The 70,375-nt window shown below is 45.5% G+C and overlaps 3 protein-coding genes across 4 annotated transcripts in view; all 3 read right to left on the reverse strand.

Annotated features, from left to right (window-relative positions):
- Window positions 1-6,012: 6,012 nt before the first annotated feature.
- Window positions 6,013-19,208, reverse strand: MXD1 (MAX dimerization protein 1). The gene is made up of 6 exons (XM_081333789.1): window positions 19,011-19,208; window positions 18,657-18,762; window positions 15,203-15,232; window positions 10,001-10,115; window positions 9,510-9,669; window positions 6,013-9,351 (listed from the first exon to the last, which is right to left on the reverse strand). Exons 1-6 carry the CDS (start codon window positions 19,087-19,089, stop codon window positions 9,161-9,163), a joined length of 681 nt encoding a protein of 226 aa, XP_081189915.1. The 5' UTR covers window positions 19,090-19,208; the 3' UTR covers window positions 6,013-9,160.
- Window positions 19,209-20,602: 1,394 nt separating this feature from the next.
- On the reverse strand, window positions 20,603-42,444 carry SNRNP27 (small nuclear ribonucleoprotein U4/U6.U5 subunit 27). Of its 2 annotated transcripts, XM_081333972.1 has the most exons (6): window positions 42,348-42,444; window positions 40,878-40,998; window positions 38,626-38,738; window positions 37,780-37,859; window positions 25,811-25,875; window positions 20,603-22,118 (listed from the first exon to the last, which is right to left on the reverse strand). In XM_081333972.1, the coding sequence occupies exons 1-6, from the start codon at window positions 42,382-42,384 to the stop codon at window positions 22,064-22,066; spliced, it is 471 nt and encodes a 156-aa protein (XP_081190098.1). In that variant the 5' UTR covers window positions 42,385-42,444; the 3' UTR covers window positions 20,603-22,063. The 2 variants fall into 2 exon arrangements, with proteins under 2 accessions (XP_081190098.1, XP_081190097.1); XM_081333971.1 differs by lacking the exon at window positions 25,811-25,875.
- Window positions 42,445-50,488: 8,044 nt separating this feature from the next.
- Window positions 50,489-70,375, reverse strand: part of ADD2 (adducin 2) — a gene marked incomplete at both ends in the record, with an annotated part of 23,027 nt that continues 3,140 nt past the window's right edge. The window contains 11 exons of the mRNA XM_081333618.1: window positions 50,489-50,781; window positions 57,704-57,835; window positions 58,073-58,229; window positions 58,952-59,041; window positions 60,031-60,150; window positions 61,346-61,612; window positions 62,904-63,080; window positions 64,083-64,181; window positions 64,399-64,542; window positions 65,265-65,414; window positions 66,606-66,686. Coding sequence (XP_081189744.1) covers window positions 50,489-50,781; window positions 57,704-57,835; window positions 58,073-58,229; window positions 58,952-59,041; window positions 60,031-60,150; window positions 61,346-61,612; window positions 62,904-63,080; window positions 64,083-64,181; window positions 64,399-64,542; window positions 65,265-65,414; window positions 66,606-66,686 — 1,710 coding nt within the window. The remainder of the gene's footprint in view (window positions 50,782-57,703; window positions 57,836-58,072; window positions 58,230-58,951; window positions 59,042-60,030; window positions 60,151-61,345; window positions 61,613-62,903; window positions 63,081-64,082; window positions 64,182-64,398; window positions 64,543-65,264; window positions 65,415-66,605; window positions 66,687-70,375) is intronic.

Raw genomic sequence — 70,375 nt, forward strand, 5'->3', positions numbered from 1 at the left:
AATTTCCTTAGTTAATCTTGTCTTCTAGTGTCCCTTTGTATTTTTCTTTCTTAAAAACTGCTTTTTTTAAAAAAACACACACACACCTGTCAGCTCTAAAATAAAGGCACATGCATACTATTACCACACTTCAAATATATTGTTGTTGTTGTTGTTAGCTGCGAAGTCGTGTCCGACCCATCGTGACCCTATGGACAACATTCCTCCAGGCCTTCCTGTCCTCTACCATCTTCTGGAGTCCATTTAAGCTCACACCTACTGCTTCAGTGACTCCATCCAGCCACCTCATTCTCTGTCGTCCCCTTCTTCTATTGCCCTCGATCTTTCCCAGCATTAGGCTCTTCTCCAGTGAGTCCTTCCTTCTCATTAGGTGGCCAAAGTACTTGAGTTTTAGCTTCAGGATCTGGCCTTCTAAAGAGCAGTCAGGATTGATCTCCTCTAGGACTGACCGGTTTGATCGCCTTGCGGTCCAAGGGACTCGCAGGAGTCTTCTCCAGCACCACAGTTCAAAGGCCTCAATTCTTTGGCGCTCAGCCTTTCTTATGGTCCAACTTTCACTGCCATACGTTGCAACTGGGAAGACCATAGCCTTGACTATACACACTTTTGTTGACAGGGTGATGTCTCTGCTTTTTAGTGTGCTGTCTAGATTTGCCATGGCTTTCCTCCCCAGGAGCAAGCGTCTTTTAATTTCTTGGCTACAGTCCCCATCTGCAGTGATCTTGGAGCCCAGGAAAATAAAATCTGTCACTACCTCCATTTCTTCCCCATCTATTTGCCAGGAATTGAGAGGGCCAGATGCCATGATCTTGGTTTTCTTAATGTTAAGTTTCAACCCAAGTTTTGCACTCTCCTTCTTCACCTGCAACAAGAGGCTCTTTAGTTCTTCTTCACTTTCTGCCATTAGAGTGGTATCATCTGCGTATCTTAGGTTGTTGATATTTCTTCCGGCAATCTTAATTCCAACTTTTGATTCATCTAGCCCTGCCTTTCTCATGATGTGCTCTGCATATAAGTTAAATAGGCAGGGCGACAGTATACAGCCTTGCCGGACTCCTTTCCCAATTTTGAACCAATCAGTGGTTCCGTGTCCAGTTCTCACTGTTGCTTCTTGACCCGCATATAGGTTTCTCAAGAGACAAATAAGATGGTCTGGTACTCCCATCTCTTTAAGAACTTGCCACAGTTTGTTATGATCCACACAATCAAAGGCTTTAGCATAGTCAATGAAGCAGAAGTAGATGTTTTTCTGGAACTCCCTAGCTTTCTCCATGATCCAGCGTATGTTGGCAATTTGATCTCTAGTTCCTCTGCCTCTTCGAAATCCTGCCTGCACTTCTGGTAGTTCTCGATCCACATACTGCTGAAGTCTAGCTTGTAGGATTTTAAGCATGACTTTACTAGCATGAGAAATGAGTGCAATGGTGCGATAGTTTGAACATTCTTTGGCACTGCCTTTCTTTGGAATTGGAATGTAAACTGATCTTTTCCAATCCTGTGGCCATTGTTGAGTTTTCCAAATTTGCTGGCAAATTGAGTGTAGCACTTTTACTGCATTGTCTTTTAAGATTTTGAATAGCTCAGCTGGAATACTGTCACTTCCACTAGCTTTGTTGTTGCTCAGCTTTTCTAAGGCCCACTTCACTTCACATTCTAGGATGTCTGGCTCAAGGTCAGTGACCACCTCATTGTGATTATCAGGGACGTTAAGCTCATTCTTGTATAGTTCTTCTGTGTAATTTTGCCACCTCTTCTTAATCTCTTCTGCCTCTGTTAGGTCCCTGCCATTTTGGTCCTTTATCATGCCCATTTTTGCATTAAACGTTCCCTTCATTTCTCCAATTTTCTTGAAAAGATCTCTGGTCCTCCCTATTCTATTATTTTCTTCTATTTCTTTGCACTGTTCATTTAAGAAGGCATTCTTATCTCTTCTAGCTATTCTCTGGAATTCTGCATTCAATTGGGTGTATCTTTCTTTTTCTCCCTTGCCTTTCGCTTCCCTCCTTTCCTCAGCTATTTGCAAAGCTTCCTCAGACAGCCATTTTGCTTTCTTGCATTTCTTTTTCTTTGGGATGGTTTTGGTTGCTACCTGTTGTACAATGTCGCGAACCTCTGTCCATAGTTCTTCAGGCACTCTGTCTATCAGATCTAATTCCTTAAATCTATTTGTCACCTCTACTGTATATTCAACAGGGATATGATTTAATTCATACCTGAGTGGCCTAGTGCTTTTCCCTACTTTCTTCAGTTTAAGCCTAAACTTTGCAAGGAGAAGCTCATGGTCTGAGCCACAGTCAGCTCCTGGTCTTGTTTTTACTGACTGTATAGAGCTTCTCCATCTTTGGCTGCAGAGCATATAGTCAATCTGATTTCTGTGTTGACCATCTGGTGATGTCCATGTGTAGAGCCGTCTCTTGGGTTGTTGGAAAAGAGTGTTTGCTATGACCATTGTATTCTCTTGACAGAATTCTATCAGCCTGTGCCCTGCTTCATTTTGCACTCCAAGGCCAAACTTGCCTGTTATTCCAGTTATCTTTTGGCTTCCTACTTTAGCATTCCAATCCCCCATGATGATAAGAACATCATTTTTTGGTGTTAGTTCTATAAGGTGCTGTAGTGCTTCATAGAACTGGTCAATTTCATCCTCTTCAGCACTGGTGGTTGGGGCATAGACCTGGACTACTGTGATATTGAATGGTTTGCCTTGGATTCGAACTGAGATCATTCTGTCATTTTGAGGATTGTATCCCAGTATTGCTTTTCCTACTCTTTTATTGACTATGAAGGCTACTCCATTTCTTCTGAAGGATTCTTGCCCACAGTAGTATACCTGATGGTCATCTGAATTAAATTCACCCATTCCTGTCCATTTTAGTTCGCTGATACCTAAGATGTCAATGTTCAGTCTTGTCATCTCTTGTTTGACCACGTCCAGTTTTCCTTGATTCATGGATCTTACATTCCAGGTTCCTATGGAGAAAAAATCTTTACAGCATCGGACTTTCCTTTCACCACCAGACATATCCACAGCTGAGCGTCCTTTCGGCTTTGGCCCAGTCGCTTCATTCTTTCTGGCGCTACTAGTACTCGCCCTCTGCTCTTCCCCAGTAGCATATTGGACACCTTCCGACCTGAGGGGCTCATCTTCCAGCGTCATATCGTTTTGCCTTTTGGTACTGTCCATAGGGTTTTCATGGCAAAGATACTGGAGTGGTTTGCCATTTCCTTCTCCAGTGGATCACGTTTTGTCAGAACTCTCTGCTATGACCTGTCCGTCTTGGGTGGCCCTGCACGGCATAGCTCATAGCTTCATTGAATTACGCAAGCCCCTTCGCCACGACAAGGCAGTAATCCATGAAGGGGTTCAAATATATAGAAGGCTCTTAAAAGAACAAGTCATTAAAAAAGCTCCAGCAGTTTCTTCTGAGGAAACAGGGCTTGCTCAGTTTTATAGGTTGACCCCCAGTGAACACAGGAAGCGCAGCAGAGATGCAGACAAGGGAGACGGTCCTGGCTCAGAAACCACATAATGCAAAATTCACCTTTGGGATGCAGAGGTTGCATCCGCTCCCACTATGGACCACCGGCAGCTAGAAAAGACACACTAGGGCTCCGCACACAGCTTCCAAAATGCAACTAGGAAACAACCAAGAGAATCCCTGATTACGACGGGTTCTGCAACATTGACCTGGTTAGCCATTAACCCAGTTAATGCCCCTTATTGTTGGCTCTGATAGCACCCAGGAAGCACTGTCCACTCTTCTCATTTTTAATCTTCTTATACTTCTTATAAGATGCATATAAAACATTGTATTATTTGACAGAATATTTACACAGTATTAACTATAGATCGTTAGCACCATGATGATTTAGATAACCCTTTAAAGATTAAGAAAAAAGAGTTTATAGCAATATTAACAATAGTTTCTGGCAGGTGAGTATAAGGTTGTTTAAATTACAGCTGAATGTAACACTGATATGCAATTGAAAAACATTATTTTGTAATACGGTAAGATTTATATCTTAAGCTTAATACTATGTATTAAGCTTTGAATTGTTGATTTGTTGTTGTTTATAAGTATTAGAAAAGAAAAATAAAGCAAAGGTATAGAGGAAGCTGCTTGAAAAACCAGTATTTGGTTTCTATCCCTCGCCTGGCGCCCCTTAAAGGGAGCAGCAATCCAAGCTGAGTCTCCCTTTGCAACTGCGCCCCATTTATGCTGCAGGTCCCTGGCCAGCACCCCCTGCAGCATCCAGCACCCCAAAACAGCCCAGGGATAAAATGCACCCAGTCCCCTCCTTGCTTTGCGAGGAAAGTGAGGAAGCGCAGTGGCAGCGAAGAAGCCACTCATCTCAACTGGGTTCCTACAAAATGCACCATCTAACCCAGCAGGGCCCCAAGAAAGCAGTCTGGGCCCAGAGCTCACAGCTCAGACGGGGAGCCTTTGAGGAGGGGGACGCCTCACCCATGGCCCCCTCAGGAGCGCAAGCCGTGCACCAAGGGGCTCCCGGGGAGGGCTGCACCAGAGCCTCTGCCCTCCTTCTCGTCTGATCATTTCTGCAGATGTGGGCTCAGCTCCCAAACCCACCCACCCTCTGGTCAGGACTTTGGTAACACGGGCAGCCACCCGTCTTGGGGGTGGGGAGTGAGCTCCCCAATCAAACCAGTGCTGCTCTGTAAGGATCAGGTCTGGGGCAGGTGGCACGCACGCGCGGGGAGGGGGGGGGTTAGGTGGCCTGTGACTTGCTCCAGACAAATTATAAATATTACTCTGAAAGAGCTAGAGTAATTGGAATAATTTCAAAATAAAATCATTTTTCAAGCAAAACCTCAAGGCTAGAACAATTTTAATAACGAAATAATTTATTTTCTAACAGTTGAACAATACAGAAGTATACATATACACAGCAAGTTTATCTAAAACATGTAATGTCTAAAAATGCATGTGCTAACTGTAATAAAAAGCACCATTATATGGCCTTGACACAGGATTTGTAATGATGTGGTATTTACATTTGGAAACCAAGTCCTCCCCCCCCTTCCGCTGCTCCCTGCTTAGGCTGTTATAATTTGGAAGACTCCAAAACCAAATTCAAAAGTTCAGAATTGCAAGTGTTGTTCAGAGTGCCTACTTGATGCAGGTTCATAGGTAAATAAAAATGAACAGCACAAAACTAAAACAAGTCAAATTTGGGGGTATGTTAGGAGGGAAGAGCTAGTTTCAACAAAAAACGAGCAGATGGCAGTTGGGGAGAAACAGACTTTTAAGTGTCCTTCAACCAGGCAATGCAGTTAAAATAAAGAAGTTTGCTAAAATAATCTTGATACATACACTTTGTGGCATAAAAAGAAAAATCTTCTGCTGAATAATTTAGGATAGCTATTCTTTCAAACAAAAGCATCATTGATTCATAGTTGTACAATGAAGTTCAAGTAACCATAACAGGAAAAAAAGCCACTTGTGTTAACTGGAAGGGGAAAAAAAAATCTAAGGATGCGACTTACTATTTGTAATTGGGGAACAAATGCATAACTAGATATGTAAAAGCAATATTTGTCCCAATACAGTTAAGTGTCAAAACCTGAATTTGTGACCAAGGGGGCAAAAAGACTCTATGAGTCCCATTATATTGCTGTACATCAGATGCCAAAATTTAATTAGGCAGTGAGCACGTAAAAAATACCCCCCCTCCCGCCCCCACTTCATCCCTCCCAGAGAACACGGAGGGCTCTTTCCTCCGGGCTGTGTTTGTAAACTTCATTGTGGAAATTCAGTTCTAAAGAGAAGCAAGAGAGATTCTGGGTACCCAGAAAGAGAGAAGGGCCCATTGCGGGAACAAAGTGCTAAAATGGCAGCTGGCAGTTGGCACACCCTGCTAATGCCCAGAGCTCTGCAACCTTGCAAGGTGAACATGTTTATGGCACCTAATTACACATTTCAAATAAGTGCTTGGAATTTGAATCAAAAACAGGCATTCACACAAACCCTGGAAAAAAGTTCACAAGATGTGTCTATCAGCACCTTGAAAGCTCTGCTTTATTAAAAAAATACACAGTAATAAAATTTCTGGGTGTTCAACACTCAGGAAAAGATTTACCAGGTAAAGACAATACTTTTGGGACATTTTAGATTGTCACCCTGACAGCCGTGTTTATTTTTGATAAAGAGCACAAATTCTCAATTTCCAACCAAGTGTCCCCTGGATTTACTGTCTACAAAAAAGTTGCTCAGTGCTGCAGTGTTGTGATCTTTTAAATGCGCACACGCACACAAACTTCCAGCTGTAAACACAGATACATACAGAAACACAGCTCCCCATTAATGATCTACAAAATTAATTTTCTGTAGCTTATTACATAATAATGCTGGTGGATCAGTGAATACGGCAGAAAGGCTGGCCACAGCAGAATGTCGCATTTTGAGGGCCCAGTTCACACGTTAACGAGACAGCGGAATCCCTGCTTGCACGACTGTTCCCCAGCACCCTGGCAGCATAAAAAACTCATCTCACTTGACAGGGCAGCTGGTGTGGTGATTCACCCACAGCTACTGAACACCATCCCAAGTGCGTGGGCAGGTTCAGACGTTATGGAGCCTGCATGCAATGGGGCAACTGTCTCAGGGATGGACCAAAGGGAGACAGATTCATGGAGCAGCCAAGACCAGTCCTCACCAAGACATTGGGAGGGGTCCTAAAAGCCTCTAGGACAACTCATTTATTTATTTAGATGTTTTTGAAACATCACACATAGCTTTAATCTAGCTTTTGAAGTTAGTGCATCCTTTATGGAGTTGTAATTATTTTCTGTACCACCCACATTTTGAAAGGACCACATCCAGAAAGTGCAAAGCTCCAATTACTGGTTCGCAATAAGGACAACAAAATAAAACCCCGAAGTACTTTACCGAAGAAGAGAATGGTTACGCCCCTCCAAAATTTATTTTCTCAAATCCACTATGGATATATCTGCAGCTTCCATTTATTCAGAGGGGGAGTGCTCCTAGCCAGGAGAGGTCTGAAGCAAGCTGTGCCCAGTAACTCACGAAAGGCACAATAAAAAAAACGACACACCACATAGTATACTAAATTTACCCTATCAAATGCCTTCCAAATCAAAGGCTACTTTGAACTCTAAGATGACAACATGGAGTTGAATTTGAGAGGCAATTTTATGCATTAAACTTATTAACCGATAGAGAAACTCAAAGCCCTCTGGTAAGAGACCTTACAAATCGAGGGGACTCAAACTGCACGCTGGGGGAGCTCGGTCTCTGAAGGGTTTTCAGCAGGGACTGCTAGATGCAAGCCAGCTGCCAGACTGATGCAGGAAAGTCTCCAACAAGAAAGAGGTCAAGTCAGCAGGACATCTGAGAATTCCAGCTCACCTTCCTTCTATTTTGTTTCATTTCAAGACAGCGCCAAGAAATTGACATGGAGATCTTTAGCCACCCACTCACCCCACTTCCCATCTCAAAAACTGACTTTCTTAAAATATATGCATTTTCTTATTATTTGCTTGGGTATCTGGGAGTGGATACAAGCAAACACGGAATTCATAGTAAAGCGCAACTTGCCACAAAGCCCTTTGAGAGTGAAGTGAGAGGAAGTTGCTTGACTGCCTCTCTGACAGTCTGCAAGTGCCAGGGAGGAACCCTTGTTGGAAGTCACTGGCAGCCGATTAACTGGGCGGTGCAAAGCAAAAAGAAGGAAGCTTCCTTAGACCTCGACATACAAAGTTTCCTAATCATCTACAAAAGCACAAAATCATAAGAATAGTACATCAGATTGATATAAAAATGAATAAATACTATTTATAGACCACATTATGTACATTTGCATGTGCTCTACTTAGCTTAAATGAAAAATGCTGCGGATGTCAAGAGTGCAGAGACAGGGCAAAAAGGGGCAGAGAAGAGTTCCAACGTCCAAAATCCAGACGCAAAACCACACACGGCACATCGGTGTGTGTGTGTGTGTGTGTGTGTCCCAAAGGATTTCAACTGGTAAAAGAAGTGCAAGGATGCCAAGAGGGCACCATGAAATTCCTTTGGGGCAGTCTCCTCAGCCATTAATGGAAAGCTAGCGCAGCTAACTTTGTCACTCGGTTATTGCTGATTTTTTAAGGAAACAGGTGGGGCTAGTACCAAGTATACAAACGAGGCATCATAATTCATTTGTGCTAAAGGGGTTGAGATCAGCTTTGTTCATCTCTCTGAGGTAGAAAGAAATTGTCCCAGAGACAAAAAGCAACTCAGCAGCCTGAAGAGCTGCTAGCAACAAAAGGAACATGCAGCTGTCAATGCAAAGACGACATAATCAAGATTGCACAAGCGTAGTATTTGGTCATCTGACGTGAAAATATAGAGATGCGCTGAAGCCAAGGCCTCCTAGCAGGATAGGCTGCTCAAAGAGAAAACCACCCCCAACTCCCATTTAGAGCCTCCAGTACAATTCCACCCGGCCGGCTCTTCTTCTGTCAAACTTAGTTAGTCCCTTAGTTACCTTTCTCAACCCTATGTCCAACCTCAGGTTGGCTACTTTATTACTATAATGACTTGGGACATTTCAGAATAATTTTTGAACAGTGACTGGAAAGATTCACTGCAATTCCCTAACAACCAGATGCTCTTTCAAACCTGTCTTATCATTTTTAACTTCTGCCTGCTACTGTGATACAACGAATGTCCCAAAAAAAAAAAAAAAGGTAGGGTTCCTGCTACAGTGGTCATGCCTGAAGACTACTCCGGGTTTTGTTTCCAAACAACATATATCACCATCTGCCCTACTACCTCGGGGTGAAGATCTTCACCCAGAATATTAAGCAACTGCAGCACAGGCCCAAAACACGTATATTGCTATTACTGCAACAATATTCTGGGTGCTAAGAATTCTGGCTGGAATGTTCAGTCTCACAGAGATGAATTTACTGAAAGACAAGAGAAGCTAGTGGAGGCCAGCAGGTGTGTGCTCCAGGGAGGAACTTGTAACCCACAACACCATGCACTGTTTTCAGACTTGGGCAAAGCAGATTTTGGTAATGTTGATGGTACAAGAAGTTTACGTGCAAGAGAATTGTGGAGCAGTCCAACATACTACCTAGCAAAATCCAAGAAGGAAACAGCAGTGGGAAGGGAAGGGAGGGGACGCTACTGGCTCCTTATAGGCTGAGGCAGGCCTTAAGATTGTTCTGCAGCTTTATTCTCTTAATGCCAGCGCTTGAATAACCCTCATCACTGCACAGGCTTTGCAAGCTGCCCCTCTCGTCTGAATCGCTTGGGCTGCTGCTGCTGCTCCAGTCGAGGTCCCCGGTGAGATAGTCTGTGCTTTCCACGTCCACATCAATTTCTTCTGCAACAGAAAGCAAGATCAGTTAGAGTCTCTCCTTGAAGGGGATAGGCGGTTTAGAAATGTGAAATATAAATAAATAAGAACTTTTTGACACAGCAACGCATGTTGGAGCTTGAAAGCGCACACACCTTCACAAGCACTGATCAGCATTTCCTCACCTCTGTCTGAATCTGACCGATCCGAAGAAACTGTTGATCCGATACTGTCCATTCGTATACGCTCAATACCCAGTTTCTCCAGCTGCCTTTTCAGATGCCGCTGTTCTCGTTGCAACTGATCTATTTGGTGTATTGCTTTTCTGTCATAATCTTCAAGTTTCTGTGGAAGAAAACGGGCAATGGTGGGTCCCCGAGTATTAAACATTCAATGTGAAAGCCAATAGCTTTCATCAGAGGAGGGAACTAGTTCAAGGGCAGCTAACTAGCCTTAGCAATTATCTCTTCCTTTCGTGCCATTTTACTTTTGTTTTCACATCTGTTTTGAAGTACATTTTAAGGTGGAATCTTTTGCACCAGCGTGTCATGATCTACTTAAAAATGTACTCCAAGGCTTAAAGTTGGAATGTGCTCCTCAAATCTGACATTAATTTTAACTGAAATGTCAAACATTTTATTTTTTCTCCGTTATAAGCATGATAGCTTTAACTCACCTTTATGTGCAATTTAGCTTTTGTTAGTAAACTCAATGTAGTATGTCTATTGGATTCTGGCCCAAGGGGCACCAGCCCTTTAAGCTTCTCCAGACACAATCGCAGATGAGCACGCCTGTTAAACAAAATTATGTATATGTTATCAGAAAGATTTATTATAGGTACTTACGTATTTTATTAACACATATCTAAGATGGACATTGACAAAATTCAATTACTGATTTGTAATTATTTCACCCCAGTCCAAATTTTGAACAAGAACAATAAATTCAGGAAGATAAACTTTTCAGATGTACTCTGGCATAAGAAAAGCTACAAATTCAATCTTAAGGTTTTCCATAGATTAAGGAATCATAACCAGTGCTATTGAAACTACAGACCAGTACACATATTCACATTTTAATTAATGCCCCTAAGAGTCAGCTCTATCTCATCCAATCATGCAGCAAAGTCTGTTGTGTGTGCATTTTAATTAGAGCTGGTAAAGATAAAGATATACATTTGCTTAGATTGTTGCATGCAGCAGAACAGCTCACTTGAGATTATTATCTGTTTAATAAAACCAAAAAGATTATCTATTTAACAAAGCCAATGTTTAGTTTTAGAATTCTCCAATTAAAGGTGACAGGATTTCTTTCTTTACAAAAAAACAACTACACATTTCTGGTGGATGGGAATCTAATAAATTATCCACATGTTGCTCTCCACTTCACCGTATGCTCTGGGTGCTATTCCAGAGGGATGTGTAGTTCTACAAATCCATTTTAAAACTTTTTCTCAAATTGTTACTTGCATCTATTTTAGTCAAATTTTTAGGTATTTGCAATGAAAACAAAGTTCGGCAGCTAGGAAAAGGCTGTTGCCCCAACAATTCCAACCAGCCGTTGCTTTCCAGCATCTCAAGTAAGAAATTCTATCTTTTACTTGATATTTTCTTAGCTAAAGATGCAAGAAGCTGACCATGAGTTCCCTTTATGTAAACCATCTTTTGAATGATTGCTTTCTTTACTTGAAATAAATAATACCCACATCCGAATGCTAATGTTTGTCATTACAATTTTTCTGCTAAATTAAAAGGGAAGCTGGCCTCGTAGTCACCAAGCTGGAGAGCGAAAGGGAAAATGCACCTTCATGAGAATAACCTGGTGCAGAACAGGACCGGGTAGGGTTACTCGTCCTGGGGGGGGGGGGGAAGAAACGGGCTTTCATGTTTAGTATTAAAAGCTGGAAGACCAAATTAGCTATTTCTTTAGTATGGAGACAGAGAGGTAGGAAAATGAAAAATAAGAGCATTACAGGCAGTCCTCGACTTACAATCATTAGTTTACAGACTGTTTGAAATTAGGGTACAAGAAGTGACTTGCGACCATTTTTCACACTTGCGACTGTTGCAGCATCCCTGTGATCAAGATCAGGAAGCTTGGCAACTGGCATGTCTTTGTGACGGTTGCAGCGTCCCGGGGTCACGCCGTCACTTTTTGCGACCTTCTGACAAACCAAGTCAACGGGGAAGCCAGATTCACCTAACAACCATATGACTAACTTAACAACTGCAGTGATTCACTTAAAATCTGTGGCAAGGAAGGTTGTAAAATGGGGCAAAACTCACTTAACTGCCATCTTGCTTAGCGGCAGAAAGTTTATGCTCAATTGTGGTCATAAGTTGAGAATTACCTGTATACGTTTTTAAAGGCATTTAATATATTCAAGAAAAAAAATACTAGCACAATATACTAACAAAAATATCTTGCTGCCTGACTTACATCTATCAAAGCTATGCATTGTATTTACTGAAAAGGCAGGAGGATGAGAAAAAAAATCATATATAGCATGGGCGTCAGACTCGATCGCGTCACATGACATATCTTGACCCACTGTGACATTTTTTTTGCCTTTGTGGAGCTGGGGCGGGTGTGGCTCACACGTGACGCATCCAGCCCGCAGGCCGCCAGTTTGACACCCCAGATATATGGCATCTGTGAAGGGAAGCCACAGGTAAGGAGAGGGGACCATAATGTATCTAAAGGGTATCAAGAGGTGATTGCTAGGGATTAAAATTTCATACGGTGGAATCACCAGACACAGCTGCTTTCCAGATGCAATTATGAGCAGGCATAGTGTATGTAGTTAATCTGCAACAGGATGAAAAGTTGTCCATTTATCCAATTTCTGCTATTATTAAGATGCAGCAGAATGGCAGCTACTGGCTGAAATATTTGCCACTGATAAATTTCAAATTTATTCAGCGATACAAGCTCTGCTACAGTCTGTTCTCTAATTAAGATTAAATGTGACAATGCTTAAACATTGAACCACTTTTCACACTTAAAGGGTTGAAGTTAAAAGAGGTTCAATGTTTAAGCATGCTTTCTAGAAATTTGTTTATTAAACTTATATGCTGTTCATCTTTCGTTGAGGTCTCTAAGCAACTTACAATCAATAAAAGCAACAACATGAAAGAAAATAATAAGTAGTAACAGTAAAATTGGTTTAAAATTGACAAAGATGGGAAGAAAGGGGACAAGCTGCACGCAGCTGTCTTAGTCCATTGTGGATTGCAAAGATTACATATTTTCCTTTACCATCTCATTTCTGTAGCCTATTATTTAAATCATCTTTGCCTCTGTTCTAGATAAGCTAACTACTAGTAGTTTAGCTAAGCTACTATATTGGCCTAAGCCACTTCAGAATTCTACCTAGGTATTTATAAAATTTATATGATGCTCATCTCACTATCAAGTGACACTGGGTGGTACATCAAGATGGACCAGTTTTAAATACTAAATATTAAAAGACAAGAGGGAACACTAACAGCAATACAAGGTTTCAAACCTAAAACAGTCACCTCAGCCTGCCACTGTTTTGAATTCTGGATTGTATTTTAATGTTTATAAATCTTGTAATTCAGAAAACACTTTGAGACTCCATAATCTATAAATATGATTAAAGTAGCCAACTTGCTTATTCATAGTGCAGAGCAATCTGCAATAAGCTTCAAGAAGCATCATAGAGAGGCTGATGTCACACCTGCCTTGTCCAGACCACATGGATATTGTTTTCACACTATTCATGTGACACCAATCCTGCAGGCACTCTTTCTTTTAAAAATTGTAAGAAACAAACATGAGCATCTCATGTGGGCATTAGATTTCAAGAACATACATCCACAACATTTCTTAAACTTAACTTTTGTTAATTTAAGAATGCTGGAAAGTACTCCTGACCAAAAAAGAGCATCCAACTGTAGATGTCTTATAAATCATATAACACATCGCATCCCACCAGGCTCAAGGTTGACTCAGCCTTCCATCCTTCCGAGGAAGGTAAAATGAGGACCCAGATTGTTGGGGGCAATTAAGCTGACTTTGTAATAATGCCGCTTGGGTGTGTGTGTGAAAGCCCTAATAAGCAGGCATATACATAGAATGAAGGCTACTGCTAAGCTTGTAAGCCGCCCTGAGTCTTCGGAGAAGGGCGGGATATAAATGGAATTTTAAAAAAAATGCACAATGGAGCATAATTTATGTTCTTTCAACTTCTACCGATTCTAAGGGAGAAAATAAAAGATGTGCTTAGATCTGCCTTGGATAGAAGAACTGAACTTGAGATCAGGCTGCATGACTCAGAACTGAAATTCAGAAGTTATTTTATCAGGTCATGATTCTACTATTTAAACAACTGGGTTTTACTAAATGTAATTAATGGTCAGACAAGTTTACTAATACTTAATGAAGATCATTTCTATAAAAAGTACTACAATTTGTACTTTATTCCATGTTTAACTGAGCAAGCAGAAGAAGCTTTATGTTTCAATTGGAAAATTTTATTAACAAAATTCCTAAAACTGTGATTCTTCAAACATAAAATTGGAATGAAATGTTTTTGTTAGAATAATAACGGAAAGTGGACTGTCAATCATGAAATAAACTGAGAGTCCCCTAATTAAAAGTGGCAGATGCAACTCAGGTCAATAATAATAAGTTGGTTTAGCTGGCTTTTAAGTGTTGTGCCATAAATTCGTACAAGTCCTCTCACTATTATTTTTGTATTACAAACAAAATGAATGTGAAAAGGACTTTAAATGAAACTTTCTAAAGAAAAGGAAATAAGAATTGCAAGCCGGATAAAAATTCAGGCCTTCTAATATTCTGTTTCCTCAGTAATCAGCCTAGCCAGGAAGCCCACAGACCCGAGCCCCTATTTCATTCTCCAGGTAGTGACGCTGAAAGAGAATGCAGTTTGTGACCCAACGCCTAATAAGTAGCAAGGAGGGGGAAGAGAGCAGCAGCTATTAGCCTTGATCACCCATAGTCTGAATTGCTCAGGATTTCCCGTTTTATTTTTATTAACCTCTGCAAAATTGCTTTTTATACCAACCTACTTCTAAATGTTTAATAGTTTGAAAAAAGACTCAGGGAAAGCTATGTTCCAATAAATATACACATGAATATTACACTCTGGCTTCAAAGAATTTTAGTAGAAGTGTACGAGTTTTCATTTGTGGTTAAGTGTTAACTAAATATCCACTACCCAGCTGCTCTCATGTTTATACTATCTAGCAATCCAAGAAAAACATGCAAGTAATCTTTAACAAACACATTCAGATGAGAAACTAATGTCACCAAGCTGAAAGTCTTAAATTTAACTTTAGATGCCATTTGTGCCAACCAACACAGAGGAACAATTTTATATAGAAATGCTACACTGGTTTGCAACAATAAACTTGGTTCTCTTCCTGAAGTACCACACTCCAGACTGTTTAATATATAAACAAGGGTCAGTTTTGAGTAGCAACAATAATCAAACCACAAACTCTTTCTTATGGTGAGGGATGTAGTATGTCAACTGGAAACGCTTACTGAAATTCTGACTTTAGGGTAGGATACTATTCATCAGATCAAGGTTAGAGTTAAATGCTACTAGCTCCTTACTATCAGAATAATAAAAGTTGAAAGAGTTTGGTTCCACTATTTTTGTTTCCAGTGACAAAACATCCAGCATAAATGGCCCCTTTAAAAAGAAGTAACAATCAATATTGCAAAGGATTAAGGCCACCAACATAAACATTTGTCAATTCTACTTAATGGAGATCAGCAGCCAGAAAAACTAGATTTGCACTGTTGTAATTTGCTTCAACACAGTATGGTATTAGTTTAAGGATGCTTCTAGAATTTAAATATAAACTGTTTCTGAAACACTTACCTATTCTTCTCCATTTCATTGTGTGTTGATCTTAAAGAGAAAAAAGAGGATCAATTAGTTAGCAACTATGGAATAAACATGCATTGATAAAAACTAAATATACACAATAATTTCTACTAAATTGCCACTGCTAGTATTTATTTATATCCTGACTTTTCTTTAGGAATTCATGATGGCACTTTTCTCTCCCTTATTTCCCTAAAAGAAGCACTAAATGAGGCAGGTGGGCTGAGGGAGAAAGGCCCAATTATCCACCGAGAGCTAGGATCACACTAGTGCTAGTCCAATTTAAGACTATACCACAGTGGTCTCATTACGCCTACAAAATCTTATAACCGTTAATGATCACATCGAGTACTCCAGCTATATTACCACCCCCCCCATTTAACTGCAATCCCATATTACTTGATTTAGTACGCAAGACTTGTAGTCTCTGAATTTACAATATTCCAGACTTTTTTTTTACTATTTTAGATTGCCACAGTAGGACTGAACCAATCTATAGCCTCCCAATATTAATTGGAAAACCATCTCATGAACAGTTAAACTATTTTTTAAAAATTATTTTGCTAATTACTATTATTAATAAAGATATGCTACTAACGTATCATTGGAAAATATTGCAGAAATTACCTCACTACACTAAATGCCTCTCAAGATTTTATCTGTGCTTCTGAATGGTGACTGAGTAATTATGTAGAAAAACATTTTCTTAAGGTCGGCTGAGCAAGTCCCTGAATTTCCTAAGGTCCCCGAGGAATAGAAGCAACCCATTCTCCATAATGCCTGGTCACTGGCTGTGCTGGCTGGAATTTTGACTTTTCCCAACATATTATTAAAAACACCTGAAAACTACTCCTAGTTTTGTACAATAGTATTTTACTTTGCATGAAGTTACTAATTTTGTAATTATTTTGGTTAAGGCTTTTATACTATTAACATAGCCCATATGTTTTTTTTAAAAACCTAAATGGTTAGTTTTATCAAAGGACTATACATTTCAGTCTCAGCTCTTACATGGCATCGTACAATTTCACACATAAAATAAAAGGGATGTACTTCTTGGAAAAACTGCATCCCAAGTATGTTTCAAGTAAAAGAGTGAGATAAGGGGAAAGAGAAACAGAAGACAGAGGGCTAACCCTGAAATTTCATTCTCCACTTCCTGTGCCATTCTCAAAGGACAGAAAACATTACGTATTCATCTCGAGGCCGCTAACCACGGACATCAAGGGTGACGTGCTTTGCTGTTCTTTAGCTATGCTGGAAAACAGGCAGCCTGAATGAAGCTCGTCCTCAGTTTTGCACATGGAACTGAAACACCAAAATTAGCTTTAACCCTTAGCGATCTCTAAAAAGCAACAAACCCTCAACCAAAGCTAAATTTGCTTTTTAGTTCAGAGGTTTGCTCCAGAGGTTTGCAGTTGTCTCCAGATGTTAACTCTAAGCCAATGAGCACCGAGAGCCACGGTGGCGCAGTGGTTAGAAAGCAGCATTGCAGGCTAATTCTGCTGACTGCCGATGGCCAGCAGTTCGAATGTCCCACGCTCAAGGTTGACTCAGCCTTCCAAGGTCAGTAAAATGAGGACCCAGATTGTTGGGGGCAAGATGCCGACTCTGCAAAGCACTTAGAGAGGGCTGCCGTCTAGGGAGAACATTGTGTAAGGCTTTTAAAGGGGATAGGAAACTGATTGGCATGGAGTCATTAGTGCCAAAAAGTTCTGTTACTTTGTATTGTAATAATTAACTGCAGTATTATCTGTTGTCATTTAGATTCTGTATATCATGTGTTGGATATCATACCTGGGCCAGTCAGTTAGTAGATGGAAGGGAACAATTAAATAATTTAACTCTATGTTGCCCTCTAGTAAATGTCCATATTTCTGCAGCTAATATTGGTACACAGCAGCTCTATTTAAAGTACTCTGAGCACTTAAAAAAAGTACAGGATATAAATGTATCTTGCAAGCTATGACAGTTTTAAAAATTGAACATGAATTATAGGAATTACCATTCTTTTTATCAGAAACCTTATCTCTCATGGATGGTAGCACAAAAACCACTCCCATCTGTGATCATTATTTGTTCATGGATTCTAATAAGGGAAACGTCATCTCAGTAGGAATGACTGAGGTGGGAGGAAATTAAAATCTTTTCTAGCAAGATAGCTGTTTCTTGCTTCCTTCCTGCTTAGCAGATGGCTGAGTAGTTGGAAAAGAGACAAAGTAGGAATAACTCTGAAGGCAAATATGGTCACTGAACTATCTAGCAGCACTAAATTAAATGGCAACGTTGGTTTACATGACACTAAATTAGCCCAAATATTGGTTGAGTGGTTTGGAGTTTGGCATCTCATGCAAACTCTGTCCTTTGTCCTAATGAGTGTATCACAGTAAGGCTCTAACATACTTCATTTGTTTGAGCACGGCATATCGCATGAGAACAATTGGGTTTTGTTACCCTGAATTTAATGCGCTGTGAGAATTCACCCAAGTAGTACTAGGGACAGGATAGAAAATACCAAAGATGTACTATAATTTATTTTATTTTTTTATTTTAATTCCATTTATATCCCGCCCTTCTCCGAAGACTCAGGGCGGCTTACAAGCTTAGCAGTAGCCTTCATTCTATGTATATGCCTGCTTATTAGGGCTTTCACACAAACCCCAAGCGGCATTATTACAAAGTCAGCTTATTGCCCCCAACAATCTGGGTCCCAAGCATTTCCCCTTAAAAGTAAATCTTCCTTTTTCAATATAGATTTCATCTTGAACATGCTTTCACTAGAAACGAGGGTTCAAGTACTTTGAAAAACAACAGACTTCGAAGAAGCTAAATTTCTAACAAACGTGATCTCAAGATCATCGAATACTTTTCTGAAATGGTGTCTCAAGAAGCACCACAGGCACTGAAGAGATCTCATCGTAGCCTACTGAAGACGTCAACAGGAAGGAGGAAGTCGGGCTACGTTTCGATACATTATTCTCAGAACGGCAACCCTCAATCCACAACCAAAAAGAAACAGAAAGGGAAGAGAAAGGCATCGGCTATCCAATCGCCTCCACAAAAGCGGGACTTCAACGGAAGCTTTAAGGAAGACTCACAGCTCGGCGACTCGGATGCGTGGACAGCCAGAGCGGCCTAGCGGCGGAAGGTGCCGGGCGGCCTGCAGGCCCGTTTAAGGCAGGCAAGACAGCCGGGAGGGGGAAGGGCTCCCAAGGAAACGGCCGGGACTTGGCCCCGCAAGCCAGGCCTGGACCGAGGAGCCGCCTTGGCCACGATGACAGCCGGGCGACTCTGGCCGGCCCTCCGCCCGACGCGCTCCTCGGGCGCCGCTGGAGGGGGGGGAACGGACGGGGGGGGGCTTGGCGCGTTCGCCGCCTTGAGCCGGAGGTGGAAAAAGCGGCGGGGGGGGGGAGACGGGGGGGGGCTGAGAAAATAGCATCCTCCTGACCTGCTGCCGCCGCCGCCGCCGCCTCTCTTGGGCCTGCTCCTCCTCTTCGAGGCCTCTCTTTCCTTCGCGCTGTAGGGCAGCAGGGAAGCGTAGCCGTGATCGGCTTCTGCGGAGAAAAGCCGGCGGGGCCCGGCGGTTAGTAAGCCGCGTCTCCTTTGTCTCCGGCCCTCGCGCGCCGCGGAGCTGCCGTTGCGCCTCGGCCGGGCGGCCACGACGCCCCCCGGGGTCCGCGGAGGAGGGGGGGGGCTGGGAGGCCCCGGGGAGCGGCCCGCGCGGCCCCACCGTCCCTCCCCTCGGGGGGAAGAGCCGCGGCGGCCTCCCTGCCGGAGGCGCTTTGTTCCCGGGGCGGCCTACCTCGCTCGCGGCGCTCCAGGAACTCGGCCGCCTCCAGCAGCATCTGGATGTTCTCGCACACCTGCGCGGCACCCGCCATTTTGCGCCGCGCCGCGCTGGCCGGCTCGTCTCCGCTTCTCCGCTACGACGCCGCCGCTGCCCCGGCGCCCGTCTGTTTACCCCACCTCAGCCTGACAGACTCGGCGCGGCCAAGCCCGCCCCTCGCCACCGCAGCCCAACCCGCTGCCCGCCCAGCGCGGCCACGATTGGGCGTCAGGCGCTGCTTCCGCTCGCCCTCTTCTCCGATTGGTCCTTCGCGGAACAGAAAAGCCCAATCAACTCTGTCTCGTTCGCTCCAGGCATTGGCTCAGTCGCTGAGAGGCGCTTCACAACGATAATCGCACCGCTTGATTGGGCGAGCCCCACGATGACGTTTCGTCGCTATTCAGCTTTGCCTAAAAGGGAAACCTCATTGGCCAGTCTCGGCAGAGCAACATCCCGTGGCGTCTCCCTTAGGTCTGCACAGTTCCCCTAACTCCCTTCAGCCTTCGGATTGGTCCCGCCCTGCTTATTGTGTTGGTTTCTGCACTTGGCCCCGCCCCTGGCCACGCGTTTGTTCTATGGTCCCGCCCAACCAGAAGGAAGTCGACGTCGAGGCAGCGGGAGCATGCGCATTGCTCGCCTCTCCCACCTCCAGGGCAAAGCGGCCTTGCAAAGCTCAAGCGCCCCCTGTGGGCGGGCGTCGCTTCCCGGGCGCTGATGCCATCCAGAATGGTAGGACTTCAACTCCCATAATGCCCAAGCCACACTTCTTAAAGGCCGATGGCTGGGAATTCTGGCAGTTTTAACCCACACATCTTAAATTTGTCGAGTTTGAATAACTGTCCTAAATTAGCCCAGGAGTGTTATCTCTGACCCCAAGGAAGCCTCTTCGGCATGAAATCACTACCCTGCTTGGTATGAAAATAGGCTTGCACATGCAAGAAGGACGCCTGGATGAACCTGGGCCTGCTGGGGCTCCCCTCCCCCACCCACCGCCGTAAAAGGAGGGAACCAACCCAAGATTAAGGCCACCATTGCAGAGTGCAGTATTTAAAACAATCTATTGAGAACATCATATTTACGTTGATGTATTATTCATACATTTATTAAAGGTTCCCCCGCACATGCGTGCTAGTCGTTTCCGACTCTAGGGGCCGAAGAGCCAGCGCTTGTCCGAGGACGTCTCCGTGGTCATGTGGCCGGCATGACTAGACGCCAAAGGCGCACGGAACACTGTTACCTTCCCACCGGAGTGGTCCCTATTTTCCTACTTGCATTTTGACGTGCTTTCGAACTGCTAGGTTGGCAGAAGCTGGGACGAGTAACAGGCGCTCACTCTGCTACACGGCACTCGGGATTTGACCCGCCAAACTGCCGACCTTCTGATCGACAAGCTCAGCGTCCTAACCCACTGAGCCACCACGTCCCTATAATTCCATGGGTGCTAAAATAATTACACGTGGAAGTTCCAGCTTTATCAGTTTTTTTCAAGGTGGTTCTACACGCAAGCTCATCCCATTTTAAAATGTGACACTCGCCTGTCTGCTTTATTTTTATGACACAACAGAGAGTAAGAACTAAAAGGTTTTAATTTAAATAAAAGGACCCGTACAAAATACTTTTTAGCAATATTTCACATTCCAGTAGCCAAAACAGCACCCTGAATGTCTTATGCAGACTACTGTCTATTCATACATCTGTTGGCTTCTAGGTTTGTTTGAACTTGTGGGTGGAATAAATCCCATTATCATTCTAGGTCAAAGGAATCTAAGCATTTGATTTTAATTTGGATTATACCTCTGCTTAATTAATTACTGAAGGAAACATACTATTCAATAACAGCACAAAAAAGAAATCCCATTTCTACCCAGAATTAAATCTTGTTCAATAAACATTACTCCCTACTGAGTATGCTTGCAACTGCAGCATCAAGGATAAGGTTTGATCCTGCCTTTGAAGAAAAAATTAAATCCATACTCTTGCCAGCAACACGCACAGATCCCCAAAAAGCAGATTCCTCATCATGACAGAAGGACCGGAAGTTCTACTGTATAGCTTCTGTTGGGATTGAAATATAATAGTATGCACTATATCTGAAGTCCAGAAGAGCCCGCAATCTGAGTGCTGCTAGTCAGCTGGTGTAAGCTAGTTTGCCCCCTATGGTGCATCAAGGATAGGCACGCAAGTGCTGAACAGAGTGAACTAGCAACTTAGGCTGTGAAGACTGCATTGTGTGTCTAGTATCTAGATTTCCCTGACATTGTACGCCAAATGCCAAATAAATAAATAAGTGGTTTGCAAATCACCTCCCCCTCCATTCCCACCCCAGTTAGAAACCTTTTAGCTGCAACAGTGGTGCGGCTGGGTTCTCATAATTATTCTTAAATTCTGCCCTAAACACCCAGGCGATGTAATTATGCAGATCAAATATCCCAAACAATGCCACTGAATTGTTGAAAGAATTTAAGGGTATGATGCAAGCATACAAGGGAAGTGCTTCAATCACTTGCTGGTTTGAATGCCCTCTGCTGGATGGAGACAACCAATACAGGATCTGAAATACATTAGTGGCTGAAGAAGCAAGGAACAAGCAAAGCAAGAAGCTAAATCCCCTTGTGCTAAGAACCAATTGTCTTCTGGGCATTCTTTAAAAAGAATTCAACAATGGAAAAATTAATTTCTGTAAACATCAACATAGTTCAGGAACCAAAGCATTACCAATTTTTGATTCTGTCTTTTAGGAAAGTTGGTCTAGGTCAACTTTACTCAAGGAGACAAGATTTTTTTAAAATTTAACTGACAATATTTAAAAGAGGAAACCTACAAATGTGGAATAGCAACACCAGAAAAACCACTCTGTATAAAGACACATTTGAGAGAGAGAAAAATTACCCTCTTAGCCTAGGAAATGTAACTTCAAGGAATTATTCACAAAAATGCCCCCCCCCCCATTTTGGGTAAGAAGATAGAACCTCTTTGCCAGACAGATGTGACTACAGTGGAGTTTTTTATCGGTAACAATTGCAGACAAATCAGGCAATAAAGTCCAGGGGCCTGTTGAATCCACCTTTTCTGTTCATGTACTGCCTGCAAGAAGAGAAACAAATGTAAGCAAAGTTTTCCACAATATCTCTCCCCTATTTCTAAAATTTCACTAGGCACTGCTCATGTATTAGTAAGCCATGCATTTTTTTAAATGGATTTTTATTTTAGAAACACAGTCGATATTCCCAGATAGAAACAAAATAGGTGTATTAAGCCTGATATACTTACTTATTGCAATTAAAAAAAACCCAAACCACAAAAAATTGTTTCTCTTCTCTGTCTCTCTCACACATTTAAGCAAAATCTGAAACAGCACCACAGTGTATGAGACAGATATACCGGTAGGCTTGGGGAAATATTAAATTGGAGGAAATATAAAAAATATAAAAATAGATCAAGGAGACAACCCCACTTCCAAATAACCAAGTATCCAAGCTGGCTAGTGGCCATATTAACTATTCACCACTGGATGGAAAACAGAAAACAGGGAAGCGTGAATGTAGTAAATTGTCCTGGGTCTGGGCACACTTAGCACCCTGCGTGCTCGCATATGTTGTTACCGATGACAGTCGTCGCAATACAGAAGTATCTGCAGGATGGAAGACTTTCATCAAAATGACAAAAACAGTGTTGTGCTACTGCAACACAAACACTGCCCCTTTTGCAGCGTCTCATCAAAAGATCTCATCAAAGCTCTATTTGTTTTTTTACGTACATCTCATATAGAAGTAAAGCTTCAAACACACTGTTGACTTTTTGACCATACCCTGCAGACGATGCTCTTACGAAAGAGGCCTAGCTTGCACCACAATGCGGCTGTCCTTCTGCTTCGGCCAGAAAAGCAGCCCACAGATCTAAGGTGCCAAATAAATGGGGGCCGTGGACTGAGGCAGGTCAACAAAAGGAAGGCCAAAGGGGCTTGGAGGATTTTCTGTGTTCAAGTGCCAAAACATCTTGGTCATCCTGGGATATTTGAGACTTTGACCAAGTGGGTCACTGAATGCCCAGATACCACCACCATGTAAATGACCCCATAAAAAGTTTGAACTACCGTGCCAGCAATGGGCAATCGTGAATAGGGTTTGCCCCTCATGTGGCGTCTGCCGAGATTCACTACCTAAATGGGGCACAGCATCATCCCCTCAGTGTGACTGTGGGGCTTCACATCCGACTGTGGATCACATTGTGACTGGCTGTAAACTGAGGGCATCTACTGGCCCAGGATCTGATTTTTTAATATATATAAACGATGCTGTGTTTCAATAGTTAGATGGCCTACATACTGGTTTTTGAACATAAATCTTTTTACCATTTATATTTTATTGTGTTTCTCTAATCTGGGTAAAATGTACACACACACACACACACACACACACACACACAGCTAGTTTATGCATGACATGCCATTGGCTAAATACTCTGTTTCCCCAAAAGTAAACCCGCTCCCGAAAGTCAGCCCCAGCTGATTTTCAGGGGGTGAGCCTAACATAAGCCCTCCCTGCAAAGCAAGCCCTACTTAAGGGCCTGCAAGGACAGCCTGCCTGTGATGAGGCGAAGCCGATGGGGGAAGGGGGGATTTGACCCATGGTACCACGGCCTCATGGCAGCAGCACTGGGTGGGAGGCAGCAAATGGCCGTTTTTGGCATCAGGCAGCCGTTTGCCGCCTTGTGTGTCGCACCCAATGCCACTGCCATGACGTCTAGCAGATCCTCTCCCCCTTCTGTGCCATTATACCGGTTCCCTACCGCTGCCCACCTTGTTCCGCGGCCTCACGGCAGCGGCATTAAGCACGATGCACGAGGCGGCAAACAGCCAGTTTTCATTTGAAGTAGCTATTTGCTGCCGAATGCGGCTGTTTACCGCCTTGCGCATCGCACCCAATGCCGCTGCAATGCGGCTCGGCTGAAAGCAGCCGTGGAACTTCGCAGCTCTGCCTACAGAACCACCAAAGCGGCTGGTGGAGCCAGAGGCTCGGGGAGGGAGGGTGCTGAAGTGGGACTACCGGTAAAAAAAAAAAGTTCAGTCAGACTTTCTAACTTCTTGAGATCTCACGACAAGTTAGAAAGTCTGATGGAGCTTCTTTTTGTCCCACAAACACACGGTGAAGGCTGAGAAGAGAATGGAGAAACGGAATGCACCTGAAAGGCAGGTTAGTAAAAAAAACACTTGGGGGAGGCGAGGGCATCTGGGTGAGGGTGGGTGCAGCAACCTTACCCTGCGCAGCTTTGGCAGGTGTCTGGCGGGGTGGGAAGCAAGTGGTCCGCCACCACGCTCTTGCTGCCGTGTTGCTTCTCCACCCCATGAATAGGCCCTGCCCCACCCACACGTGCTGGCAGGCTAGGGGTGCCGGTACCGGCAAAACATAAGCCCTCCCTGAAAGTAAAAACACTGCTTACTTCTGAGCCCAAAAGAAAGACACGGTAAATATAGGTAGTCCTTGAGGTACGAACCTAATGGAGCCTGACCATTAGGCTTGAAAGTCAAAAAAAATTGTCAAATGAATCAGACTCAATTTTACAAATTTTTAAAATCAAATTCATTAATTGAATTAAATGGTTTGTTAAATGTATGAAGATCTGACTCACTATTTCCTATTTGTTAATTGATCAGTGCCTGCACTGAAAGGCTTTCCCCACTGCTGCAGGCCACCCATCAGCTGTTTCCAGTGCAGCCTTCGGCTCAGGAACTAAATTGCCTCCAAGCAGGCTGCAGAACTCTATTTGCAACTGCTTTTTTAAAAAACCCATTTGTTGCTAGTCTGCTTTAAAAAAAAGACACTTGCCACTAATTAGCTCAACAGTTTCCAGCCAGGCACCCAGAAGGAGATGGGCAGGGGTTTACAGAACTGTTGGCTTGCAACAGTAACAGAGACCTGGAAGGGACCTTGAGGTCATCTAGTCTAACTCACTGCTCTCACAAGAGAGTACGTCTGATGAATGCTTAACCAATTTCTTCTTAAAAGCTTTCAGTGATGGGGCATCCACAACTTCTAGAGGCAATTTAAATTTAAAACCTACAAACTACAGTAATATATGCTAATCTCCAAAAAAAAAAACCCACAAAGAAACACAACTTATAGAATACTTTGTGTAGATGCTGGCTAGCATTTCTACAAGCAAACTTTCAACGCAAAGTACGGTACTTAAAAAGAAGAGCAGTTTCCAAAGTGCTTGCAAACTGTTTGCAAGCACTATAGAATAACAAAAAAATATTTAAAAATACTTACAGAAGCAATTCTAGCACTCCAGTCCCTTGGTGTGGGCTGCAAAAATCACCGGCTCTTGTTTGGCCATGTGACCAGGGACAACCCGCCCCCACCCTTCTGGCTTCAGGAAATTGCATTTGTAACCCAGAGCAGCCCAGGCAAGTTCAGAGTTAAAATGGCAGCTGCTTGCAGCAGTGACTGTATCCAAGTCACAGAGGCCTCTTTTTGGTTGCAATTTTGGCTGGGATGGAGTGATCGTCTCCAAGCTCTGTAGGGTGCCTCTGTAGTTGAGTGCAGACAAGAATCTGGGTCCCCAACACCTTAATTATTGCACCTAGCTGTTCTGGAGCTGGGTAAGTAGAGAATTAGAGAATTCTCTTTCATAAAGCCAGAAATCTTTTGTTTCTGAATCAGAAGGAATTCAAAGCAATTTTTGCGAAGATTGTGTTGATCAAGTGATGCTGAGCAAAGAGGGTCCAGAAGCTCCTATGCTAAGGGGCCAATCTGTTCAAGGAAATAAATGCCAACCTGTATTTCCGTTTCTGTGACACGTTTACAGCATAAGCATTTACGGATCCTTCTACTTTCTTGCCCTGCAAGACCAAGAAAAAAGCAGTCACTTTCAAACAACTGAAAGCATGGCAATTGTCCTCTCATCAATTTCTTCCTCCATTGCCAGCCCAACGTGTTTCACTTCCCATTACTCCCAGTTCTCAGACTCAGCAGCAAGTTCACCGACTACCCAGAAGCCGCAGAACAATGGGCAGGCAGGAGAATTATTATGTACATCTCAGAGGAAAGGCACAATAATTGTGGTTTTGGAGTTGGTATGCTGATAACCAGCTTTTTATTTCGACCCCAAACCACCCCAGTGATGCCCTCAACGTGATGTCCTGTTGCCTGGAGGCGGTCCGGGTCTGGATGGGGAGGAACAGGCTTCGGCTCAACCCTAACAAGACTGAGTGGCTGTGCGTGCCGGCATCTCGGGAAACTCAGATCATTCCATCTCTTACTATGGGGGGCGAGTTATTACCCCCCGTAGATAGGGCTCGCAACTTGGGAGTCCTCCTAGATTCACAGCTTTCTTTAGAAGATCATATAATAACTGTGACTAGGGGGGCCTTCGCCCAGGTTCGCCTGGTGCGCCAGTTGTGGCCCTATCTAGACCGGGATGCCTTGCATACAGTCACTCATGCGCTCGTGACCTCTCGGTTAGACTACTGCAATGCTCTCTACATGGGGTTGCCCTTGAGGACCACCCGGAGGCTCCAACTGGTACAGAATGCAGCCGTGCGAGTTGTGTTGGGGGTCTCCCGATACTCCCAAGTTACACCTCTGCTCCGTGAGCTGCATTGGCTTACAGTTGCCTTCCGGGTGAGATTCAAGGTGCTGGTAATGACCTATAAAGCCCTACATGGCATGGGTCCAGAGTACCTAAGGAAGCACCTGCGGCCGGCGTCAACTTCCCTCCGCCCAGTGCGCTCCCACAGAGTGGGCCTCCTCAGGGTGCCTCCGATCAGAGAATGCCAACTGATGGCCCCCAGGGGGAGGGTGTTCTCTGTGGGCGCGCCTGACCTTTGGAACCGTTTACCGGTTGAGCTCTGGACGGCTCCCGACCTTCGCTCTATCCAACGTGATCTAAAAACTTATTTATTTGAACAAGCTGGCCTGGTCTGATGAGTTTGGGGTTTTAATTACTGTTTTTAAGTAATTTATTGTATTCGGGCACAATGGTTTAATCTGTTTTTAATTTTTGTATTCTGTACTTTTAGTATTTATTGCCCTGTACACCGCCCTGAGTCCTTCGGGAGAAGGGCGGTATACAAATTAAATTAATTAAATAAATAAATAAATAAAATAATGCAATTAAATCACTATGTTTCAAGAAATCTAGTCCCCTTTTCTGTTTCTTTAATAACTTCAAATTTTTGGAAGTCTGCCAACTCTGCCAGAAAGCCAAATGTAATTATGTCCAAAAGAGGTAAGTCTGACTGCTTTTCTGGTCTCTTTCCTCACGGCATTGGTAGCTGCCAATGAATCTTTGGAATGGAATCCCTCTCTGTTAAAGAAATCTTAGAAGCACCCAGAGAAGAAAGACTAGGTCTGGATCTGACAGATGACTTAATGTAAATGTAAAGTTTCCTGTTTAACGATGGCAAGAAGAAAATGACGCCTCATAAATGGGGAAAAAATGAAAGCAATGACATCCATAGAGGGTGTGTGTAAAAAAAAGACCAGTTATAGTATCATGAGGCAAGCTGTACTCCTGTTGTGTAAGATGTTGTCCCACGCCCACATCCTGGCACCGTGACGTTGCATCTGCTCCCTTGCTTTGTCTGACTCCCCCAACAGATCCCACATTGGAAGAGGGCAAGTAATCTAGTTTAGTTCAAAATTAGTGTAAGAGCTAATCTGTATCTAAGTGAATCACATATAAAGTTAATAAATGATGATGAATGACCAAGCTACCCAATATGACTATGGGCTACCAATAGGCGGGAAGGCCTGGAAAAGGGTAACCTCCACCCATCTTCTACTATTTGCTGCTTGTGCCAACACAAGCGCAGCTGCCTTGGGAGCACCTGGCCTGGTTCACCCGGCACACTTCCGTTTACAGTCAGCAAATGTGTCCCCTCCAGTTGGCTCCTGTGGCAGGGATGCTTCCTCTGCTTGAGTCATGGGCTCTTGACCTCCGGCACCATTGCATCCTGGGCTGCCTGGAGGATTTTGACCAGGCAGATGTTGGTTTGTTTCGTCTGGGCTTATTTTCAAAACAAGTTCAAGGCATGCAGTACTGCAGCCGTTTCTTTTTGGAACCAGGAGAAACAGGTAAAGGCTCTGCCAATTTCCCTTTCCAGATAAGTCATAGGAAAACAGTCAAAGAGCAGGGGCATTATACAAAAATCGCCGCTCAGAACAGTTCCAACCCCTCAAAGTCGGCTTTTAAGGGCTTTCTGAAAACAGTGGGAGCTAACCTGATCTTGGGAGGTATGCTGTCCTAAAGAAACGGCTTTCTCAAAATAATTTAACCGAATGGTCTCATACAGGTTCACATTTTGATTAAAGAAAACTGCAGATGGCAACTGCAGCTATGAAATTAAGACAGTTGCTCCTTGGGAGAAAAGCTATGGCAAACCTAGACAAACCTGAACCTAGAAAGCAGAGCCATCACCTTGCCGACAAAGGTCTAGATGGAGAAAGTTAGGGTTTCCCCAGTAATAATGTACGGCTGAGAGAGCTGGCCCATCATGAAAGCTGAGCAAGGAAGAACGGATGCTTTTGAATGGTTGGATAAGGCCTTTGAGAGCCCTTGGACTGCAAGGAGATCCAATCCGTCCACCGTAAAAGAAATCAACCCTGACTGTCCTTTGGAAGGACAGAGACTGAAGCTGAAGCTCAAATGCTTTGGCCAATAAATGAGAAGACAGGAGAAGACCCCGAGGTTGAGAAAAACTGAAGGCAACAGGGGAAGAGGAGGGCAGAGGAGGAGATGCTTAGACGGTATCACCGAGATAGCGGGCATGGGTTCGGGCAACTCCCGGAAACGGGGGAAGACGGGGGGGGGGGGCTGGCCTGTACGTGGTCCATGCATGAAGAGTTGGATGCGACTAAGTAACTGAACAAGCAGCATGAGAATTTACTGGGTGTTTTTTTTTTACCCTTATACATTAACTAGAGCTGAGACTTTCCCCCCCTCTTCACTCTTTTTTTTCTACTTCCTTTTGTGGATTACAAACTGTATCTTAAGCATGACCCGATTTGCATTTAAGTTTTATTTCAACACTAACCACAAGATGGATCAAAAAGCTGGGAATATAATGCTTTTCTATACCCTTTTACATTAACTGTAAATTCAGATATTTTTTTATTATTCTACCACATCTTCAAGGCGATCCAAATTGCCAACATAGAACATAGAATCATTGGGCTAGAAGGGACCTTGCAGGTCTTCCAGTCCATCCCCATGTCCAAGGGAAAAGTCCTTATACCATTCTGAACAAATGACTGTCCAGTCTCTTCTTGAAAACCTCCAGTGATGGAGCACCCACAACTCCAGGAAGGAAGTCATTCCATTGATTAATTAACTGTTAGGAAAGTTCTCCTTAATTCTAGGTTGGATCTCTCTTTAACAAACTTCCACCCATTACTTCCTCTCTTGCCCTCTGGTGCTTTGGAGAATAGATCAATCCCCTCTTCTCTGTGACAGCCCCTCAAACACTGGAAGGCTGCTATCACATCACTGCTAGAAACGAGCTGGAAGGGACCTTAGAGGTCTTCTAGTCCAGCCCCCCGCTCAGGCAGGAGAACCTATACCATCTCAGACAAGTGACTGTCCAGCCTCTTCTTAAAAATCTCCAGTGATGGAGCACCCACGATTTCTGAAGGCAAGCTTGTTCCGCTGGTTAATTGTCCTCACTGTCAGGAAGTTTCTCCTTAATTCCAGCTTGCTTCTCTCTTTGATCAGCTTCCAACCATTGTTTCTTGTCCTGCCCTCTGGTGCTTTGGAGAATAGTTTGACCCCCTCCTCTTTGTGGCAGCCCCTCAAATACTGGAATACTGCTATCATGTCAACCCTATTTCTTCTTTTCTTTAGACTACTAGCCAAACCCAAGTCCTACAGCGGTTCTTCATGTGTTTTAAGTCTCCAGGCCTTTGATCATCTTCATTGCTCTTCTCTGAACTTTTTCCAAGGACTCAACATCTTTTTTGTAGTATGGTGGCTAAAATTGGTTGCAGTATTTCAGGTGTGATCTCACTAGGGCAGCGGTAGGCAACCTCCGCTCTTTTATGACTCATGGACTTCAACTCTCAGAATTCCTGAGTCAGGAATTTTTTGGCTGCTGCACACTGCTGGCTCATAGTCAAGTGATCATCCATTAGGACTCCAAGATCCCTCTCACAGTTGCTGTTTTTAAGGCAGCTCTTGCCTAAGCTGTACTTTTATCTTTGATTTTTCATGCCTAAATGTAAGACCTTACTTTTCTCCACATTAAAACTCATTTTGTTGGATAGGGCCCATTGTTCAAGTTTGTCAAGATCTTTTTGGATCCTGAGCTGGTCTTCTGGGATGTTGGCTATTTTTGCCAGTTTGCTGTCAATCTGGAAATTTGATGAGTTCCCCTTCTATTCCCTCATCTAAATCATTGATGAAGATATTGAGTACTGGGCCTAAGACGGAGCCTTGTGGTACCCCACTGCTTACTTCTCTCCATGTGGATGTAGTGCAATTCAGGATTACTCGTTGTGTGCGGTTTGTCAGCGAGCTACAAATCCATATGGTGGTGATGTTGTCTATTCCGCCTTTTTCTAGCTTACCAAGCAGTAGATTGTGGTCTACTTTGTCGAATCCCTTACTGAAATCTAAGTATACTATGTCCACAGCATTTCACTGGTCTACTAATTTAGTCACTTTATCAAAAAATGAAATAAGATTGATTTGGCATGATATGATTTTAACAACCCATGCTGGCTACTAGTTATAACTTCGTTTGCTTCTAGTTGTTTGCAGACCTGTTTTTTGATTATCTTTTCCAGGATCGTCCCAAGTATTGATGTTAGACTGATTGGTCTGTAGTTTCCTGGGTCTGTTTTTTCCCCTTTCTTGAAGATGGGGAACACATCAGCCCCTTTCCAGTCCTCAGGTATTTCCCCGGTGTTCCAGGATTTTTGAAAGATATGATGTTCTGTGATAACATCTGGCAGCTCCTTCAGTACTCTGGGATGTCATCTGTCAGGGTCCCGGTGATTTATATTCATCAAGGTCGGATAGGTGTTCTCTTACCATTTTCTTGCTTATTTTAATTTTTGTTTCTAGTTTGTCTTTTGCAGTAGTGTTTTTGGTATGTTGTGTTATAATTTCTTTTTGTGTGAAGACTGATGCAAAGTGAGTTAAGCAGCTCTGCTTTCTCCCTACTGCGTTACTTCCTTGCCATCTTCTCTCTTTAGTGGACCTACAGTTTCCTTGACTTTTTCTTGTTATTAATGTTTAAACTTTTTTATTATCCTTTATTTCTGTTGCAAGTCTTTATTCATTCTGAGCCTTTGCTTTCCTGACTTCGTCTTTGCATGTTCTGGCTGTCTGCTGATAATCGGCCTTAGTTATGTGCCCCTCTTTCCATTTATTGTACTTGTCCTTTCTGTCTTTCAGTTTGTCAGAGAGATCTTTGTGCAGCCATGATGGTTTCTTCTTGAATTTCTTGTTTCTCTTTTTCAGTGGTATTGTGCTGGTTTGGGCTTTTATGATAGCATTTTCCAGAGTTTCCCACGCTTCTTGGGTTGTTTTCCCCTTTAGGATTTTCGTCCATGAAATGTTTCTTAGGTTCTCTCTGAGTTTGCTAAGTCAGCTCTTTTGAAGTTTAAGGCATTGGTTGAATTATGTTCGATTGCTTGTGTTTGCATTATTTTGAATTCCAGTATGACGTATGACATCCCTTTCTATCCTGTTCATATTGGCCAGTCGGGATCCTAAGGAGGGAAGGAAATGTGCCCTAAGAGATCCTGAAGCTTGAGTCCAAGCATTTTACAGGCTGAAACCAGGATGGGAGTAGAACTCGACAACCTAGAGATTTACAGAGTGGCTGGAGTATCGGTGACCGGTCTCTCCTGCTAAGCTCCCGGTTGCTAGATTTCACATCAACTGCAACTTGTGGCCTGTCTACAAGGGCGAAGTGCATGACAACTGCCTAGCTGGGCTGGGGCTGGGGCTGAAGCTGGGCTGAGCTCCTGCTGGCTGTGGCTGCCTCTGCTGCTCCAGGAAGCCCAGGAGAATGCCAGTCAGAAGCAGCAGCAGCAACTGCCAAGGCCAGGTCTGCTTGCACCTGGCTGGTTCGTACAACAGGAAGTGGGGGAGGCCTTGGAAGAGAGCCCCCACACCTTGCCATCTGCAGCCAAGGCCTGGGCCATTTCAGCAACCATTGTTCCCACCCCACACACAAACGGGAGTTGTTTTCCCCTTTAGGATTTTCATCCATGGAATCTTTCCTAGGTTCTCTCTGAATGTTGTTAAAATCAGCTCTTTTGAAGTTTAAGACATTGGTTGAATTATTTTCTATTTCTTGTGTTTGCATAATATTGAATTCCAGTATAATGTGATCACTTTCCCCAAGGTTCTGGCAACCTCAACTCCCTCTATCACTTCTTCTCTATTAGTAAGAACTAGGTCCAGTATAGCTTTACTTCTAGTTCCCTCCTCCACCTTTTGGATGACAAAGTTGTCGGCTAAGTTGATTAGGAATCTGTTTGATCTCCCGCTCATTGCAGAGTTTGTCTCCCAGCTGATATCTGGGTAGTTGAAGTCTTCCATTACTACTGTGGTATGCTTCCTACGTACATTTGTTAACTGGTTGGCAAAGAGTTCATCTATTTCTTCTGATTGGTTGAGTGGCCGGTAATATATACTTATGGCAATGTCACTTTTTCCCTTTTTATATTGACCCATATACATTCTGGAGGGATTTTATCTTTGATCACATCCATTTCTGTAGATATGCAGTATTCCCTTACATACAGTGCAACTCCCCCTCCTCTTTTTGTAGACCTGTTTCTTTTGAACTATTTGTATCCATCCATCAGTCCATTCCAGTCATGGATTTCATCCCACCAGGTTTCTGTAATGCCAACTATGTCATACCTGCCTTTGTGTACTATTGCTTCTAGTTCTCCGTTTGTTCCCCAAGCTTTGAGCATTTGTATATCAACATTTAAGACTTTTATGCCTGTCAGTGGGTGTGTTTCCTGGATCTACCGATTGTTGTTTCATTTTCTCATCACTCCCTACCTCTTTGTTTTCTTGGGATTTGTGATTGGGTTTGTGTTCTAGAGATTCCAGAGATTGGTCACCCTCCCCCCTCAATTTTAGTTTAAAGCCCTCCTGATGAGTTGGGCCAGTCTTTTTCCGAGTACATTTTTCCATTTTCGTGAGGTGTAACCCATCCCTTGCCAAGAGTCCTTCGCATAGGAAATGCAGTCCATGGTCCAGGAAACCAAAGTTTTCTTGGTGACACCAACCCTTTTGCCAGTGGTTTATTTCTAGAATTCTTTTTTCCTCTCAATGGGTGTTGGACTTTTGTTGGGAGTACTGATAAGAACACTACTTGTGCTCCTAGCTCCTTAACTTTATTGTCTAGTAGTTGCTTATAATCTCTCACTATTGTACTCAGGTTCTTTGTTGTGTCATTCGTCCCAATGTGAAGGAGGAGGAAAGGGTAGTAATCTGTGGGCCTAATACTTTTGGTTGGGTTCTCAGCCACATCTTTGATTTTTGCTCCAGCAAGACAACATACCTCCCTGGATTGTATGTCTGGTCTGCAGATGGCTGATTCTGTTCCTTTGCTTTTCTGTTTGTCTCAGGTGTATTTGTTGATGTGACTTTTAAGGGATACTTAGTGCTGTTTCTTTGCTAAGTGTCTGCACGTTTTCTTTGAGGGGGAGGCTGTGGGTCTGTGTATTTCCATCTAGGGGGAGAAACTGATTGCTCAGTTTTAATGGGGCTGCTTCTGGTTGGGTTGGATTGGCCAGAAGGGGTTTGTTTGTTGTATGCTGCTTCTTTCTTTGAGTATTGTGTTTCCTTCTCTGTGTAACATACCTCCATTTGTCTTCCTCCAAGGATTTATCAGCAGGGTCAGTTCCTCTGGGAGTTGTTTGTCCGTTGTTTGGTTCGGTTTGGGTGGAGCTTTCTTGTGTAGGTTGGAGTTTGGCTAGAGTTGCCTGTGGATCCCTTACTTTTTCTTCTAGTATTTGCACATGCATGGAAGTATTTCTTCTCTTTGCTAGACTAGACATACCATCGTATGATTTAGCCTCTAGACTCATTATCACCTTTGCTGCTCTTCTCTGCACTCTTTCTAGAGTCTCAGCATCTTTTTTGTATCATGGTGACTAGAACTGGACAGTGTTACATTTAAGTTTTATTTCAACATTAGCCACAAGAGGGAGAAAGAGACTAATTTTTCAGTATAATTTCATAATTATTATATTTATTCTATAACCCTAACCCTAACAAGAGAGGTGGAATTGCAGACAAAAATGCAAAAAGCCAAGGTTAAAATTGTCTATGGAGATTCTCAATCATCCAGGTCACAGTTGTCCCAAATGCATTCAAGAAGGCACTCAACCTTGTCTCTTGGTTAAAAGCCTCCTAGAATGCATATTGGTTAATATATTAGGAAAAAAGAATTACACAGCCATAGGTGTATACTACAGGCCACCCAAACAAGCAGAGGAAACAAATGAATCTTTTGCTAATCAGTTAAGGTGTGCAAGAAGCACGCTACAGGAGTAATGGGGGACTTTAAGTACCCTGTTATTAATTGGGAAACAAACTCTGCACAGTGGGAGATCAAATAGGTTCCTGATGAACCTAACAGACAGCTTTGAACTAGAGCAGGGGTCAGCAACCTGAAACAGCAAAAGAGCCACTCTGAACCAGTTCCGTCACACACACAAAAGTGGGAGCCGCAAAATGTGCACGCGCATGCGCAGAACAACACAAAATGTGCACCAGCCCTGCCCCTGTCCACCTCTAGTATGGACGGCTCTGCCGTCCTGACTTTTCCTCCCTCAGAAAAAACTGTTCTCCTCCCGCCCTGCGCTCTCTCTCTCTGGGACTTTTTTCTTTCTGCCTTTTGTGAAGCTTCAGGATCAGCTCCTGCCCTGGATCGCTTGCACTGCACCAATTCTCGGCAGCCCCGACGCCCACGCCGCATCCTGAGCCCAGGGGAGGGGGGGACTTGCAGGCCGAGAACGACCGCGGAGGGCCGCACGAAGACGAGGAAGGAAACATTCTTTCAGAAGATCCTGCCCGGCCCCACCTCGGAGGCATCAGGCCCTTCCCCAGCTGAAGGAAGCCTCGCGAGCATCTCCTGCAGCGTGGCTCCCCTGAGCCGGGAGGCACCTGCGTGGCAGCGGGTCTCCCTGGCGACGGGTGCTGGGTCGCGGCGCTGCCTTCAGCCTGGGCGCTGCCGGAGCCACCCGAGCACCCTGCCCCTCCCCCCGGGGCCTCCAAACCTCCGCCACCCCAAAAGAAACATGGACGAAGGCAGCAGGTCTCCAAACCTCCTCCACCCCGTTTGCAGGGCTGCCGGCTTCGTCCATGTTTGAGGAAGCCGGCAGATCTCCAAATGGGGCGGAGGAGGTTTGGAGAGCAGCTCTCCAAACCGTTGCTACCCCGTTTGGAGAGCTGCTGCCTTCGTTCGCGTTTCTTTCGGCCCCGAAAGGCACCAGCTCTCCAAACCTCCGCCGCCCCATTTTCTCAATGGGACTTGAGCCGCGGGTTGCCGACCCGTGAACTAGAGGATCAGCTATACTGGTCTTGATTCTTACTGAGATAAGATGATAGAAGGGGTTGAAGTTGCAGGATTTTAAGTGGAGTTTAAGAGAGTTGATTTCAATGAACTAAGAAAAAGTTTAGGAAAGATTTCATGGATGGATACCCTAAGGGGGAAAACAACTCAAGACAATTGAGAAACTCTGAAAAATGTGATTATAAAAACCCAGTCTGGCACAATGTCACTGAAAAAGAAAAATAAGGGTTCCCAGAGGAAACCATCATGACTGCATACGAAATTGTCTGACAAACTGAGAGAAATAGAATACAAGTATAAAAAATGGAAAGAGGGACACATAACTACAAAAGAATACCAGCAAATAGCCTGAATCTGCAAGGACAGAGTCAGGAAAGCCAAGGCTCAGAATGAACTAAGACTTGCAACAAATGCCAAAAATAATTTTAAAAGCTTCCTTTAAAATATAAGAAACAAGAAAAAAAATCAACCAAGGGGGAGTATCAAGATCACAAGATGTGATATTGCACTTTATACAGCATTAATAAGACCACACTTAGAATTTTGCATCCAGTTTTGGTCACCATGATACAAAAAGATGCTGAGAACTTAGAATGAGTGCAGAGAAGAGGAACAAAGATGATTAGGGGTCTGAAGTTAAAACATATGAAGAATTGTTGCAAGAACTGGGTTTGTCTAGTCAAGAGAAGAATTAGGGATGACATGACAGCAGTCTTCCAGGAATTGAGGGTCTGTCACAGACAACAGGGGATTGATCTATTCTCCAAAGCACCTGACGGCAGGCAAGAAGCAACGGCTGGAAGCTTATCAAGGAGAGCTACAACCTAGAACTAAGGAGAAATTTCCCGACAGCGAGAACAATTAATCAGTGGAATGCTTTGCCTCCTAAAGTTTTCATGCTCCCTCACTGGAGGTTTTCAAGAAGAGACTGGACAACCATTTGTCTAGAATAGTATAACGTCTTCTGCTAGAACAGGGTTTGGACCTCCAAGGTCCCTTCCAGACCTGTTATTCTATTTGAGTGAAAAGGCATACATTAATCATAGCAAGCTCATTTTGCTTCCTATCTATGGGCAAGCAGTAAGCGACAGAAAAAAAGCTGTTCTCTACATTAGTTGGGTCTACTAAGAAGATCCCTGTTAAGGAACTTCATTTTTTATTCATAGGGAAAATGCACATGTGATAAGAAGAGTTTCTTTTCCTTTATCGTGCTTTCCCTGCCTTCCCTGGGAGGGTCATTGGAGCTAGCCCGGGAGTTCATGGCCTCCATGACGGCCATGGACCAGACCTTGAGGACCACCCGGAGGCTTCAACTGGTGCAGAATGCGGCCGCGCGAGTTGTGATGGGGGCCTCCCGATACTCCCATGTAACACCTCTACTCTGTGAACTGCATTGGCTTCCGGTTGCCCTTCGGGTGAGATTCAAGGTGCTGGTGATGACCTATAAAGCCCTAAATGGCCTGGGTCCGGGATATTTGAGGGAACACCTCCTGCCAGCATCAAACTCCCTTCGTCCAGTGCGCTCTCACAAGGAGGGCCTTCTCAGGGTGCCGGCGGTAAAAGATTGCCGGCGGATAACACCCAGGGGGAGGGCCTTCTCTGTGGGTGCGCCTGCCCTCTGGAACCAGCTGCCCGTGGAGCTTAGGACCGCCCCGACCTTCGTTCATTCCGCTGGGACCTGAAGACCTGGCTCTTTGAGCTCTCCAGCCCAGGCTGAGAATTTTTAACTGGGGTTTTATTTAAGGGATAATTTAATCTTTTTTAATTGTTTTTTAACTTTTGTATTTTGTACTGTTTGATTTTAAATACCCTGTAAACCGCCCTGAGTCCTTCGGGAAAGGGCGGTATATAAATTTAATAAAATTAAAATTAAATTAATTCTTGGTTCTCCCGTCTTTTCATTTGCACATTAATTTCAGCCTTTAACTACATGTAAGCGTACTCAGCAGACTTTCTGGCTTGTGATATCTCAGAAGCATTGCTCAAACTGAACACTTAAATATTTTGCAATAAGAGTGGCTCTCTCTTTTTCGAAGCACAACAGTGTTTCTCAAAAGTTGGATTCAGGACTCACCAATGTTGTAATTTTTCTGCACAGTGCAGACATCCTTGCACATCCTGCTTGCAGCTTGCCACCTTAACAGCAGATGTAGCTGACACAAACATTTTAAAGTTTAAGGAAAAAAATCTGCTTGCCTTTGTGGTGTCAAATGAGGCAAATCCCATCATTTTCATCATTTCAATTTCTTCTTCTGTTTTGCCTTCCATGTCTTCTTCTGCACAAGAAAATAAGAGATGACATGGAGATAAAATAATGCTCATTCCCACCCTAAGCATTATCTAATAGCAAGTATAACAAATGATTCTAGAGCAGCAACACAACAGCAAACTCCTTGACTCAAAAACCAGGGCAACAGAAGCTTTCCCTGAATTTCAGCTGGGCCTGAAATGAATCCAAGCTCCAACTATGCTTACAGCTGGATGACTACCAGCCTCACCATGAAAGGGATCTGAGCAATTGGGCCTAAACCTCACGATCCTTTTCCTCAGGAAACTGATCCCCAGAGAGAGACCTCATAAACTCGTAAGTTATTGCATTAGGTCTAATGTGCTTTATTGTTATTATTTTGTTTCTCATTTGCAGTCCTGCAATTTTGAAGAGAATATTGTCGGAAGTGCTCAAAAAATAGACCATCTAATCAGGGAGGACTGCATTGGAAACAGGTGCTGCTTTATCAGAAGTCATCAATAATGATGTGGAAAAATTTTAAGGTTTAAATACAGGACATTAAGAGAGCGGACATCAGAATTTCATTTTTTACTATGTGTCAGTATGTTCACAGACAAAAGTGACAATAAAGCTTATCTTATCTTATCTTATCATTAGCTCTCAGTAAAGGGATAGGGAGGTTTTGTCTGCTCCAAGACCAGGAAATGACCAAACGGTCCAGTGTGGATTGTTCAAAGGCTTCCTTGTCCAATGCACAAAGCAAAGATTGGAAACTGAGACCCCACAGCAAGGTGTGCCATCTATGTCACTACCTGTGATTTGACGTTCTTTGCCTTTGACATCTTTGCTCTCCTTCTTCTCATCCTCTCGCCTTTCTTTCTGCCGGGAAGGAGAAGAAGAACTAGATCTATGCCGCCGAGGAGATCTAGAATGTCAAACCAGCGCAGGTTTCACTTTAACAGCAAAGAAAATGATAAGTATTTGTATTATGAGACAAAATGAAGAGCGTTTTTATTATTTTCAAATAACTAGAACAGGGGCATTAAAGCAGAAGCAAGGGATGTGTGCTAAAAGTATAACTGCATCCTCATAAACAATCATCACTGTTTGTTTTCCTTTAATGTGGCAGGAAAAAGAACAGATCTAGATCAGTCTGCCTATCACAGGAATGCAGCCCTCCTTGGAGAGGCCTCAGATAGCTTTAAAGGCACATTTAAAGTATGGTTTCAACTTTTCAGCAGATTATGGGTTTTGTTTGTCTGTTCCTTGAACCTCCTCTCATGAACAGGCACTCTTATAGACAATTTGTATGTCCTTGTCCTTGTCTCTGTTTGTCATTCAAAGCCTACATTCATTTGCATATGTTTCTCCATCAGTTCCGCAAACTGGATTTAAACTCCTTGGGCATCCAGGCAGAGGGTACAAGTCACACTGGGGCTCAGTGCTGCTTGTCACAAGGGAAAGCATCAACAGGAGTCCTGCCAGCGCCCACAGCAGCCGCATCATCAGCCTCTTCACGATATGAAAGGGAGAAGAAGCCCTCAGATAGCACATACTGGGCCTGCTTATTCCTCACAACCTGAAAGACAGATTACACTGAAGGCTAGAGATTGCTGCACGGACACCCTAGTCCACGTGAAACCATGTGTATTCACATACTCCCTGCTATAGAGCTACTGACCCAGTCTTATTTTTTTTTTTTGGTCTCCAAAAGAGGCACCAGGTCTTATTGTGTGTGTGTGTCTTTTCCACTCACCTCACAGTGGCGGCATCGACAGCCTCGCCCAGCCGGACCCCTTCTTCTGGGGTCAAAGAAGCCGCTTCATTCTGCAGGTGGGAATGGAGCTCCGGCCTGCATTTCGCCATCAGAGGCCTTTGCAGCCGAGAACCGAGCTACGGATTCAATCCATAGCTCCACTCTCAGCTGCAGAATAGGTGGGCCAGCGGGACAAGTGTCGATTCATGGGAGGCCTGGCTGCAATGATAAGTTCCAACCCGCCCTAGCTTGATTTTTAGGCCTGTGCCTTGCCCCAAAACTAGGGCTTATTTTCAGAGTAGGTCTTACTTTCGGGGAAACATGGTACCTAAAGATGTGACCAAGTGGGGTTTGACTCCTGGTGAGGACACAGACATAGCCAGGTAATATTCTTGGCCATGACATGCCAGGACATTGCCTAGTGTCTTCCTTAGAGACACTTTTCAAAATCCTAGTCTAGCCACACTATTCTCTGATCTCCCACCCAAACACCAGGCCCAGGCCTCATTCTCATTAGTTTCGAGTCTAGGCGAGACAGCCTTGCACTGTCCCTAATGGGACATTCAGACAAGGAGCATCTAGAAACCAGGTAAAACACTTATTTCAGTCACTGACCATCATAAAATGAAAACTATAAAAATTTACAATCATTCTAGTATGGACAGCCTATATAAAATTTGAATTACTAACGTAGAGCTTACAATTGTTGTATTCTTAAGCTCTATATGGAAATTAAATTTCTAATACTATGCAAACAAGTGTAGTATATTATGTATAAAATGATATGAAAAAAATAACTAGCAAGAATATAGCATCCTTGTAGTTGTATGTTGTTATTAACATTAAAATGATCATCTTGATGTAAATTATCCAATTCCTTTGTTCTGGTTGTCAGACCTAAATTATTTATTTGGGTACAGTTATAAATATCAGCTAGCTATGCTTGCAAAAACCCTTATAATCAGCAGTTCAATAAATCTGTAGCCACGATACTAAGGAGTAATTTCAATTTGATTACAATTTAATAAATGAACAGATATTAGAAAAACAGTAATTATATATTTTTTTCTTTTTGAAATAATTGGTAAAAGAATCTCAGTGAGACTGCACAATTTCTAAAGTCTGTTTAGATAAGGCATTTAGAAGAGTTTTGATGTCTCCAAATTTAAATTAGATGAAGTAAATAATTCTGCTCCGTCATAATTTCCCACAACAATGGCAGTCAGCAGGGCTATTCTTATTTAAGCTGCCTACTATTTATGGAACACAAAGTTAGTTGCTACAGTACCACCATTGTCACTTTCTCACCTGGATCTCCGTCTATGTGGAGAACGAGAACGGCTTCTCCTTCTGTCTCTTTCTCGAGATCTTGATCGCTCCCGTCTCCTCCTCTCTCTTTCACGTGAGGTTGATCTGGAACGCCGACGTTCTTTTTTACAGAGTAAAACAACAGATGTAATAAGTCCCTTGGATCAAAGAAGAATATTTCTCCTAAACTAATACATTACACCTAAAATACTGTCACAACTTCAGCAAATTGGGTCCTCCAGATACAGAGGCTTTACAGACTGCTCCAATGTTAAATAATACTCTTAGTGCTCTCTGAGCTTGGTTGTTTTCTTGCAGACATTTAAATAAGACTGTTTTTTTAAACTGAGTTCTATGCTTTTATTCAACTCTTCTATAAAACTTACAGTATCATATAGAGTTAATTCCAATTTCTCTTGGTTTAGAATAAGCAAAACATATTCAAAGGGAAAATATAAAAGGTATTTTGCCATCAATATGTGTGATTTAAAACACTGTTCTATATCCTGCAATGTTCCCTTAAAAATGAACAATAGACCCAGAGGATACCGGGTCATGAGCATGGTGTCATGGTTCCGACAGATGCAATTCTGTAAAGAACCTCGAGGCATTGTTTACCTTAAGGAGTCTTTAATCAAGAGCTTCCGCACCTACATGGTCAAGCTGAAATCTGGATTCCCCTCCCCTAAGCACACAGTATCAAAGCGCAATTCCTCCCTCTAGTTTACAGTCACAAATCACATTCTCCAATTAGCTTGAATTGTAAGCTTTCCCTCCTGTTAAACCACCGGCCAAATTCTTATCTTCTCATTTCAAAACAGATTTGAGAGACATTCCTCCCACTGCCCCCCACAGCATCAACTAATTCTAACTTTAAAAGTAACACGCAAGTTTTAAAGAAGCAAGGCTGCCTCTCCACATGTTGTCAAAGCAAGAGCATCTGAGGCTAGCAGCGTTGACACGCGGATTAGGCTAAAAAAGAAAGCAGCGCAGCTTTGATAGTAAAACACAACTGGCGTTTAGCATTATATAGGATTGCATGAAAATTACAAATGCTACCTTCAAGATATTTCAATCAGGTTTTTTTTTCAATTCAACCTTAACTCAAGGGCGAGGAAACGGGAAGAGATGCCAAAGGCCAGATGAAAACCAAAGGCCCCTCTCCCCTCCCCTCCCCGGTCTGCAGCCGGAAGCCGAGAGGCGCAGCCCATTTCCCCCCAAACCGCCCGAGGGGGGCCCGGGGGAAGGGGAGAGCCTGCGCCGCGGCCAAAGGCAGCCACCGCACCCCCGCGAAATGCGCTCCAACGGCCTCGGGGCGAGGAGGGCGGCCTCTCCGGACGGGGGTAAAAGCAGGGAGCGGGGCGGCCTGAAAACGGGCCCGGGCTGGGCGGAGGGAGGAAGGCTAGGAAGCCGCGGACGCCCCCCGAGGAACCAGGCCCCGCCGCCCCTCAATCCGCCCGCGAGGCTCACCCCTCCGCGCGGGCGACCGGGAGCGGCTGCGGCCCATCGCGACTCCCGCCCAGCGCCCGACCGAGGCGAAACGCGCTTCCGGCGCTTGCTCCCGGAACTTCCGGTGAGGCGGCCCGCCCCTCCTTTCACCTCCGGGCGGAAACGGCCTCCGCGCCAGGGGTTCCGCCGGGGGCACCGGCCGGTGCGGCTGCCTTTGGCGGGGCGCTCCGAGGGGAAGCCCGCCGGTCCGGCTGGGGGTGGGGTGGGGGGGCTGCCCTGGGTGGGAATTATGGTTTTAGGTATCTGAAGGGCGCCGTTTTTGGCGCTGTTATTCTCATTCCTAATTGTTGTTACATTCCAACTTTTGAATGTATAAGTACAGTGACCACATGTCCGTTATTATAAAGACAGTCCTTTACTTCAGAAAATCTTTATTACAATATGCATTTTTACAAAGTTTTTCTTGGTTTTGATCTTGAATTTTCATTTGAAAAAAGTTTGTAACAGTTACAGTTTTTTATCATTTTGAGCCTCTCAGATTTGCCCCATTTTCAGGTTTGTCCTTAATTTTTCTCAAATAAAATATGGTCCCCATATTATAAGGCAGTGAACATTCATGCCTCCTCTTTTCCCCCACAACCCTGAGAGAGAAGGAAGGGCCGCAAGTCCTGCATCAACTCTCATATTTAGAGAGGCCTAGAACTCACCTGGACTGTTTTGCTGAACTGCTGCTTCCATTAAAGCATCAAAGGATGTCCTGGGAGGAGAACTCTAGCGTTCACATAGTGCTTTTCCCAGGATGGTGAGCTGCTTTTTCTGGATTTTCCTGCACGGAACTTAATACCACTAGGAACTCTTGATCTTTGGCTGTGGCTTGGCTCTTGTACAGCCTTTTTATTGACCACCCTGGCCACAGCTAGTGGAAATGAAGTTTAATCTTCGGGGCTCCATTTGTCTGAAATGGTACAGGGTCCCCTGCTCGAGCGAGGGGTTGAACTAGAAGATCTCCAATATCCCTTCCAACTCTGATATTCTGTATCTTTAAGAAGTTGCCTCTGGGGCGATTCCCATCCAGCTGTCCTAGGGCAAATGCCAGAGTTCAATTTGGAGACGGTTTCAGCTCCTCTTGCCACCTCCCATCAAATGATCAAATGGTTGCTGGCCAAAAGCCAAGAAGTGCAGCAGGATGTAAGGCGTGTTCATAGGTTACAGTATTCTAGCAAGAATACACAATGCCTCCAAATGGAGAGTGCCAGCAAAATATTTACTATTTTAAAAGAGCTTTTTCCTCCTAGAAATAATGGTCCATTTTGTAACTCGAATACAGTAGAAGAATTTAATTTACCATCTAGCGTACATGATATTCAACTGCTGAGAAAAGTATGATCTGGAAAATGGAATTTCTACCAGTAATCTTTCAAAACAGACCGATGGGCCTGATATTTTAGCTTTTGACTAAGTGTCTTGTGCTTTGTTTGTATAAAAAACAGAAATTTCCAAAACAATTTGGTATTCTGGTAAAAGTTTATTGGTATATTCTTTTTCTTTTTAGATCAATCAGATGAGACAAAAAGCAGTTTAAGGAAGTCTCTTATTCAGACATTTAGCAATGTTTGGCCTAGCAATGTTGGAATTGGGGGTGGCCACCTCCACCTTGGCAGAAGAGTACGACTGCTTTACTACCATTGGATAGTCAAGCAGAAGAGTGTAGACAGCCACCTTCAAGGAGAAACATGCATCATCAGCAGCAGAATGGCAAAGCGGCACAACTGGGAAGGCCTCAAAACTGCTAACTCACCAAATTCCTTTGAAGATAACTACTCCGGTGTCTGGAAACAAAAGTATGGTATAAAAAGGAAAATATGAAATTGCCAAGGAACACAAACCATCAAGAATTAAGTTGCCAGTCTAATTTTCTCAAGAAATGAATGTACAGGAAAAAAAACACATGGTTTTGTGAAGTAATTGAAGGAGAGAGGAATCTTGAGTTGCGCAAGTGATTGCTTGATGAGCAAATTCAAAGGTAGGCTTTACAATGTCAGTCAAGGGCCAAAGTGAGGGGGGCTGTCTTTATTTACAGAGGGAAACATTAAATAGCACTTTAAAGCAACGATTGTCAGACACAGACATTTAATTTTTGCAGCTTACTTGAGATACATTGCATTATTATTACATCTCCTTCTGACTGACCTGGGCCTCTGATAATTGGGGGTGGGTGAAAGACCTCCAGGATGTTCTTGCACTTGTCAGAGCTAGAATCTGTTGCCCATTGACTCCCAGGGCCACTTTTTTCCTTTCTCTGTGGAAGACCAACCACCTCCAAGGACTTGGGACCAGTTGTGGTTCAGGCTGCTCTTAATGCCAGGGTGCTGCACTTTGCTTAATAGTTGAGGAACTCAACAACTGTGATCCAAGAACACAGAAAAATAAACCTACCAGTAGTTCTGGTTTGATGTTTGTTAGATAGCAATCATAATTTCAGCAAATCTATCACTGCCTTTTTCTTGTTTTGGAAACACCAGTTTGTTGTTTTTGCAAATTCAGTATCTCAATCTCCTTATTGAGATGATTAGCTTTATCTCAGGCTATGTATATTTTGCAATCACATTGTTTTGCAGATGTAAAAAGTGATTTGGGGCACAATGTCTTGCACTCTGGAAGTCATGTATCATTTCTAAGACCGTGTATCATTTCTAAGACCATGCTCATGCCTCTCACGAGTGGCCTGTGTCTCCTGCCCACCTTTGCCCACTTCCAGATCAGCAGTGAAGCCCTCAGATTTTCTCATCAGCACTAAGTTCATTTGAGAGCCAGAACAGGTGAAGATGGAAGAGGCCAGAGCCACAGATGGGCGTGCCTAGTTTAAGTTCCAGTGCGAAAAAGAGCTTAAAAGCATTACTTTTTCATCTTGGATTCATTGCTCGGATGAGCTTTTCTATATCATCCCCTTGGAAGAGGCTGACTCAGCTTCACTTGAGAAACACTGCCCACCTTTTCTGGATTAGAGGGAAAGCTATCAATCACCTGCACAATACAGCAGTAATTGAAGTTATTTCAAAAGTGCACGCTTGAACACTGTTAGCATTAAACAAATGTTTCTGGGAACAGCTGCACACTTATTTTTATTGTTTTTATTGTGGGCAATAATTTAATTCTTTTTTAACTTTTGTACTTTTGTAGTTTTAAGATATGCCCTGTTCACCGCCCTGAGTCCTTCGGGAAAAGGGCGGTATAAAAATTTAATTAAATAAATAAATAAAATAAATGAGTAATTACTAAATTGACACGTAATTATATGGTGAGGAGTCTTTTTCTCTAACTTAAATACCTCACTTCCAAGTCCTATAAAGGGAAAGGTGTTTATACATTTACTTGCTTGTTATTTTCAAAGGGCTACAATCCACCAGGGAACCTATTTAGTGTAGAATGGTGCTGGAGGAAGGGTATCTAATAGGATTTTAAAATGTTTAGATAGTATAAGGAACATTTGACTATTTAGCCAGATTTTTTTGCTTTGAGAAATTATTCAGAAGACGGAACTGACACCCAACACAGTTGAGAGAAATGACTGCATCAAATGAGAGAGCAGTGGGTAAAAATAAGGGAAAGATCCAAGGTTTAAAATAGGTAATTCTGTTTTACACAGAGAGGTTTCCAGTTGGCTATGAGTAAGACTTAATGTGATTATCTCTAAGATAGCTGGTCCATTGGTCTTGGGGGCAGGAAGCCCTGGCTCCCCAAACCCTCTTTGGAGTGCGGAGCCAAGAGCTGCTGAGGGCATTCAGACAACAGTTGTCCCTGCCCCCATTTTGAAACTCTGCAAGGACGAGGAGCCCCTTGGTTTGATTCCTTCCCGTAAAAGCTTCACCCCTTGCCTCCGACTCCACCGGCCCCTGCAAACACCACCGGAGTCAGCTGTGTTGCCAAGCAACTGCCAGGACGTTTGTTGCTGGCAGCTCTGGTGTGTGTGTGTGTGTGTGTGTGTGTGTGTAAAAACACATCTTCTGGTTTTGCATTTTTGCAGCATCCACTTTACCACCCCTTAATAATGGTACATATGATGGAAAAGGTCCTCGTTCGTGGGGTCTAATTCAATGGTGGCAGGAACAGATCGCTGCTGCTAAGAGGTGCAGACTTGGATCGATCCGAGAGAGGGCGGAACTCTTGTCAGAAAATCCAGTCTTGATCCCTCTAATTGTCAGCGAACAATTCAGCAAGTGCTTTATTTAATTACTTGATTTATGTGCCATTTTTCTGTTTTCACTGAACTCCTGTTCTGCTTCAGCTGAATGACAAGACCAAAAACTGTGCCAGAGCCCCAGTTCACCGTTCACAAGCACTGGAGCCCCCAACATTTAGGTTAGCCTGGCGTTCTCTCTCCACTATTTCACAGGGCTACTCTTTGTTGGACGGCTCGGTAGTGAAACCAGGGGCTTTGGATAGCATTTGTTCAGCTGCTGTACTGACACACAAACTGTCACTCAGTATTGCTTGCCTCAGTTGTTTCATCCTTGGGTATGCCATTGAAGCAAGAAAATCAGGAAGAAAGATGCAGTTTGATTTAAAAATATGCTTAATAACTGTCAAGATTTCTCAACTTAAGCCCACATTCTTTCTTTTAATGGAGTAATGGAGTTTGACTCCTGGGGTCCACAGCCAAGGGCCCAGACTACTTAATGGGCCAAGGAGCAGTTCTTCAACCTGCAGAGCTGGTGAGCTGGTCAGAGAAGAGGGGCCTGAAAAGTGGGCAATGCAAAACCCCCTCAGCCTCTTCCAAGGTGGATTCTCTGTACATGCCTATCATTAAACGGCTTAACAGAATTGGCTGGTCTGTGGAAACACCAAATACAGAGATACTGGTATGTTTGTATTTTGCTAAACATTTCCAGCTGTCTACTTTGCATATTCTGAATTATTTACTTCTCAATTTCCTATCGATTAGTGCTTTATGAAGAGCTGCTCATTTCTTTTGTAATAAGGACCAAAGCACTAATTTAAGTTTTGAAGTACAAGGAAAACTTGGCTTTAGATTGAGTTCAAGAAGGGCTTGACTGTTTTACCACCAAACTATGATTAAGACTTTTTGCATGCATTTTCACAAGCACACGCATATACAAAAGGAGCAACGTCAGCATCTTTGCCTGTCTCAGGTGAACTGGCTCCTTTCCAGGATGCAAACTGACCTGGGTAGCTAAGCTACCCTGTATTTTATCACAGAGTGGATCTCAGGAGATCCTATCCCTATGCTTGCAGTTTGTAAGTTTCTAGGTAAGTCAACCTCTTTGTATAAGAACATATGACAAACTTCATGCTGAATTGGGCTCAAGTGGGCTGCCCAGTCACTCACAGCATCGCTCAGCCAAATGCCCTCAGGACAAGCTCAGAAGAGCTGGTGGTTTCCCCTTTATGTTACTTGGGAGAAATCGCTTTGCGTGGAAGTTCCCTTCTGGTCTTATAAAAAAGGCAACCGCCTGTAGAAGTGACCTGATCCCACCTTTTCTTTTGGTCATTTTAAATCTTCAGCTATTCCAACATCTTTGAGTGACCCCAACCACCAGGTGTAAAATGTGCTCTGGGGGCTGTTCATCTCCCACACTCTCTGGAGAAATAGAAGCTGTTGTGGGAAACATTTAAAGCTCCTTATTACAAGAACAACAATGGCACAATTTGTTCCAATGGAGCAAAGCTTTCTTCCCCAGATGCTAATTTCTACTTTAACACTACTAAGCTGTAACAGTTTTTTTTCTTCTTCTAGCACCTTGGAATAAGGTATCTGCAGGCAGAAGCCTTGTCTTCCGCCTGTTATTTCAAGTCCTGCCATGAACCAGTTCTAAGAGATGGGCTGTTTCTGCAACTGCACAGTTGTCAAGTGTGACAGGCTGTTTCTAACCTGCAAACAGTTCAGCAGCTTTGCTAGAAGTACTTGCAAGCAAGGGGAGTGGAGGTTACTCTTTAGGAGTTTCTAGGAAAAAACCCTTATTTTTAAAGAATTGGAAAGCTGCTTCCAACAGGGCAATTTAAATTAGAGCCATACAGCTTTCAGGGCACTGGAGAGGTGAATCTTTCCTTCCATTTCACCTGTGGAATTTTTTTCCTGCAGTCTGTCTGGGTGTGAACACTTAAGGTTTGCAACAAGGATGAGAGGAACAATCTGACTTTTTCTCAAAAGGCTACTCAACCCCAAAGTCCCCATTTGAAAAAGGCAACCTGAGTGTGCCCATGAATTTCTCAGGTTACCTCCCTTGCCTTGCTTTTAAGAGTAAAATGGGAGGTTGATCTCCTGCCACACAAGTTTGGGATCATGCAAGATCTTGATGTCTTTGTCCTTTTGAAATAGAAGGGAAAGGAAAACGGTGGGGGAGGGGGCTGGAGCCCAGCTGCCCAAGCAGGTGGGGAAGACCAAGGAAGGCTGGGATGGCAGAAAGTTTGCCTAAGGGATGGGCGAGAGTTGGCAGGGAAAAACTCACCAATTGACCATCACGCTCACCTTGTCCACCACTTTGTGAAACTTCAATTGGAGCAGAAAGGTCGGTGAAGGAAATAAAGGCTACGCAAAGATTTTGAGCACTTTTCAAGGACACTCTTTCTGTCACCTCAGAAAAGCTGGTTCTGCTTACTGGCACCATCAAGCCAGACGTACAAAGCTGCCTCTATATCCCAGCGAAGCATTTATGAGTCATGCTAGACACCACATCACTTGTATTGGGAGCAGCAAAAGGCCATTTCTGCACAGAATACATATTCTTTAAAGCAGTATGCGATCGGAGCAAACTTTATCACCACTTCAGTAAATAATTTACACATGACAATATTCCTTAACAGTGCAGCGAGAAATTATTTCTACAAGCTTAATCCATTGCAATTTCAGTAGTACTCATTGCACAGGTTACTGGCAGTGTGTGTGCATGTGTGCAACTATGTGCGTGCATGTGTGTTCTTTGCTCTTGATATTCCCAATGGACACAGTAGCACTTACGTGACTGACATGGAATAATAACTGGATGCAGTGCAGGTGAGATGAACTTCAGATTTCTGACCCACCTGAGACTATTGCAGAATTGGGGCTTCACATTTCCCTTTTGATAGCAGGTCAGAAGAGACTTGGCAGTCTACCTGAGAGGGAACTTTTCAATCTTGAAAATGGGCCAGGCAGCAAGAAACTTGCAGAACAATTGCTGCCTAATCTGGCACCTTCTAATGGTTTTGTATCACACCTGCCCTCTTTTCCCATTGTAGATGACAAGTTGGGTACTGATCTATGCAATTCAGAACCTGCCCTAACTCAAGATGCTTGGTGCAGACACCCATCCGGTGTGTCCCCAGGACTCACGAAACACCCTGAGTTCCCTTTTCAAGCCTCATTCACTCACCAATTTGATTTTGTCCATGGTTTCAGGGGGGCTGTTCAGAGGAGGTCTCTGGAAGATTGCACCCTTCCTGCGACCCCCCCCAGACCCTGCCCCGTCTCTGGATGTGCCGCCCAACAGTACCCACCTGATTCACCAAGGCCTTTTGGGTCACCCTGTTGCAGGTAAAGGAGGCTGATGGTGCTGGAAGACCCCCCTGGTCAGATTACCCCACAATAAACGTTAGGCTTCTTTGGCAGCTGCAGCTGCGGTGTGTCATTCTGCTTCTAAAGTTCAGAGCAACTTTCATAGGGAAGATGTGGCCATTTAGCAAGTGTAAAAGGCACCCCTGCTTCCCACGGGTGCAAGCCCCCTCCTGCTTTAGGACCACCCGTGGGCCTTCACGTGGCCCTTGGATGGCACTCCGTGGCTTTCTGCCTTTGTGCAAGAGCAACAGGCTAGAAGTGGCTAATGGTGATGTGAAATGCAATCTCTCCCTCCCACACGGGACTTAACACGCCCTAAGATTTCTCTCCGGCGTGGCTGCATCTGCGGATCCACAGAGGCTGCTGAAAGAGGGAAGATGCCTCGGGTGCTTCTTCTCTTCCCCGAGGGCTCCACAAGACAGCTCCAAGAGGAGCCCCATTCCAAGCCGGGCTCCTCTTTGGGGCATTTTTGAAAGGTGGACCATTGCCGGGGAAGCTTTCCCCGTTATCCTCATCATGTCGCGAGATCGGAGGGGGCAGCAGAAGGCAAGGAGAGGAAGGGGAGAAGAGGAGAGAAGAAGAGGCAGGGTGCGTGGGGAAAGGGAAGACCTCAGGATTCTGCCTTCTCTTTCTTTTTGCTTTTTTTCAGAAAGGAGGGGGCCCGGAATTTCTTCTTCTTCTTGGAGGGAGACTTGGAAGGGGACCCTTCAGGGCTCACAGGCCCACTGGTGATCGACTCGGTTTTGTCCTTTGGGCCCTCAGTGGGGTCTGCATTGGTGGTCAGCTGGCTGATCCCTTTGATGAGGTGCTCTTCAACTGTTTGGTCGTCTTCTTTCCCGTTGACCACTACCGCCTCCGGCTCGGCCTTGTCGGCTGCGGCAGGATCAGCAGGTTTCTTCCCGCCTTGAGAAGAGAAGGAAAGCAGTGTTGAGCGTTTACACCGAGAAGCCAGCACTGTAAACCCCAAAGGCCGAGGCGAGAGAGGCCAACCAGGTCCTCGTGACCCTGGGCCTCTGGCAGGCTTGCTAGGAAAGTGAAGGGGACGGAAAAGGCTATGCCCGCAGCAGGGACAGCTGCTGGGGTTTCTGGTTTTTTTTAAAAGTCAGGATTTTGTCTGCCCTGCACAAACACGTGAAAAGGTGCAGAGCTCTGATCCTGGGGTCACAGCTGCTGTCTCCCCGTCCCCCCACCCACCCTGGGCACCGTTGGTCTGGAGGAGCAGGGGGATGAAATATCAAACTGCCCACGCCCTTCCCACCCAGCGGGTGATGGGAAAGGAGCCCAGCCAACGGCAGAGGGGCAGTTCGGGGGAGCCAAAGAGAGGGATCAACAAAGCAGCTAGAAAGCAGGACCGGAATCAAGATGTCCGCAACAGCACCCACTCTTCCAACTGGGCTGTGTGGCCACTTCCCTGGGGGGGGAGGCGGGCCAAACTCCCCCTGGGTGGCTGAAATCCTGTGGGATGCTCACACAGTGAAAGCGCTGCATTACCTCCTGAGGCCGCAGATGCTTCTGACTTCTGGCAGATGAAGCTGAGCCCCTTTCTAAGCCCCCCTCTCTCTATTCTTGCCAATTAGGGATCCGCCCTGGGCTGGGACGCAGCTGGTGGCTGACATTTTCAGCATTTCTGCCTACAGAATCTCTTCCTCCCAATGTATCTCAACGAGGAGGGCTGGATTTGGTTTTGTAGGCTGGTTGGGAGGCTGCATTTGCAAAAGAGGGATGCACAGGACCGCGAATTAAGTAGCACCTAGGTCACACACTAGATGTGATTTGAATCAAATCCAGTGAAAGCTTCCATCATAAACATCTCACTCTGCCACGAAACATTACAACTTGGCAGCCATTTTTGCTACGCCCATAGCTGGGATGGAGGAGGGAGGGGGAGAATGCCATTGTGCATTTTTGAGGGCTCAAGCTGTGCATGGGATGTCACTTGTGCTCCTAAGGGTTCATGTTGCCGTAGGTTCACCGGATCAGCATACCTGACACGGAGGTGAATATCCCCCTGTTAATGGGGGCTGAAAGACTGCTCTCCCTGAAACCACCTACTCAGGGGCCAGCAGATGCCAGAGCTTAACTGGGGCTTCTCCACTTGAAGCCTCAGAGCTACAGAACAGCAGCTGGTTTCTGCCTAGGACTATGGACAGGTTCCATGGATTATTGATGGCCCACAGAGCAGTGGTGCACACTGCAAACATCCAGGAAGCTTGCACAATTAGGAGGGGATGCATCTCTCCCCCTCCACATCAGGCTCTCCATCACTCAGTTTAGGAAGGAAACTATCTCAAGAGTTCTTCAACAGGCTCTGAGGTTTGGTGATGCCCAGGGTAGGAGGCTGTTCCAGGGGTCCTTGAACTGGGGAGCTTCTGAAGCTGGTTCCTTCCCCCTCCAACAGTCATGGAACTGCATAAGCATTTTTTTAAAGGAAAATAAACATCTGGAAAGAACACACATATCAAGTAACAAGTTCTTACAGGAAGAGTATCCAGATGAGACTGTCAGATCAATTTCCCTTAACCTTCCAGATATTTGAGGATTCCAATCGGGTAAACTAGAAATTCTAGAAGTTGCACACTCCACTTCCTGGAGAATTTGTGCTGGGGAATATTACACGAGTTCACTTGATACTAACTTCTTCCTCTTGCTGTAGAATTCCTGAACATCGAAGGCTGTCCTCTCCCCAAACCTTTTGCAAGCTTCCTGCATGCCAAGCTAAGTCACTTCCTGTGATCATCATGCCCCCTCATCTATGACTTCCCACACAGCCTTTCCTGCTCCACAACAGGTGGCCTTGCTCAGCCCAGACTGCCGGCCCCGCGCATCCCCCTCCCCACCCAGGGGAGAGAGCTGGGAAGGGAGAAAGCAGCCTCTCTATACTTACTAAAGTGACAAGCATTCAGAACCAGAGGCAACTCCTTGGATGAAAGCAACACATGGAAAGAGAAAGGGAGACATTGTGGAGATAAACACGCCAAACACAATGCGGCAGAATGAGACAGTGGCAAAGAGAAAGGGAGAGAGAGACACATACACACACTAGCACAACTCCTCCAGCCTAAAGGAGCCACAGACCAGGGCTGTCTAGGGCAGGGGTCGGCAACCTAAAAAAGAAAAAGAGCCACTGGGAACCGGTTCCATCACAAATTAAAAAAAGAGGGAGCCGCGTGCGTGTGTCCATGCACGCGCATGCGCAAAAAGGTTTTTTGCGCATGCGCGGACGCACGCGGCTGCCATTTTTTTAAAAATGAGATGGAACCGGTTCCCGGTTGCCCGATGGCGACGGCCCGTCTGCAAAGCTGCCGCTTTCGGCAGCTTTGCAGACGGGCCGTGGCAGCTTCCTCAAAGAGCGGCGCCCCTGCCCATTCTGAGAGGTGCGCGCGCACCTCTCCGAACGACCGGAGGTGCGCGCGTACCTCCGCGCGAATGGGCAGCGGTGCCGCTCTTTCAGGAAGCCCGCCGCGGCCCGTCTGTGAAGCTGCCGAAAGCGGCAGCTTAGCAGACGGGCCGCGGCAGCTTCCGCAAAGAGCGGCGCCCCTGCCCATTCCGAGAGGTGCGCGCGCACCTCTCCGAACGACCGGAGGTGCGCGCGCACCTCCCCAAACCTTTGGGGAGGTGCGCACGTACCTCCGTGCGAAGGGGCAGCGGCGCCGCTCTTTCAGGAAGCTGCCGAAAGCGGCAGCTTCCTGAAAGAGCGGCACCGCTGCCCGTTCGCGCGGAGGTACGCGCGCACCTCCCCAAAGGTTTGGGGAGGTGCGCGCGCACCTCCGGTCGTTCGGAGAGGTGCGCGCGCACCTCTCGGAATGGGCAGGGGCGCCGCTCTTTGCGGAAGCTGCCGCGGCCCGTCTGCTAAGCTGCCGCTTTCGGCAGCTTCACAGACGGGCCGCGGCGGGCTTCCTGAAAGAGCGGCACCGCTGCCCATTCGCGCGGAGGTACGCGCGCACCTCCGGTCGTTCGGAGAGGTGCGCGCGCACCTCTCGGAATGGGCAGGGGCGCCGCTCTTTGCGGAAGCTGCCGTGGCCCGTCTGCTAAGCTGCCGCTTTCGGCAGCTTCACAGACGGGCCGCGGCGGGCTTCCTGAAAGAGCGGCACCGCTGCCCATTCGCGCGGAGGTACGCGCGCACCTCTCCAAAGGTTTGGGGAGGTGCGCGCGCACCTCCGCCCATTCGGGGAGGTGCGCGTGCACCTCTCCAAACGGGCGGTGCCACTCTCCATTTGGAGAGGTGCGCGCGCACCACTGCCCGTTGGAAGAGGTGCGCGCGCACCAGGCGGCTGGGAGCCGCAAGAGACGGCTCAAAGAGCCGCATGCGGCTCCGGAGCCGCAGGTTGCCGACCTGTGGTCTAGGGTCACAGGCCCAACTCCAAGAGGGAAACGCAGGTTTCCTGGCCAATGGCCTCTCCAAGCAATCCTTCTTCGGTTGAGCAATGGCCAGCAGCAAGATTCTTCATTTTTCACTGCCAGTTGTAGTTCAGGCCGAGGAAGGAATTAGTTTTCAAAATTTCTTTTGAAGGACAAGATAATTTGACAAACCTCTCTTGGGTGGCGCCCTTGTACTCCTTTGGTGACAGATGCCTGCTTTGGCATTTGGGGAATGCTTCTCTACCCAGCGACTGTCCTCCCTGCTGCAAAATAATCCTGAGGGATCTCCCTCCACTGAAGCTTTATTCTGAGCTCTGGGCCTGAGAGGCTGAGGAACTCCTCCTCCTCCTCCACATAGTGACATACGAGTCAGGAGTCTGAAGCATTTTAAAGCAGGGTTTCTCAAACCTGACATCTTTAAGATGTGTAGACTTCAACTCCCAGAATTCCCCAGCTGGAATTCTGGGAGTTGAAGTCCACATATCTTAAAAGTTGCCAAGTTTGAGAAACACAGTTTTACAGACTGAATGCAGAGTTGGTGGCATGACCCACCCTCAGTTGGATGCACACAGCACTCTAAGCCCTGGTGGCGCAACAGTTATTAGAATACAGTATTGCAAGAAAATTCTGCCCACTGCCTGGAGTTCGATCTTGACAGAGCTCGAGGTTGACTCAGACTTCTATCCTTTCAAGGTCAGTAAAATGAGGACCCAGATTGTTGGGGGCAAGATGCTGAGATTGTAAACCGCCAAGAGAGTGCTGTAAATCACTATGAAGCGGTATATAAGTCTAAGTGCTACTGCTATTGTTAAGCCATACTTCACCAGTGTGATCACTAGTAGAGGTCAGCTGGGTCACAGTGGAGACACTTATTGTGATGCAGGTCAGGCCACTTGCACACTTAACTTTTTAAAAATTTAGATCTTTTCATTTTCTAGAAATTAGTTAAAGTAGGTTTAGCTGCTTTCTCCAAAACTAAGCTTGATCTCTGTTATCTTAGCTACATCCAGAAATGCAATCTGGGACATTGGCCTAAATTCTGGACTCCATATTATGCTGAACCAACACAAATGAGACTTCCAATAGCTGACAGCAATCTGTAAACCCTGCTGCTTCGGGGTAAAGCAAGCCGGTCAAAGAAAGATGGTGGGGAAGCTATTCGCTGGAAAGAGCTCATAACTATTATTCAATAGTTTTTTTATAATGCAGACTGGCCTCATTCTTGTCAGCAGTCAACAGTCCTGATATTTTGTGCAAGGCGGAAGAGGCTAATGCAACACTGCAGGGCAGTATGGGTTTTGCTTCTTTCTCACATCAGAAAAAGCCATTCAGCGGACGAGTGCTAGAAAAAGGACAGATGATTCCCTGACACAATTTTTGACCTTCTCTCCTTGGCTTGTTTGCATACTATCTCTTTTTGTCTTCTTAGGAAGCTAAAACTTTCATGTATGTATTTAAATTTATAGAAATTCTTTAAAAAGATCCCTTGGAGAACTGTTTAAGAAGCAACATCTGGGGGAGAAATAGCAGACTGAAGATGAGTCTGTGAAAAGTGGAGCAGATGACTGAAGCAGAATGACGTGCCCAAGAATGGTCTGGCTCTTTGTAATTCCTGTCTGGATGAGGAGAGGACTAGAGATTACCCACAAGTGCACCAGACAGCTACCTCCTGCAAGGAGACTGCAAGAGACCTGTTATGTATTGGGCTTGTGGTGTTACACCACATGCGTTGCTAACGCCTCTCCAGCAACCCAGACAAGCTGTCTCCGGTCCTGCAATTGCTTAGCCCAGGCGGCAAGAGTGGGTTCAGCCCTATTGGCTGCCGCCTAGGGGCTAGTGTATATATTGTGGCTGGTTGCGGCCCAGGCTTTCAGTACAGTTCCAGCAAGAATAAAAGCGTGAGTTATTCTGTACTCAGCCTCGTGTCATCATTCCTGCTCCCAAGAGCCCACGACTTAACAAGACCAATCTCCAGCAGGTCTGGGAGCTCTGGGAGACGAGGGAATGATCCTGTTGCTCAAACTGCAGTCAGCATTTTTTAAAGGATGCTAGGTTAGCATACTTGGTTTTCTAATCACTTTTGGAAGTTACTTGTTTAACTGCTTTTCAACTTTTATTAACTTTTGGACCAACAAGTTTGACAGTGCCAAGTGAATTTCCTTCAATCCTTAAGTGAAAGAAAGTATTAACTACAAATGAACTACAAGTTTAAGAAATTAAAAATATATTTTATTTTTGGAACAAACAACAAATTGTGAAAATAACTCTGATTTTAGAACATTACAAACAAACTAAGGGTCCAGATTAATTTGAAATACGTTTTTGGAATTAATTATAAAACATTTCCCTTGGGAAAATGCTTTTGTTTTCATTAAAAATATTATAAGATAATACATTAAAAATCGGACACTAGGGGAAACTAAAGATTACAATCTTTAGAACACATATGCTTGACTTACAAATACAAAATGAAGTAAAATATTTTAACATCAGACGTTTGAATAATTTTAAACAATGGATCCAGAAATTAATTTTAAGAATGTCTGCCATGTCTAGAAGATAATATAGTAGAGGAATAGGTTTTATCAGAAAAGATTGAGACTGATGTGAAAGTGGATTTACAAATGACAGACTACAAGAATGACATGGAAAAAGAAGTTACACGGGACATACAAGAGAAACCGGATGATGTCTTAATAGGTAAAAGTACAAATAACAAACTAAAAGAGTGATTTGGATAATTTTCCTGTATTAGATTTACAATAGTGGCTTATTAAAGCTTGGAAGAATTTTCTGAGAAGGGAAAAAGAAAAAATGAAGTCAAGATTGATAGAAGTAAAAGGAAGAAATATAAAATTGGTTTTTTTGATCTAGGTTAAAATAGATAAGTTGTTATTTCTGGACTTTTGCTGACCAGGACTGAATGACGAGGCTTTGAAGGTTTGTTTAGATAAGAGATGGGATATGGAAAGAAGAGGTTATTTGTTGTATTTTAAGAGAAGGAAGTAAGTTACTAAAAATGGTTATCTTTGTTATGATGAAAAGGGGAACATGTCTTTAGATATTTCTGTTTTTTTCCTTTCATGTATTTTTATGTCTTATTTTTTATTTTCTGCACTATTTTTCTTATTTTTTTATTTTACTTTTACGCTTGTATTAGTTTTTATTGTTTTTACTGACTTTTCTGATAGACCGAAGTACACCCGATTCCCCCTCAATCAGTTCTGATCATCTATTATGGCAGGTGATCCAGCTGGCAACCATTAAATGGGGCTCCTAAGGCCTTATTCTGTTTGCAATGGTGGCCAGACAGGGGTTCTCTGCCCTCTACATCTAGTCAGCTGTTGGGCCAATATAACCTCTCTCTTTATGCTTTTAAAAAATCCCATCCCTCATCTGATGTCCAATTGTTGCAAAGATCATGACTGATGGCACGAGGATGTTTTGGTCCCAAAGGCGCCCCTACCTTCTGGAGCTTTGGAGGGGGACCTGGCAGGGCTCCTTGCCCCAGGCTTTGTGGGGCTCTGTTCGGGAGGAGTGACGGTGGATTCTTCAGGGGATGTCACTTCCTCCTCTGGACCACTGTCCTTCTTTTCACCTGGGAGGAGAGGGTGGAAGAGAAGAAGGATGTGCAACTCAGACTAGAAACGAAGACAGTGGAGTAACAGTCGTCTCTCCCGAGTTTCTACCCACCATCCTTTGGGACACCCTAAAAATATTCCCTGGTTTCTCTGAGCTGATGGTGAGCTCAACTGTCCCTCACTGCATTCCCTGCAGTCCTTCGGGCTTCTCAAGCCTGCAGCCTCAGGAGCAACAACTGCACCAGGACATTTACCATCAAGGCCCAGCTTCTTCCTCTCCACCTCTTTCTTGTACTCCTCCAGTTCCTGATCGGTGAGCTGGCTGAAGGGGTTGGGGGTCTCGGGCTCAAGAGAGGCCTCCACACGGGAATCATCCTTCACCTCTCCATCAGCCAAGTGACTCTCGGTAGACTGCAGCAATACAGAAGTCATGCATCACTATCACCTGGCAGTTTTCATTCCACAATTCCCCACAATTAAGTCTGAAACCAACTTTCTAATGGCATCTGTGATGTGTTTGTGTGGCCGGCTGGTTGTGTGTACACAATGGTGAAAGCAGCAATGCAGAGGAATCCTTATCCCTTTTGCACATGTGCCACGACACCGCCCACGTACGTGAATGAGCTGCGGGTTGTAAGGCACAACTGCAAAGCTTTTGCCATTCAGCCAAAAGCAGCTGGTGCCTTGGGCACCACCACCCCTCACTTTTGCCCACTTTCGGGGAACTTTATGAGCCAACCCACGTTTCTGCCTGCCCTGGAGCCATATGGGAATGAAGTCAAAATCCACTTCTTCCCATCTGGTACACAAAAGAAAATAGGCTGCTAGCACACACGTCTTTAGGAAAATGAGGGGCAGCAGAGGGGGCCAAGAGGCCTGGCGAAGCAAGAGCCAAGCATTAGGGAGCCAAATGCTCACACCTTCCAGGCTTGTATGGTTGGCACGAGGAGGGTGCAGGAGGGAGCCTCCCCCTCTTGGACCCAGAGCTGAGGGCTGAACTTCCCGTCAGTGCCGCTCCAGCCCGTCTGTTCATGGCCTCCGCTCCCCAGAGCTGGGGCTGAAGAGGGCTGCGAGAGAGCAGCACCAGCCCAAGCCTGGTGCCCCCGATGCCAGCGCCAGCCCGCGATGCCTACCGGGCTCCTGCTCTGCTCTGCAATCACGCTAGCCAGCAGCTGGGACTGAGGTCCGGCCGATTTCACCTCCTGGCGGTTCTGTTCTCGGATCTGCAGGGTGAGAGACGGGCCTGTCATGGCAGAGGAGCTGAGCGGGAACCGCCCTTACGTGAAAGGCAAGGAGGGAGGAGGCGGATGCCACCAGCGGGCAGAAAGAGGCTGCTGCCCATCCTCCAGGCAGGGAAGGCCACTCACGCCAAGGAAATGGGGATAGGGGGAGAGTAGGTCTGCCCTACACCGCAGGAGAGACCACCTCCAAACCATCAACAAGTCTCTCTGGCCCCTGCTTAGCAGCCTTCTGAGGCAAAGACAGAGGTGGGGTGGGGGTCCACCCTGTAAAGAGTTTACCTCCAGAAGAAGAGGGAAAATGGCGGGGGGGGGCAGATTGTTCCCATCACTGCAAGGCAAACAAGAGCTGCTCTAATGGAGTATTCAGGCAGCAACACACGGCACCCTGTGCAGGCACCATCATGCCAAGGATGTCGCCTCCCTCGGCTGCAACATGGTGCCATGACACAAATGACATGTGTTCTTTGCCCCGTGATGTGTGTGACACGGTCCTCCCCTTTCTCCCTTCACAGATGCTGGGCAGAGGGCAGAAGATAAAGCCCAACTCAGAAATGCATTTGCCAGCTGCAAAACGGAGCACGGAATCCCAGGGCCGGGAGAGACCACGGAGGAAAGCAGGAGAAAAGTCTGACAGTGACGCAAATTCCAGAACTGAGAGGCTCCTTTAGCTGGTCAGTGTTAGACCCGCTTCATAAAGGTAATGCTGGGGATGGGCCCCTCTGGCCCGCTTGTCAGGAGCCCGAGAGGAAGGAAGGGTCAAGTCGCCTGGTGGCCTTCATGGCTGGGGTGGGGGGGGAGCACGGGCAGACCTCACCTCTCTAAGACCAGCGACTGACCTGCCCCATCGCCCAGCCTCTCCTCTCTTTCTAGGGAGCCCTGAGTGGTGCTGCTCTAAAAGGCACCCCCCCAGGGCAGAGACCCGAGGAGGGACCGCTTCGGACAGCAACCGGAGGAGCCAAACCTTGACGTACCTTGTTCCTCATTTCCAAGACTTCTTGTGGGTCTGTGTAGAGAGGCACAAACTGGTTTGGGTTTTCAATTCGGATTGGCACGCCACTGCTGGATTTCTCCCCGTCGTCCGCTTTCATCCACTAGAGAGCAGGGTGGGGGGAGGGGGGGAAGCAAACAAAGGCTGTCTGAAGAAAGGCGAAGGGGGCCTCCCTGGAGCAGCCATGGGAATCCACTTAGGAACCCGGATTTTGGACAGCAAGCCAGTCGAGTCAGCTTTTGCCTCAGCTCCACAAAGGAGCCGAGCCAGCAACCCTCCATGGCTGCCTCCGCTCTGCTTGCCGGGAAAGGGCGGTGGCGCTTGAGAAGGAAGGGAAGGGGGCACCTGGCTTCCTTCCTTCACTGGAATGGCCTTTTACCCATCCAGACAATGCTCAGGGCTGGTTAACCTGGTTCCGCAACTATCACGGTGTGGAAATCAAAATCTAATCAAAAACACAAGTTTTGCTAAATGTTTTGATGAGAAGGCAAGTTCTACAACTGCATTGGTAACTGCAATAGGAAAATCCCAACTTTTTGTTTGCATAGTTCAGTTAAGGCAGGAACTGCCAGCCAAACCAGCTTCTCTGGTCCCTGGGAAGGGGCCCTCTGTGGCCCCCACTCAGCCACCATGGTTGCTCGACTCTAGCTTTTCCTTCCAGACACATCAACCACAAATCTCAGCCAACCCTAAGGTTTCTCCAGCTGGGAACATGATCTAATCTGGCACTCAGTGAGGGCTTCTGGGAAGCCCACAAGCAGGAAGGCAGGCGACCGAGTCCTCTTCTGCTTCGGCTCCTTGTTTATGATGCCGCAACTGCCTGGGATGGGCATCATTTGAAGGCAGGCGCCATCCAGCAATCTTGCAAGGGCCATTTATTATCCGGGATCCCTTCTACGGTAAGTGACTTCTGGATCACCAGAACGAGCCACCTTCTGGGGAGACAGCTAATGCCTGTGACCGCAGTGAAGGACCTGTCAGACCAAGAGGGAGGTACCTCTACCCACTTCTAAACTTTCCCAGTTCCCCAGCCCTGTTCTTTGCTGTCCAGGTGGCTGCCAAGTCCTGAGATCTCTTCCCCACGGCCCGTTGGCGCCATGCTGGAAGCGCTCTCATCTCTGCTGGCTTTTTCCCTTCCTGGTCACCATTTTCCTGGACATTTTGCCAATCTGCACTACTGCACCGCTCCTAAATCTACTCCCTGCAAGGCGAATCCCCAGTTTCTACAGTCCCCCAAAGGACGGGCGTTCTTCCTGCTATCCTTCTCTGCTTTGTGCACCCTGCAAGAAGGCGCCCACTCCACAGCCAGGCTCCTCTCTAACCGTGGCTTTGGCACCGCCTTGGCTGTCCTCAGCCACCTTCACACGCAGGTAGGTGTTGGGTGTGTTCAGCCAGCGGGTCTTTTCTTTCTGTTGTTTCTGGGCGTGTTGCCGGAGGGTGAAGATGGGGCCTGCCTCCTCTTCGAAGACAAAGGCAGTGACGGTGGCCGGGATCTCCACCTCACTCTTGTGCTTCGTCCTCTCCTGGACAAAAGGGTAACGGTAAGTATAGCCGGTCCGGTAGCCCTGGGAGGGAGAAAGAGGAGGGTCCTTGAAGACATGGCACATCGCTGCTCGTACAAGGAGGCTGCCCGTCTTCGGCACCCCTGCCTGGGACCGGGCTCTTGCATATTCTAGCATCTGGAATGGGAGCCTAAGCCCTGAAAGGCCTTCTGTTTTGAAAACATTCTTGGGCTTGGATTCTACACATACACACCTGTGCGTTTGTGTCTGTGCGCAACATTTCTGAAAACATGACTTTATGACCAATGCCCACATTTACAACCTTTGCAGTGACCCTTGGTCATATGATCAGCTTTACAGTCCAGTATGCGTTGTCCTGTGCCTGACCTTCTGCTTTGCTTCCCCCCGCCCCAGCAGAATGGAGAACGTAGTAGAAGGGATTACAGAAGATAAAGCAAGCACACAAAAGGAAACATATTTTGAAAGCAATGTGGTGGCACTGGCAGCCTCAAGTGTGCCACACAAACAGACCAGTGTTATTCTCCATTGCATGCTCTGCTTATTTTCTTCTCTAATTTCTCCACTCTACAAAGGGGAGGGGAAAAAAATTCTGTAGGCAACCTCTCTTATGCCTGACTTGTATTTTTCTTCCCCCTCTCCTCACAGAGAGATTGGAGAAGATGGGATTGTAAGAGATTAAGGATGCACACAACGGGGAATCCTTGAGCTGCCAGCACAAGCATGTTCCTTTCAATGTCTATTTCCCATTGTGTGTCTGCTTACTCTCTTGTAATCCCTTCCTTTCCTTTCCAAATGTAAATACAATGATTTCCTTCTTATTATTCCAGCACCAGGGTCAGCATTCCAAAAGGCAGGGGAATGGTGGGGGGGGGGGGGAAGGAAAGCACACTTGTAGGAATGTGATTTTCTAGTTAGCAACTGGTTTGTTTAATGATAAGAGTTGCAGGTCCCAAATTAAAGCCACTGAATGAGGACTAGTTGTGTTGATTTTGCCTTTCAATTGTTAAAACACTGCTGAAAAGAGAAAGGGTTGAGGGGGGGATAGGCTGGGCTCTGGAAAAGAGCATGGAGCCCTGAAGTGAACACAGCCATCAGCTACCAAGGGTGTTTCGTGGGGAGATTGTGGGTTTAATGTGGCCCCTCAATGGTTCAGATGTCGGCTCCTTTTTTTAAGTAGCCCACGTCTGGTGGGCCAGCAAAACCCACCTGTTCAAGCTTGCCTCTTTCCTTGCAAAGACCCACTTTGATTTACAAATATCTACCTGGAGGAATGCCAACTTTATGACAAGGTCAGGGGACGTATTGGGGGGAGCTTCTCTGCTTGCCAACATACTAGATTGTCCAGCATCCTCATTAGTGCTTCAAACTCATGCTCTCCCAAGCGGCTCTTCTGCATGGGCCCAAAGGTGCTGCCAGCCCATCGGACCAGACCCACATCGTGAGGCCTGTGTTTCTCCGCCTCCAAGAGGATGAGGTGCTCAGGCCCACCAGCACTAGACAAGGCAGCAACCTGGAGGAGGCAGAGGAGGGCAAAAGAGAAGTTGAGAAGCACAGGAGGAAACAGTGGGGGGTGGGGGGCTCTGAGATGGAGCAGAGTGGAGAAGGCAGTCAGAACAAGTCTTGCTTTCTCTGCGTCACCTCCTGACATCCCCAGCCATGGTTTGCAGGCTCCTGTCATGCTTCAAAAACCCTTTTGGTCTGTGCAACATTGGAGGTCATTTTCCATAACCAAATAAGGGCTTCTGCTTCAAGTCATGCGCCTGCTTTAAAACACTTTTTCATCAAGAAAAACAGGCCCCTTTCTGCAGCCATTTTATAATTATGAAATGAAATATATTCTTGCAAAATGCAGAGAAGTTAAGGCGATGGGTTTGCACGATTACGTTCTAGCCGAGCAAATCAAACTCCCAGGAAGGGTTTTCTGGAAGGGGCTTCTGAGCTGCCCCGTCTAAGTCAATCAGAGTGTTAGTAAGCACGTTGGCAGCACTGAGAAGGAGGGGAGGGGAGGGAAGGGAAGGAGGGGAGGAAAGGGAAGGGAAGGGAAGGGAAGGGAAAGGAAGGAAGGAAGGAAGGAAGGAAGGAAGGAAGGAAGGAAGGAAGGAAGGAAGGAAGGAAGGAAGGAAGGAAGGAAGGAAGGACAATCTTGTCATTTATGACAGGGGAAATCCACACTTGAGCAAGGAGACTTGATTCTGGGGCAGTTGAAAGTTACCATCAAGATGGGAATGTCACTCAAAATAGCATATTAGGAGAAACTTTCCCACAACTAATTGACACACATCTATTCCCCCCACTCCCTCTAAGCAAGTGGTCATTATTGTCTTTCTACATCCTAAGGAGAAGGGAGACAGGAAGAAAATTCCACTGAGGAATATTATTTTTGCTGGCATCTCCATCTGAATCATTTCCACTTAGGAACATTTCCTTCTGTCTACTTCTACACAAGGAACCTGGCCTGCGATGCAGTGCAAGGCAGAAGGCGTGTGCCTTGTTCTGTTGTTCTGGAGCTCACCTGGACTTCACAGGCAGCCTGCAAATGGAAGACCTTGTAGAAGGCTTCCTCCACTGTGTCTCCCAGGGTCACCAGGCCATGATTCCGGAGCACCAAAACCTGCCCAAAGAAACGGCAAGAAACAGGTTCTGATATAAACAGCTGAAGAATATGAAATCTTTATCTGCCCCCCGCCCCCCCTGTGAGTTCTTCTCAATTCTGAACCACTCTTATGTTCTAACGCAAGGAAGTATAAATCCCACAGGCCAGTTTGGGCAGAGATTTAGTTGGAATCCAAGATTACATCAGTACTCAAACCACCCCTCTCAGGCCTAACCTTGCAGGTGGGTCCAAGACATTTCTGCAACTCAATTCTGTCCGCCTCTCCCTCCATTTCACCATGGAAGTCAAAGTACACCATGTCCCCTGCCAGCAGAGCATCGTGGGAAATTGGCAAGAGACCTTGCTTCATTGCAGAGACCTGTGAAGGAAGGGAAGCAAAGGTCTCCATGCGCAAAAGACTCTCTACACGCTCTGCATGCCTTCCCAGTTCAAACAGGAAACTACCTAGAATGAAACTGTCATCCTTTCTTCACTTTATAATACCCTGCAAGATGCAAACAGAACCGTTGGCCCAACTGACTTAAGAGTTGTGACCCTTCCATGCCTGGAGTGCGGCTGACTAAGGAAAGCTGCCCTGTGGAGCTGGGCCAGTGAAGGGGACCCCCTCCAACTGCTTCACGTGGGAAGGAAAGCAAAAGCGAGGTGCCTTCAGTCCCCCTCAATATCCCACCCTGGGCGGCTCCCCCCGGACTTTCAGCCTGTTTCCCTTCCAGGTTCACGGCCTGGTGACCTCACAGGGGCTCCTATTGCTTCTCTTCCTTTGGGCAAAGAATTTCCAGGCCGGCTCTGGTATGACCTTGAAATCTAGGCTCACACACTGAATTACGTCTGGTTTGTTTAGCCTTGGCTAACTATCATAGCACACCCAACCCAAACAAAACAGGCCTGCAGCGTGACACAATCTGTGACCCATCCAACAACTGTGAGAGTTGCATCCAGAGGGCTGGAGGAGTCCAGAGGGATGGAGGGGTCATCTCTGAGGAGATGCCTGCCTCTTCCATCCATCAACCCGAAGTTCTGTTGTGTCTCAGCATTCTGCTAGAAAGATGGACACCTGTTCCCCCCTCCTCCCATCCTTACTGCAGTTGTGGCTGGTGTGTGCAGATGGATGATGCATCTCACATCAGGCCGAGCCGCATAGATGGCCGAGTGCAGGCTGAATGCTTGGGTGTCCACCGAAAAGCTGCTGCTGCCTTGCTCCACCACCTTCCCCAGGATATTCACTTTAATCTGTGAAGGAAAAAGAGGAGGGTGGGGGGCATCCGATGAGAAGATGGGCACCTGCCTTGGCTGACTAAGGTGACATCTCCAGAGAAGCTTTCTTCAGGCAGTGGGGAAGGGAAGCAGGGATGCCTAAAGTGGGCAGAAGATCCTGGGATCCTAAAGTCTTCTCAAGCTTACAGAAAAATCAGCCTATGGCCTCTCTGCATCTGCCACTCCACCAGGCTTGCTGGCCTTCCATAATTTTTGGTGTACCCAGCGTGTCTCCATGCAAAGCAGAGTTCCTCCACTTCAGCAGAGGCTATCCCAGCCCCTCTGGGTCTGCCTGCTCCCTCCCAGTTACAGAGATGCAACTGCAGAAAAATCCCCCCTCAGGCATCCTCATGGCTCCTCTGTAGGAAGATGCTGGCTCTCCTTGTCTCAATAGGCAATTCTGTTTCAATTATTTTCACTGTATTTTATATTTTAAGTTTGTTATATCCCACCCAGTTCCCAGGATTGGCAGAGGCTATGCATATGGCACATATACACACACATACATATTTGTATATACATTCTGTCTCCTGGAGATAGATAGATAGATAGATAGATAGATAGATAGATAGATAGATAGATAGATAGATAGATAGATAGATAGATAGATAGATAGATAGATAGATAGATGAGAGACAGAAAAAAATATGAACATGTATTTGGGCAAACTCCAGGAGACAGTGGAGTACAGAGAAGTCTGGCATGCGGTGGTCGATGGGGGTTTGAAGAGTCGGATATGATTTAGCAGCTGAACAACAACAAATACAACTGATAAAAAAACTGTGTCACAAATGCCAAACCTGAATTAGCTCAAATGTTCCTTTGCTGGACAAACCTCTTCTTTCTCCCTGGTCCGTGTATCTGAGATCTATTCAGGACAGAACTCCAGGGCTAAAAACACAAGTCTGCCATCCAAAAAAGATCTCTGAAGAGGGGACTAATTCACAAGGCTAACACTGTATGACTGTGCACCCGTCATCCAAGGGGCAGCCTGTCTGTGAAATTCTAGACGGGATTTTGTCACCCTGTCCCTGTTTTTCATATGAGCAGCTTCATTCTACAGAGGCTGCTCTTACAGACTGTTATAAGCAGGAAAATACAGCTGGTTGCAAAGCTCCGATTTGCAGTCGCGGGCACAGGCTGGACCCGAGAGTCCTGCATTCTCACCAAGCTGGATGCTGTAACTTCATGACAGGAAAGGCCTTCGGGACAAACCAGAAAATGTTCCTGTTCTTTGCTGACTCTCAGCTGTGAAAGGAAGGAAGGTTAAGAACATAAGCAGTGCCGTGCTGGATGGGACCCCTGGACCATTTTGCCCAGCAGTTCTCACAATGACCCACCAACTGCCAAAGGAAGCCCACCAATGTCCCAGCAGACAGCCTTTGGGGGCAGCTGCCCTGCCCTCAAGGCTCAAAGCCATTCATTCCCAGAACTTCCAGGAACTGGTTATTCCAAGAAATTCATTCATTCAATTCGCATACTGTAGAACTAATGAAGATTCAAAACAGTTTACAATCCAATAAAATGCCATCAATTAATAATAATTAATCAATTATGTCCACATAACAAAATTAAAATCAAAACTGTACAACAAAGAAGAGGGGAAGAAGGAGTAATGATTATTGTTCAAGCAGATTCTTCAGACAGTCAGACCTGGTAAACTCATGACTACTGCAACACACCATACATGGAGCTGTCCTTGAAGACTGACTGGAAGCCACAGCTGGTTCAAAATGAGCAGCTCTAACACTTATGGGCACTTCTCCTAAATTCATGTGTCCCTGCTGCTTCACAAGTTGCCCTGATTACCACTTGACTTTCAGGTGCAAATGAAGGTGCTAATATATAATACAATATATAATGGGGGGGGAACGACCTTCAGGCTGCTGGTTTGAAGGACTGCCCGTCTCCAGCCATTTCTGCCTTTCTGGTATGACTGGGCCGAGTGGATGCCTCTGGCTTCGCCAGCCCTTTGCCAGTTAAAGCAAACAGGATTCTACTTTATTTAGGGCTAAATAAGCAGAATCTTGCAACTCTGACAGTACAAACCTTCTATTTGCCACTTTTAACAGCCTGAGCCATTAGGGCCAGTCCTTTCTCAGTTGCTTTCTATGACCTATAGTCTGATAGCAACAGCAGCAGTACTTGCGTAGATACCGCTTCATAGTGCTTTACAGCCCTCTGTAAGCAGTGTACAAGAGTGAGCGTTTTGCCTCCAACAATCTGGGTTCTCATTTTACCAACCTCAGAAGGATGGAAGGCTGAGTCAACCTTGAGCTGGTCAGGATTGAACTGCTGGCAGTCAGTAGAATTAGCCTGCAATCCTGCATTCTAACCCCTGCGCCACCACGGTTTCCTTTCCCTCTTCCTCAAGGCCACTAATGCCTTCCACTCCTGGTGCCTTCAGTTCAAAGCCATCTTGTGGATCTGAGAAACCAGGTCTTCTCTGTCACAGCACCTGCCTTCTGGAACAGCCTCTCCTCCCCCAGAGATGTGCACGCCTCCTGGCCTTCCAATATGGCAGACGTCTCTTGGGAACGGCCTCTGTTCCCCGACCTGGAGTTCGGGCGTTTGCAAAGCTCCTGCAATTTTTTGAGTTTATTTATGTGGCTTTATTCAGCTGGTCATGCTGCTTTTTAAATTATGTACACTTTTAAATATTATAAGCCATCCAGAGTCTTTTTGGATTTGGCCAGGCTCAAAATTCAACAAATACGTAAGTAAAATAATATAGCCAAAACGGAACACAGCAATTACACTGAAATTAAAAATTGGTGGCAAGTAAAATTAATTATAGATAGCCCTCGACTTATGTCTACAATTGACACCAAAATATATATTGCTAAGCAAGACAATTGTTAAGTGAATTTTGCCCCATTTTACGACCTTTCTTGCCAAAGCTGTTGAGTGAATCACTGTAGCTGTTAAGATAGTAACACGATTGTTAAGTGAATTCGGCTTCCCCATTGACTTTGCTGGGCAGAAGGTCGCAAAAGGGGATCGTGTGACCCCAAAGGGAGGCTGCGACCATCATAAAGACACGTCAAGTTGCCAAGCGTCTGAATGTTGGCGTTGCAGGGATTCTGCAAATGGTTTTAAATCTGAAAAATGGTCATAAGTCACTTTTTCCAGTGCCATGGTAACTTCAAATGGTCACTAAATGTATGGTTATAAATCGAAGACTACCTACAGTGACTGAGCAGCCTCTTCCATCTTCAGCAGCTTATGGGAATGTTAACCAGGCTGCTCTTGGAGGTGACACCCAGGAGGCATGAGGGAAGATGTCTGATGACCACAAAGACCCATCAAGGAAGAGGCCACCTGAAAAGAGCTTCTCAGGACTTTGGCTTAGGTGCCAACCCAGGCAAGGAACCTCTCCAGGACAAAGGACCAAGAAGAGTTCCAGCCTCCACTGGTGCATCCACTTTGATATTTCCCTTGGCCAAAGCACGTTCATCACTAAGCTTGTAAGCTGCCCTGAGTCTTCGGAGAAGGGCGGGATATAAATGGAATTAAAATAAAATAAAATAAAAAAATAAAAATAAAAATAAATCACTGCCCCTCAGTCTTCTGCAGGAGACTGTCTTACATATTTTTTTGCTTAGGGAGCTGTGCAAGAAAAACAGTTACCGTATATACTTGAGTATAAGCCGACTCGAGTATAAGCCGAGACCCCCAATTTCACCCCCAAAAACTGGAAAAAGTTGTTGACTCGAGTATAAGCCGATCCGCCGTTCTGCAAGCCTCCGCCGCCGGTGGAGGCTGGATCCGCGCTCTGCAAGCCTCTGCCGCCAGCAGAGGCTCGATCCGCCATTTTGCAAGCCTGAATACACAGGAATACCCTGTGTGGCCGCGGCTCTCGGGGAAGCCCTGGCTGTCCGCTTCCTCGCTCCACGCTGCCATTCGGGGCCCGCGCGTTCCCCGGGCAAATCGCGGCGCCCAGCAGGCGAGGAAACACGCCCGCTCCAGTCGCCCCCCCTTCCCTCAGGAGACGCGAAGCAATTGACCGCCCGGAGCTTACCGAGGACTTGTGCGCGGCCGAGGCTTCGGTGCTTCCAGGATCGCGCGCACCTCTCCCAAGCCGCCGCCGTCCGGAGACCTGCCGAAGTTTGGGGAGGTTTGGGGAGGCGCGCACCTCCCCAAACCTCCCCAAACTTCGGCAGGTCTCCGGACGGCGGTGGCTTGGGAGAGGTGCGCGCGATCCCGGAAGCACCAAAGCCTCGGCCGCGCACAAGTCCTCGGTAAGTTTTTTGTTGACTGGAGTATAAGCCGAAGTGGAATTTTTCAGCCCAAAAAGTGGGCTGAAAAATTCGGCTTATACTCAAGTATATACGGTACTTTGCAAGAGCAGAACAAGGATGGACTGTGGCTCTAAGTTCTGCTCATGGGTCACTGCTTCCCCAAACTGGTGTTCTCCAGATATGCCAGCCAACACTGCTATTGCCTAGGCTTACTGGGAAGATGGAGTTATCCACCATGACTAATTAGAATAGAATAGAGCTGGAAGGGACCTTGGAGGTCTTCTAATCCATCCCCCCACTCAAGCAGGAGAACCTATATCATCTCAGACAAGCGACTGTCCAGTTTCTTCTTTAAAATCTCCAGGGATGGAGCGCCCACGATTTCTGGAAGCAAGCTGTTCCACTGGTTAATTGTCTTCACTGTTAGGAAGTTTCTCCTTAATTCCAGGTTGCTTCTCTCTTTGGTCAGTTTCCAACCATTGTTTCTTGTCCTGCCCTCTGGTGCTTTGGTGAACAACCTGGCCCCCTCTGCCTTGTGGCAGCCCCTCAGATACTGGAACACTGCTATCATGTCTCCCCTATTTCTTATTTTCCTTAGACTAGCGAGACCCAAGTCCTGCAGCCGTTCTTCACATGTTTTAGTCTCCAGGCTTTTGATCATCTTAGGGTTGATCATCTTAGGTTGATCATCTTCAG

This window comes from Vipera berus, assembly GCF_964194415.1.
Source record: "Vipera berus genome assembly, chromosome: 8".
Taxonomy (NCBI): Eukaryota; Metazoa; Chordata; class Lepidosauria; order Squamata; family Viperidae; genus Vipera; species Vipera berus.

Excerpts from the sequence above, each read along its gene's own strand:
- MXD1 (XM_081333789.1), bottom strand. The coding sequence starts at position 19,089 with ATGGCGGGTGCCGCGCAGGTGTGCGAGAACATCCAGATGCTGCTGGAG. Across the intron at positions 15,233-18,656 it reads GGCGGCGGCGGCGGCAGCAG|ATCAACACACAATGAAATGG; the intron begins GTCAGGAGGATG and ends TTTCTCTTTAAG. Across the intron at positions 10,116-15,202 it reads AATGAAATGGAGAAGAATAG|GCGTGCTCATCTGCGATTGT; the intron begins GTAAGTGTTTCA and ends TTTGTTTAACAG.
- SNRNP27 (XM_081333971.1), bottom strand. The coding sequence starts at position 42,384 with ATGGGCCGCAGCCGCTCCCGGTCGCCCGCGCGGAGGG. Across the intron at positions 38,739-40,877 it reads CCACATAGACGGAGATCCAG|ATCTCCTCGGCGGCATAGAT; the intron begins GTGAGAAAGTGA and ends TTGACATTCTAG. Across the intron at positions 22,119-37,779 it reads CCTCATTTGACACCACAAAG|GCAGTACATGAACAGAAAAG; the intron begins GCAAGCAGATTT and ends CTCTTCTTGCAG.